This window comes from Lampetra planeri, chromosome 4, assembly GCF_965212315.1.
Source record: "Lampetra planeri chromosome 4, kcLamPlan1.2.h2, whole genome shotgun sequence".
Classification (NCBI taxonomy): Eukaryota; Metazoa; Chordata; class Hyperoartia; order Petromyzontiformes; family Petromyzontidae; genus Lampetra; species Lampetra planeri.
In genome coordinates, this window is record NC_136110.1 from 31,974,397 (window position 1) to 32,044,821 (window position 70,425).

At 55.0% G+C, this 70,425-nt stretch overlaps 4 protein-coding genes across 6 annotated transcripts in view; 1 reads left to right on the plus strand and 3 right to left on the minus strand.

Moving 5' to 3' along the window:
• Positions 1–7,210: 7,210 nt before the first annotated feature.
• On the minus strand, positions 7,211–24,118 carry LOC144717962 (phospholipase ABHD3-like). 2 transcript variants are annotated; one of them, XM_078593810.1, is made up of 10 exons: positions 23,823–24,118; positions 18,225–18,385; positions 17,536–17,718; positions 16,813–16,858; positions 15,928–16,040; positions 15,105–15,278; positions 13,948–13,996; positions 12,993–13,158; positions 11,618–11,848; positions 7,211–11,569 (listed from the first exon to the last, which is right to left on the minus strand). In XM_078593810.1, exons 1-10 carry the CDS (start codon positions 24,015–24,017, stop codon positions 11,517–11,519), a joined length of 1,371 nt encoding a protein of 456 aa, XP_078449936.1. In that variant the 5' UTR covers positions 24,018–24,118; the 3' UTR covers positions 7,211–11,516. The 2 variants fall into 2 exon arrangements, with proteins under 2 accessions (XP_078449936.1, XP_078449935.1); XM_078593809.1 differs by having other exon boundaries at positions 7,211–11,848.
• An 864-nt stretch (positions 24,119–24,982) lies between these two features.
• LOC144717964 (L-gulonolactone oxidase-like) lies at positions 24,983–38,539 on the minus strand. The gene is made up of 12 exons (XM_078593813.1): positions 37,728–38,539; positions 34,256–34,351; positions 33,139–33,264; positions 31,729–31,823; positions 30,016–30,106; positions 29,536–29,721; positions 29,297–29,404; positions 28,603–28,679; positions 27,261–27,410; positions 26,761–26,925; positions 26,318–26,408; positions 24,983–26,169 (listed from the first exon to the last, which is right to left on the minus strand). The coding sequence occupies exons 1-12, from the start codon at positions 37,734–37,736 to the stop codon at positions 25,981–25,983; spliced, it is 1,383 nt and encodes a 460-aa protein (XP_078449939.1). The 5' UTR covers positions 37,737–38,539; the 3' UTR covers positions 24,983–25,980.
• A 94-nt stretch (positions 38,540–38,633) lies between these two features.
• On the minus strand, positions 38,634–57,123 carry LOC144717963 (solute carrier family 45 member 4-like). 2 transcript variants are annotated; one of them, XM_078593812.1, is made up of 10 exons: positions 57,037–57,058; positions 54,535–54,667; positions 47,136–47,967; positions 45,221–45,409; positions 44,545–44,724; positions 43,255–44,275; positions 42,440–42,665; positions 41,270–41,369; positions 40,698–40,909; positions 38,634–40,364 (listed from the first exon to the last, which is right to left on the minus strand). In XM_078593812.1, exons 3-10 carry the CDS (start codon positions 47,605–47,607, stop codon positions 39,912–39,914), a joined length of 2,853 nt encoding a protein of 950 aa, XP_078449938.1. In that variant the 5' UTR covers positions 47,608–47,967; positions 54,535–54,667; positions 57,037–57,058; the 3' UTR covers positions 38,634–39,911. The 2 variants fall into 2 exon arrangements, with proteins under 2 accessions (XP_078449938.1, XP_078449937.1); XM_078593811.1 differs by lacking the exon at positions 54,535–54,667 and having other exon boundaries at positions 57,037–57,123.
• Positions 57,124–67,299: 10,176 nt separating this feature from the next.
• The window catches only part of LOC144717965 (DENN domain-containing protein 3-like), a 21,422-nt gene continuing 18,296 nt past the window's right edge, over positions 67,300–70,425 (plus strand). The window contains exon 1 of the mRNA XM_078593814.1: positions 67,300–67,806. The gene's annotated coding sequence lies outside the window, so the exon portion shown is untranslated. The remainder of the gene's footprint in view (positions 67,807–70,425) is intronic.

Genomic DNA, 70,425 nt, shown 5'->3' on the forward strand with positions numbered 1-70,425 from the left:
ATATGTAGTTATCAAGTTATCGTGAGTAGCTACTACACATGTAGTTGTCAAGTTATCGTGAGTAGCTGCTACATGTGTAGTTATCAAGTTATCGTGAGTAGCTACTACATATATAGCACTGCTCCTGAGTGCGTGCGCCCAAATCTCCTGGAGCGGTCGCCGCCGGAACGCATCTCACAGCGACCGCCTGCGACGCGCCCTGAGCGTCGCACCAGGCTGGCACTGACAACTTCGTTCGTGTGAGAACGGCACCCAGGCGACGTCTCAACGAGACGGCCTGGACCTCACTGCAGCGTGACCACGACCGGGGTCCGTGGTGCCGCACGCCGCACTTCTGCCGAAGCTGTCACGAGTCCTGCCGCATTCGCAAGTCTCGAGTTTCTTCTCAAACATCGCTGCTTCCAAGTGAACACGGACATCGACAACAACAACAACAAGAAAGTCCAACTCCTTGAAGATGCAGAACAATGGACGGTGTCTGTTCCTACCCCCGACGATCATCTACAACATCTACTTCGCAGAGCTGTAAGCCCGTACGGTTCACCCCGCATTCTTGTGCAGGGAAGGTGAGTTTTCAGGTCCATGCGGCGTTACAGCCGTTTCAACAGGAGCAACGCGCATGGTTTTGTCTATTTGTTTGTGTTTCTCCCTTGTGATGGGACTTTGTAAGATGAACGTTGAGATTTATAAGGGTCACGGGATGACCACTAAGTTCTGAGTTGGTCTGTAATAAGGTAGGGGGCACTGAGAAGGGGTTGACAGGTATTGACCAGGGTGTGCGTGCCACTGCACACGCGCACGTGGGTGGGGGCGTGCGACTGCGTGGCAGGCCGCGGTGGGCACGCGGGTCGCAGATCGCCTCCGGCTGTGAAGTCCGTCACTGGTGGTGGTGGTGGTTGTTGTTGTTGTCCTGCATGTGCTGGAGGAGGAGGAGGTTGTCACGTGGCTCTGTGCCCACGTGGGCTGACGTCCACACACATAGAACGTTGGCATGTTTATTTAATTCCTGATGCTCCTGCTGTTGTGGAGTGACCAGAGGTTGTAACCGGGTACCCGATACCCGGCTACCCGTACCCGGCCAGGTACGGGTACCTGTTTGCGACCCTGGTGCGGCCGGGTACGGGTAGGCCGTGAGTCACTGGTGAGTAACCGTTTGTCACTCATTTCGGGTAGGGAACGGGAACCCATTTGCGACCCTGGTGCGGCCGGGTACGGGTAAGGAATCAAAACCCGTTTGCGACCTCTGGGAGTGACTCATGCAGCCAGCTATGGATGCAGGGTTTTGGTAGTACATGTTGTTTATGTCGTTTATTGTGAAAATTCCGTCACAGTTCCAATGATCACTGTTTCATTGCGTTCATGGCTTTATTTTGGTGATTTCGAAAAGTGTATTGGTTTAGCCATGTTTGTTTGTTGTAGTACAGAGTTAGACTGATGGCCTTAATCTAAGTTGTCTTGTGGTTGTTGTTGTTTGACTTGCATCCCACTGGGATTTTTGCACACAGTGTTGGTGTACGGTGTTTTTCTGCAATATTTTGCTGTTTTTTCTTGGATTTCTGTTTGCACTTAGTCACATATTCACTTTAAGATGTTTTCTTGGTCATTTTTTGTTTTTTTGTTGTTGCGGTTGCACCCGATTCAAGAGCCGAATGGCTCACAGGGCTATACCTAATACATGAAACTTGAAATTCAATAGTCTAGTTTTCTTGTATATCTGCTGCTCTGCGTGAAAGTCAAAAGCATGCTGCTAAATAAATAAATCACCTCGGTTGGATACCTGGAGCAGCCGCCAACCCATCACCCCGACTAGAAATCCGCGGCAGCCGCAATCTCATCACTTCGCTTACAAACCTACAGCAGCGGCCAACCCGTACCCCGATTAGAAGTCCGCGGCAGCCGGCAAACTCGTCACCTCGGTTAGACACCTGGAGCAGTCGCCAACCCATCCCCCCCCCCGATTAGAAGTCCGCGGCAGCCGCCAACTAATCACCTCGGTTAGAAACCTTCAGCGGCCGCCAACCAACCGCCGAGATTAGAAATACGCGGCAGCCGCCAACACACCGCGCGGTGCTGCCAGATCAGAGGGTAAAGGTCCTCCCTCCCCCCCCGGCTTTGCAATCGGGGGAATGTGCAGTGAGGGACGGGGTGTAAATACAGGCTCAGATTAGTCGAACAGGGAGATTTAGATCCGGGTTTAATTGGCACTGGAGCCAGCAACACCTTATACAATGGTGTAGTGGGCCCTTTGTTAAAAAAAACAAGTAATATTTAAAAAAAACTTTTTTTTTAACACGCTTTAATTAAATGTACCGTACTAGTATTGGAAGAACTCCACGACTCCAGGAAGTGGCCCCGAGGCTTGCCCATAACGTGAGGAACCGTGGTGATTTACAGCCAACGTCAGTTGAGCGTGGACATGAGACCCAAGCCGAAACATAACATAGAAAAAAGAATGTTTTAAAATATTTATTTTTTATTTTTAAAGTATTGTCATCAGTATGAGATAAGTATACCAAGTTTGCAGTCGATACCACATTGGGAAGTGGGTACAAATTGAGTTGCAAGATTTGAGGATACAACAGACAGAGTTAATGAACAGCGTGCATTAATAATAAACACACAGAGCAATCGCCGCACAGGGCAAGGCAGTACAGCAAGTGGGTTCCAGATTTCGTGCTCGGCGCGGTGAATGTTTTATTTTTCTCCAGGTTCGCCGGTTTCTTATAACGTGAAGGCAAACTCGTACACACAGACGGAGGGCAGAGGAGCGACGCTCACAACAACGGGTGGAGCGCCGGGCGGATAAAACGCAGCGAGGTGGCACAATAGGGGGTGGGGGCGCACTAGGCCTGCCTGGCATCTCAGTCAACCCATGGCGCCTGGCTCTGTCCCGTGACTTCCTACAAACCACTCGACACTTTACGTGGCCTCAAGGTGCACCTAGTCTGGCACAAACAGCGGTGGTTGTTGTGTTATGCAGTAATGCTGCGCAGGGGTTTAACGGTCATGTTGTTGAGTGTTCAAAGCTGCAACAACAACAACAACAGGTTCGTGTCTTTTAAATGCACGAATACAAATATGAATATAAATTCTAGATTTATATTCTACATTTATATTCAGCAGATTCATCAGCATCAGCCTTCTTCTGCCGTTCATGTAAATATTTTTGCAATGTTGTTAATGATTCATTGTTTCCCCCGATGATAATATTAAAACTGTTCTTGAACGCTGGCGAACATTGTTCTGTCCCTGTAAATAACACAAACGTCACGAAACACGTTCGTCAACAATGGTCCGCCTCCTTTTAAGCAAATACACAGAGAGGACAGGAGAGAGAGAGATGTGAATACGAGTTGGACACCGCAACTTTCTTTGCACAACATATTTTTCTAGCAATAAATGTTTTAATATAAACACATTATGTAATGAAATCACATGCATTACTTTAACAGTGCAGTTGTGCACTTCATTTGAGTTTTTTGTCAACAATTGCAAAAAAGTTAAATCTTTATTTTTAAACAATTGTAATCATTCAATCAATTCAACATTCACTTTTACAGATACTTAACTTCGAACAACGTTGCGTAAGCACCAGCGTTCTTGGCGTAGCGGTAACACGCGCAGCCCCTTCACGCACGGGTCCCGGGTTCAAATTCTGTCTCTGCTTTTATTTCTCTCCGCTTGATGACGACCGCTTGTGTTGCAATTAAAAAACGTCGCGGGTTTTTTTTTTCTTCTTTTTTTTTTCCACGTGACTTTACCGAAAGAACCAAAGAATATGAATTCCTGCAGTCACGAAAGTTTTAAGTCAAATTTCGTACATTACAATTTACGTGATGACGTCATCACGCACACTCATTTCCCAACTGCGGCATGCGCAGCGCGATCACTTTGAGCGCCTGCCGATGAGAAGTTTGTGCGGAGGCAGCGGTGGCTCAGCGCGCTGGGACCAGCGTCCAGCAACACGGAGGTGCTGGGTTCGAATCCAGCTCTGTGCCGGAGGAGCGCGCAATAAACACGCGCGGCAAACACACGGTAAGTGGGACTTACATTAGTGTGTGGATGTATTAACATGTATGCTGTGTGTGTGTCTCTGTACAGATGGTAAGAGAGAGTTGCTGTGGAGGAGGCTGCACCAGGGACAGGAGGCCACCTGGAGGACGTGGGGGTGGCAGGGGGAGGAGGAAGAAGATTCAGGGACAATTAAGGAAAATCATTTTTTTTTTTATTCAAAGCGTTTTGACCACTCGGGGGCGCTGTTCTACCACTAGGGGGCGCTGTTCTACCACTAGGGGGCGCTGTTCTACCACTAGGTGGCGCTGTTTTACCACTAGGTGGCGCTGTCCGCTATGCGTTTTGCCATTAAGACGCTCGTCTTTAAGCGCATTTCTTGATTTACAACGCATTTGAGCCGCGGGGGCCACGTTTCGACGCAAATCGCAGTGTAACTGCGCGTGGAGACCCTTACCCACCCGCGGGAAGAGGTAAATTGGTAATTCCGCGCTCCCAGAGGGGCTGTGCTTCCCCTGTTGACTCGGATTGGAACGACGACTGCGATAAGAGATCCAAACTCTTGGGTTTTTTCGGTAAAGTCACGTAGGTAAAAATAAAAGTTAATAAAAGTAAAATAAAAATCACGACGTTTCCGGAGGCAACACAAGCTTTCGTCTTCAGGTGGAACCGTCACAGCACGATAGCTGTATCAAGTAAGATAAACCCTTGTATATATATATACAAGGACGGGTCTCTTAGAATTTATCTTATGTGATACAGCAAGTGTGCTGTGACGGTTCCAGCTGAAGACGGAAGCTTGTGTTGCCTCCGAAACGTCGTGATTTTTATTTTACTTTTATAAATTGTAATTTTTACCTACGTGCCTTTACCGAAAAAACCTAAGAGTATGAATCCTTGCAGTCACGAAAGCTTCAAATCTAGGATAACAAATCCACCAGTTCAGAGGTGGTCGCAAACATTACAGCCGAGGTTATGAAGTCAAACCACAGCACAGCTGAGTGCACAAGCGTCCCCAGTGCTCGGTGTCACACACAGCCCACAGTCGTGGGCTAATTCGACGACTGCGCACTGCAACAACGAGCGGAGTTTAAAGGGTGAAAAGTAAAATGAAGTGGGGGGGGGGGGCTTGGTGGTGGAAACAGCGGCCCCCTAATGGACAACGCGTTGTACAAACATCACACTCAGGCCTTCTTCGCAAGTTAAGGGCTCACAAGTGAACCATTCACATCTTACCGCAAATTTGGCTATCGCCTGATGATGCTAGTTGTAATTACTGGCGAAATGTCGTACTCAGATTGTAAATGTTCTGGATTTGCTCTCCAACACACCAGTGTGCTGTACTGCTCACGTGACAAACCTTACTAATTGGCTGTGTCGGGTGGTGGCGAGTTTAACGACACATTTATATTTACACGATCTAACCCCAAAAAAACGGTATTATGGAGCATGCTTAGGCTTTGCAACCCGTGCACGTGAATCACATTCTGACGCTGCTTGGCTGTGTAATTTGCAAACGCATCCCAAGCAATGCAGCCGCCCTCCACGGGAATGATCCAGAACAAAGTCACTCGCGGAGATCACCACGGACTCTTTCCTCGGCAAACGCGAGCACAGCTGGACTTGAAGCACAAACAGGAGGCAACTCATTTGGGGGAGTCAGTTTAACACGTGTAGGCTTTCGCGACCAATATTATTCATAATAAACATTTTTGGGTTAGATCGCGTTATTTATGAATGTGTCGTAACCCTCCACCACCAGACACGGCCAATCAGCAAAAAAGTGTCACGTTCACAAAAGACAAATAGTTCACTACATTAGCCCACCGGTGTGTTGAAGAGTGAATCCACAGTACTCAGGCGCGGGCTCTCCTCCAGGCACGGGCTCTCCACCAGGCGAGGAGTTTCCAAACCCCCGAAGCTGCCGCCCCTCTGCCTCCACTGAGTGGCCGAGGTCAGCACCTTGACCTCGGGTCGCTGAAACCCGGAGTCGAACCGTCTTCACCGATTTAGAGTCGGCGCTGCCAGTGTAGGGATGTGTGTCTCTGTGTGTGTGCTGTGGGGATCGTTGTTTACGAGGTGGCCGGTGATGAGGGCCGGTGAGGTGGTGGTTGGGGGTGTGAGGGAGTGTGAGAGGGAGGGTGAGAGGGAGTGTGTGTGGGGAGAGAGGGAGTGTGTGGATGTTGTACACGGAGCGGTGGCGCAGTGGTTGACGCACTCCGCTACGAAACCTGCCTTCCCCAGTTCGATTCCCGCTCACGGTTAACATCAGCGTCAATTATCTGAACTGGTCTTGGGCATCCCCTAGGTAGACTGTGCCTTAAATGAGTAGGCTACGTATCATATGTACGATACGTATCGTTGTACCGTGTAGGCCTCGTTTCAGAATCAGAATTTCGTATCACACTCCCAAGTATACAGCGGCAGGCGTCAGGGTCGGTATCGAACCCACGCCCTCCTGTAGACCAGGCGAGGTAGTTAACATCTCAGAGCCACGCGGCACCCACACGCCACCCAGCCACCGCACGTGACGGGGAGTGGGGCAGGGTGTAATGAACACTTACCCACATTGTCTCGACTGAATGTCACGCGGGGAGATGGACGACCTCTTCTGGGTCGCAGGTTCTAGTGTGCAATTCACACATCTCGAATTATTACATCTGCGGTATAATATCATGACTACTATCACCATCGTGATGCATTATGGCAGAGAATACAGAACGCGTGAGGACACTCCCACCCCATCATCGTCATCGTGCTGCTCTCAAGCCCCAATGGTTTCAAATGTGGCGGCCATCACACTGGTGATGTCTTATTGGGGAAAGTGGGCCCCGCCCTCTGTAAATGAGTGCAGAACACTGGTCTACAAACTCACCTGGGGCCCATAGACTCACCTGGTCGACAGTGAAGAACACACTGGTCTAGACTCACCTGGTGCCCAGACTCACCTGGTCTACAGTGAAGAACACTGATCTACATGCTCACCTGGGGCCCATAGACTCACCTGGTCTACAGTGAAGAACACTGGTCTAGACTCACCTGGGGCCCATAGACTCACCTGGTCTACAGTGCAGGCGAGTGGAGACCACTGAGTAGCGTGCTGGGAGGATTTACACTTTGGGATGTGTTCCACAACTAAGTGGGGTGTGTGGTGGGGTTGGTACCCCACGTAACAAGAACAAGGCAGTACAGCAACTAGTTCCACTCTCTTAAATTTTATGCTCATATTCTCTAAAAGACAAAGACACACAAATACACCTTAAATTAAAACATGTTCTTAAGTGCTCGTATAAAACCGCAACTCGAACACGGCTTACTTCTCAGGCGCATAAGCAATGTTACAGGTCAATCGGCTGCTAGATGGAGGACGTGACTACTTGTGATTTGACCATACTTCACCACGCAGGTTGCTGGGAAGCATCCGCTGTAAGGAAGCAAGCATGAGTACAGAACAATTGATTCTACTGCCATACCCTCCACTAACAACCTACAGTCCCCGGAACAGCCCATCACACCCGTTGTGTGTGTGTGGTGGTCGCCTCTCCGGCCCTAGCAATGCCCAGGCTGAAAAGCCTGCTTAGCTTGGGAGGTGCGAAGCGTGGTTTGTGGTGGCAGACTTGACGCATCTATCGAGGGCTCGGTCTAGCAGACAGTTTCATCTCCTCTGTGCTGTTGTTAGACCACCACACTGCAGGTGGCAAGCACACTCACCTACTTGCTCACCCACCCAGCCACTCACCCACTCAGCCACTCGCTCACTTACCCACCCACCACACTGCAGGTGACAACACTCACCCACTCGCTCAACCACCCAGCCACTCTCCCACTCACTCGCCACACTGCAGGTCACCTCGCTGCGCTTTGTGCTTCTTCCTCGCACTGCCCCACTCTGGAATCCCCTCCCATCGTCGTCGTCTTTTGAGTCTCCAACAACCTCTTAACAAGCTCAGACAAGAGAGTGCGACACGCTCTTGTCGGGCACATCTGTGATAGGTGCTGTTTGTTGCTGGCCGGTTGGCGTTCTGGGCCTTTTGGACCTAAACACACGATGTATATAACGCTCAGCCTTCACTAGGAGGGCACCACATTTTATAGCGACGATGCTACTACAGCTGCTGCTGCTACGTTGGCAGCGGTACAAAATCACAAATTAGAAATAAAAACTAAAACAATCAATCAACAACACCGTGTGGCCTTACACACACACACATATCAGTTGACGTTTCGGGCAATGGCCCTTCTTAAGAGCACGATAAGTATGGTCAAGCCACGCTTATGACTCCCAACACGGTGGTGATGAGTGGGTTTCATCCAGCAATGGAATGACAAAAGCGTTGATCATTCTTAGCAACGGTTATATGTGGTCTACAAACGGGTCCACACGTACATAACAGTACTGTGTGTGTGTAGGGTTACCGATACAAACGAGGGTTAATAACTCGCCGACTCCGAGCGCTCTTGCCAGCGGAGGACTGTGCGTGATTGGTGATTAAAAAGGGCAAGGCGAGCGATAATGCACACACGTGTTGTGATGAACACGGAGGTAACACGTGTCGACAAAGCTGTGCCTCCTCCCAGTTCACTTGGAGTGTGCAGGCACACACGAAGACAAAGATCAAAGATCCCCCGTGTAGCCTGTAACAGACTGCTCGGGGCAAGTGCTTGTTTTAAAGCGAGTAGCAGCACCTACGAAGGCCGGCACGGCGCACGAGGGGGCGGGTGGCCAGCACCACGCCCGGGCGCCTTTGTCTCCCGAGTGGCGATGTTTACACACCGCACCAGGTACTTATTTGAGGCCGAGTCGACCTAGGAGAGGCCCAAGACGGCAAGACCGGTTCAGATATTCGTCACTGGCGTTTGCCGTGAGTGGAAAACGAACTCGGGTCGCCGGGTCCGTAGCGCAGCGCGCTAACCTCTGCGCCACCGCTCACACACAAAACACACAGACACAAATCCCCCTGTTGGGGAAAATGCCGTTAGCAAGCACCTATTAAGGGCCGTAACATCTCATCGCCCAGTAAATGTAACTTTCTTTTGATCTCACAGTGCTGGGTTTTTTTCACAGCTGCACAACGTGTTTGTTTAAGGCCGAGTCGATCTAAGGAAGTCCCGGAACCCGTTCAGATATTAGTCCGTGGGCCCAGGTGAGCATATGTTTTGCGCAGTCAGTAACCGCCTGAGCTGGCGTGACTTTAGCCGTTTCCAATGTCTCAAAGTGGTCAACGACAGTGAACCACGCGACACCCACTGGATAATGAGTCGGGCTTTCGACGAATTCACTCTCATTGGCCATGTGAAGAAGTCTGTAGGACTAACGTCTTGCCCCCTTAGGCGGGTACCAGTTTCCATGAACGATATCAACTCGCCAGCGATACGTCGTTAGCCGCGGCCGGGAATCGAACCCAGGTTGGTCGGGTCCGGAGCGCAGTGCGCCAACCTCTGCAGCTCCACTCCCCGCACGCTCCCACGCTCACTCGCATCCTCGAAAACACCGGGCTCGTTCAGGAGTGGTGTACGGCAACTCCTCGCTTAACGCTGCAGATGTGTTCCTGAAAAGGAACATTTATGGGAAAATAGCGAAAACTATTTCCCCATAAATAATGTAATAACGAGATAAGATGTACTACCACTTAGCACACCACGCAGCGAGATGGCACAAACAACTGCGGGTACGCCAACGCGTTACTCAACGACTCCGCGTACTGTATCGCTGCACCGCTCAGCCGCGCGGCTCAAGAAAGTGGCTAGTAGTCCACTGCTCGGAACCCGCGTTTTCACGGTGCGTGCGTGCGTTCTGCCAAGTATTCCCTAACGTAGCGAAGACGCGTTGCAAAGTGCGAACACGGCCGCGCGCTGAGCGGGGGCTCGTCCTAACACTGCACCTCCCGGTCCCTCTTAGCAACACCCCGTTCGGTTCCGTGGAAGCCCAAACTCGGGCCGCTTTGCAGCTTATTTGTAAAAGAAGGAAATGCGACGAGCAATGGCGGAACCGCGGCCGAAGGAGGGAATCGTAGTCCCGGCGTGCTGAGTGCGGAATCCTGCACCACAGTCGACGATGCACAATACGGTGATGCGCGGGTGACGTACGACCACAGGGCTGGACCGGGAAACGCAGCTGGAATGGACTCACGAATCCGCTTGCTGCCAATGTCGTCACCATGGCCAACTCGCAGCGACTGCGCGGGGCCAAAACCGGGACGGGTGGCAAGCCCCGTCACAACAACAACAACATCACTGCACACACACACGCACATGGGCGTAGGCACATGTGCGTCAAGCTTGATCCACGGGATCACACAAAGCTCTCCTCTCCCTCTTTCCGGCACTGCCGTCGGGAAGGCCGACTGAGAGCAGAAAGACATTTACAGCAGTAAGGCCAAAGATTCAGGAGGCATCGAGTGGTATTCGCGTCAAAGGGCTTGAAATGGAAGTCCTCTGCCCAACGGCAGGTTCTTGGCTCCAACTTCCTCTAGATCCCATCCGTACAGCTCCAAGCCACCTCCCCCCCCCCCTTCCTTCCTTAAAGTAGTGCAAGCAGCTGATCCCTCTTCGTCCGTCCCTTGGCCTCATTTTGCCAACATCCTGACCGTCGAGATCCTCTCGTGATCTAAGCCGTCAACCTCTCCGTTGTCATTCCCCCGCACCTCCGATCAGCACGGTTGGCTACGTACGGTCGCGAAAGAAGTTCTACGTACACACGTACGTCGAAGGCCAATTTCTACCGATTGTTATCGCTGTTGTTAAGGCAGGTTTGTGTCGCGTGTGTGCGAGCGGCTGGACAGACGCTTCCAAACAGGAGCAGCAATAGCCGAGTGGTATCGGAGAGTTGACGGATGGAGTAGCACCGATGGAAGTATGGGGGAGCGGGCGTGGGTTCAGTGTGAGAATGCGGTACAAGGGGCGTGTAAGACCGTCAAGAGTGCGAGCGAGTGTGCGAGCGACCTTCGAAGCGAGAGTGTGCGTGTGAGCGAGTGTAGGAGTGAGGGCGTGCAAGGGGATGTGTGTGTGTGTTGGTGTGTGTTGGTGTGTGTGTGTTGGTGTGTGTGTGTTGGTGTGTGTGTGTTGGTGTGTGTGTGTTGGTGTGTGTGTGTTGGTGTGTGGGTGTTGGTGTGTGGGTGTTGGTGTGTGGGTGTTAGTGTGTGGGTGTGCGTGCGAGCGTCTGCATTGTGAAGGAGTGTGCGAGTGTGAGCTTCGCAAGGGCAAGCGAGCCAGGGCGAGCTGGCGGGTGTGCAAGAGGCCGTGCGTGTGCGTGCGAGTGAGCGAGTGAGCGCGTGTGTGAGAAAATGAAGGCGTGAGAGTTGTGAGCGTCTGTCAGCAAGTGAGTGTGCGAGCTTGCGTGCAACCGAGCGAGTGCGTGGGTGCGGGGAGTCTGTGCGAGTGAGCGAGCGCAGGAGTGTGCATGTGCGAGCGAGTCTGCGCGAGCGTCTGTGCGAGCCTTGAGTGTCTGTGCGCGTGAGCGAGTACGTGCGTGTGCATGCGTCCGAGCGGGCGAGACTGCGAGCGACTCAGTGGACGAGACTCCTCCGTCGCCATACGTCGTCTTCAACTCCTTCACATCCTCCTTCAACTCCTTCACATCCTCCTTCACCTCCTTCAACTCCTTCACCTCCTTCAACTCCTTCAACTCCTTCACATCCTGCTCCTGCTCCCCTTTGGCCCGTGAGCTCTTCCAGCTCGCCGGCGTGCTCGAGGGCGGCGCGCGTGAACTCGGCAAACACGCGGTCCATGTAGCTGCGCCCGCGCGGCACCAGCCCCTCCAGGAAGCCGATGTGGCCGCCGCTCGACGTCACCAGCAGCGCCACGCGCGGGTTCGACCGCGCCGCCTCCACCGGGATCGCTGCGCGCCCGCGGGTCGGGGGGGCACAAGCGGCCAGGAGCCACCGTCGTTAAGAGTCAAGCTCTCCACGTTAAGAGTCAAGCTCTCCACGGTTCACTTCGTTTAAGGGCGCCGCGGTGGTGAAATGTTCCCTGCCTCTTACTCTTAGGTTTTTTCGGTAAAGTCACGTAGGTAAAAAATAAAATTAATAAAAGTAAAATAAAAATCACGACGTTTCGGATGCAACACAAGCTTCCGTCTGTTGCCTCCGAAACGTCGTGATTTTTATTTTACTTTTATTAATTTTATTTTTTACCTACGTGACTTTACCGAAAAAAACCTAAGAGTATGACTCCTTGCAGTCACGAAAGCTTCAAATCTAGAATCACTGCCTCTTGCCTGGTATACAGGGGGTCGCGGGTTCGATCCCGAGTCTGCGTGTCTCTCTCCCCGTGGTCGCGCGGATTTTTCTCCGGCTTTTCCCTCCACATTTAGAAACATGCGTTTAAGAGTATTTGGCTGCTATAAATGTCCACGTGATAAGCCACTTCGTTAAGCTATTGTTTGTGGCCAGGTCGCTTCTGAAAAGGAGCGAAATAGCTCAGTGGGCCTTACCTAGTAAAATAAAAACAAGTTTAGTTTAGTTTTAGTAACCAGGTGAGAGCTTGGGAGGCTAGGTTAGGAGTCATTTTGCAAGAGTGATTTGGCTGGATGAGTGGGTGGGCGAGTGAATGAATGAGTGAGTGAATGAGTGAGTGAATGAGTGAATGAATGAGCGAGTGAATGAGTGGGTGAGTGAGTCGGTGAGTTTGTTTAACCAGGTCAACACCAGTGATGATTATCCGAACCACTCACGGTCAAAACTTGTTACGATTATCGGAACCGGTCCTGGGCCCTAGGTCGGCCTCAAATAGTACCTGGTGCAGTGTGTAAACAATAGGTCGTGCCGGCCTTCATAGGTGCCACTCGCTAACAGCACTTGCCCCAGCAGTCTGTTGAGGCCATACTGAGGCATCTTCGTCTACGTAGGTGCGCGCGCGCGTGTGTTCGCACGTGCGTGTGTGCGCACGTGTGTGTGTACGTGCGTGTGTGCGCACGTGCGTGTGTGCGCACGTGCGTGTGTACGTGCGCGCGTGTGTGCGTGTTTGCGTGCGCGAGCGGTCACCGTGCATGGGTGAGAAGGGGTCGTCAGCGGCGTTGAGGCACAGCACGGGGATGCGGATGGCCGCGACGGCGTGCGCCGGGCTCGCCGCGCGGTAGTAGTCGTCTATGGTCGCGAAGCCGAACATGGGAGCGGTGAAGCGCTGGTCGAACTCACGGATCGTGCGCGCCTGGGGGGGGTGGGGGCGGCGGCCAGGGTCAGGACAGAGCCAGGTGATTGGATAAATAATAAAATAAAAGCCGACAAAGATTCCCTCCCGCTGCCTTGCAGGAGTGCGGTAGAATGCGCTCGCGAGTGCGGTGCGTCGTACCGAGATTGCATTCAGATTTTCTGCATCTGGAATATCGTGGTGATTATTGTGGGGGCTGCTACACATTCCCACGTGATAAGCCACTCTGTTGAGCTGTCATGTGTGTCCAGGTCGCTTCTACAAAATAAGTTAATACCTCAGTGCGCTTTAGCTGATACGATAAAACAACTATTGTAGTTTAATTTGTAGATATTTTTAAGAGATTTGTTTACCTTTCCTGTACTTTGAACTCCTATTGTGAGTTTGTATTGTTTGTTGTTGTAACTTTCTGACCCGCCGCCTACTGGACATGTGTGAAAAAGAGCTTAATAGCTCATCAGATTCCTCCAGTATAAATAAATATTGATTCTGACAGTACATCATACTTCCTGATTATAATACATAATTTGTATTCATGAAACTACGTTCACCATCTGTGTTATTATTGTTTGCACTATTCCCGATACCCCCAATGAAGCCCTCGTACATTGCTGATACAAAATAAATAACGCTGTCGGGAACGCATCCCCCACATGTACAATGGTACAAGGACCCCTTCTGCAGGAACGCACCGATGGCCGCGTTAAACGAGCAGCCTCAGCAGAGGGAAGTGTGAGTGACGGCATTCATTACAACAACGGTTACAGCATTCGGGTTTGAAACTCTCACCTTCATAATGTGCTCGATGTCAAACTTGGAGGCCAGCACATCGCGGTGCCTGGACACAGGGGGAGATGCGGTCTCAACGCAGGCACCACACGCACGCTCCTGCTGTGCTCAGGCAAACACACGGGGGGCTGTGTGTGTGCGCGCGAGCTGGAAAGTGGTGGCACCGTGGTCGATGCACCGCGCTACGAGCACAGCAACCCGGGTTCTGTTCCCGCTCACGACCAATATCAGTGTGGAACATCTGAACCGGTCCTGGGCCTCCACGAGGTCGACTCGGCCTTAAATGAATAGCTGGTGCGTGTAAACATCAGTGCCAGGAAGACAAAGGTGGCTGGGCGTAGCCCGAGCCTCCCACTCCCACACCTCCCTCTCGTGTGACCTGTCGGCATGCAGCGGTGCATGCAGACAGCACTTGCCCCAACAGTCTGTTAAAGGCTATAGGAGGTGGGGGGGGGGGTAACTTTGTCTTTGTTTGTGCTGTGCGTAGACGTGCGGGTTTGGAATTACAGAGGAAGAGAGGGGGAGGAGAGGTCACATGCACTTTTAAATCATCTGGTTTGAAAAGTTCTTTTTTTTTTTTAAACTGCGTCTTGTGTTTAGTTGGTTGTGCTTCCCCCTCACCTCCGATCAGCACGGTTGGCAATGTACGGTGCGAAAGAAGTTCAACACGCAGACACACACACACACACGCATGCACACACAGACACAAAGCTTCCCCGTATAGCCTTAACAGACTGTTGGGGCAAGTGCTGTTAGCGAGCACCTATAAAGGCCGGCACGGCACACGAGGGGGTGGGTGGCCAACACCACGCCCGGCCGCCTTTGTCTCCCTGTGACGATGTTTACACATCGCACCAGGTACTCATTTTAGGCTGAGTCGACCTAGGGGAGGCCCAGGACCGGTTCAGATAATCGTCACTGGGTGTTTGCCGCGAGCGGGAATCGAACCCGGGTCGCCAGGTTCGTAGAGCAGCGCGCTAACCGCTACACCACCGCTCCACACACACAGACACACACACATGTATGTGCTCGTATGTGAATGGAGTTCGGAGGGGCACCGCTCGTCACTTGTGTTGACCCGGTTAAACGACCACCTCACCGACTCGCTCATTTCACTCGCGGAGTTCGTGGGTGGGGGGGGGGTAGTCAGCGCTCACCTGTGCACGGTCCTGCGCAGGTTGCCGGTGAGGAAGCGGTTGAAGAGGAGCCAGTGGAGCGGGCGCTCGAGCGAGTCGCAGCTGGCGAAGGTGTCCCACGCCGCCGACAGCGTGAGCACGGCGCTCAGCCGGCACTCGCTGCCCGAGCGCGACACGTAGTTCAGCAGCAGCATTCTGTCGGTCGGGGAGGGGGGAGGGGTGGAGGGCACGGGGGGCGGGGGTGGAGATAGGATGGGAAGAGATGGGATAAGGACAGGGGATTGGAGAGATGGGAAGGGAGGAGGAGGGATAGGAGGAAAGGGAAGGATACGAGAAGGAGGGGGGGGATTGGAGGGAGAGAGGGAATGGGAGGAGAATGGGGCTGCGAACCTCCCACACTTCACGCGATAGCCTCAAGGTGCACCTAGCTTGGCACGAATGCCGTGGAGACGTCACCGTCGCAATCGTGGCGAATGGCGGCTGTTGTTAGCGTCGTTGTGTGTGCGTGCGAGTCTCATCCTCCCAGTAGGGAGCGGTAGTGTAGCGTTTCGCACGCTGCGATATTAACCCGGCGACCCGAGTTCAATTCCCACTCACAGCCAACATCGGTGACGATTATCTGAAATGGTCCTGGGCCTCCCCTAGGTCGACTCGGCCTCAAATAAGTACCTGGTGCAGTGTGTAAATATCGCCACTAGGGGGACAAAGGCGGCCGGGCGTGGCCCTGGCCACCCATCCCCTCGTGTGCCGTGCCGGCCTTCATAGGTGCTCGTTAACTGCACTTTCCCCAAAAGTCGTTGAAGGCTGTATGGGGGATCTTTGTTTTTGTCTTTGCTTGTCTCACCCTCCCAGCGAGACCCCGGTGCCCACGAGGGGGGCGTCGGGCAGGAGGGAGCGCACGTGGTCCAGCACCGCCTCCAGGTCCTCCGTGTCGGCAGCGCAGAACGTACGCGGGGTCTGGGTGGTGGTGGGGGGGGGGAGAGTGACAGCCTCGCTGCAACGTGGCCACAGCCCACCAGGTGGACAGCCCCAGGATGCACAATCTCGTCGGGGACGCTCGCCACCCACCCGCCCAATAAACACAGCGCACACTGCACCACGCGTACAGCCAACACTCTCATCACACCGCACACACTCGCAACACACACCACACCAGAAACACAATGCGTGCTCATCTCCATACACACGCGCGCACGCCAAGTAAACACAAAGGAGCTCACATTCGTCAATAACGCCCGCCCCTGAAGGAAAAATGTACAATAAGCGACGCTTGGGGCAATGGTCCAAATCCACAACAAAGACGCAGATCCCCCGCATAGTCTTAACAGACTTTCGAGGCAAGTGCTGTTAGCGAGGAGCACTTGTGAAGTCTGGCGAGGAGGCACACGAGGGGGTGGGTGGCCAGCACCACGCCTGGCCACCTTTGTCTCCCTAGTGGCGATGTTTACACACCGCACCGGGTACTCATTTGAGGTTTAGGCGACCAAGGGGAGGCCCAGGACCACTTCAGATAATCGTCACCGGTTTTCACGGTGAGCGGGGTTCACAGCGCAGCGCACTAATCCACAACACACACTTCATCCAACACACGCCACAGACACACACCATGTACACACATACACCAAACTACACACTTAGACCTAACACACACCACACCACATACACACAAACTACACAAACACGCCTCTCATCACGCACAACACACACACCGCTCGTCACGCTCACTCACCAGAAGCGCCTCCCCGCCGAAGCCTCTGTTGTTAAAGACGACGCACCTGCACACACAGGGGGAGCGGCCACACGTACAATCTCACAAATGCACTGTGATACGGGGACGTGAATGATAATAACAACGGCAACGCAGTACGTTTTGGCACACGTGCCATCCTTACAGCGCAAGGATTATCGCAGGAACAAGTCTGCCTTAGTTTCGCAGCAGAAGGGGTGGCGATATTGCTGTGTGTAATCCCCGTGAGAGAATTTGAGCAAGTTTTTCAATTTGCCAAATTTGAACCATGACACCAGCACACAAAAGGATCTTTCACAACAATTAGGAGTCTATTTGGCGTTCGAACATCGCCTCCTGTATTACTGCCGGAAAGGTCACGAGGCCATTTCTTTTCACATCATCTTGAATCAAGAAGTAGGAGCAGTCGCTAGGCCATCGATGGGCCCCTCTGGATTGCTAGGCCAGGTGTCGCCGTGATCCGGCCCGCACCGTCGTGCCGCCCCCACCCCGGGTCGCCACGACCGCTCGGCTTTCGTTCCGGATCTATCGTCGGCGAGCTGGACCGCCGGGTCTGCTCAACGACAAGCCACGCGCCCCCCAAACGGGCCGCGCGGTGGCGTCGGACGAGGGCGAAGTCCTCTACGTCGGGGGTAGACCGGCACGGCGACGTCTTGGGGGGACTCCCCCCCACCTCCCCGCCCCTCCCCCGCCCCTCCCCCTCACCTGTATCCCATGGAGAGGACGGTGCGCACCATGTAGAGCATGTAGCTCTCCCTGCTGCTGCCCGTCAGGCCCGGCAGCAGCAGCAGCGTGGGCCGCGTGGCCCCGTCCGGGTGCCGCTCACTCGCGTCGTTGTCCGCCCAGTCGAGGGAGATGTGACCGCCGTCAGCCGTGCGGATCAGCTCGCTGGTGCCGTGGGGAAGGTGGTGGGGGGGGGGGGCGAGGGAGGTAGAGATGGGGTGGGGAGGCAGCAGCAGTGGGTGATGCTTCCTCACAGACAGCGCTGATAATCAAACAAACTAAACTATTTTTTATTTTACCACGGAAGGCGCCACTGAGCTGAACAGCTCTTTTTCTAGTTGTTTATTTATTTTATTTCACCTTTATTTAACCAGGTACAACACCCTTGAGGTTAAACACCTCTTGGACCTGGCAAGAAGTCCGCAAAAAGAAATCACCACACACACACACACAACACGAAATAGTACAACACAAAACATTAAAAACAATTACAAGCGTTTGTGATTCATTCCAGGACCAAGGTAGGGATGGAAGCCACGACATCCTGTATACCAGGCAAGGTAGTTAGCATCTCGCCAGCCCCTCCCACCCCATCTGAGTGAAGTTCACCAGCGCGGCGCGGTGCGAACGATCGGCGTGCTGCCGGCACGAGCGGTGCGAGCGGCGCTCACTTGCGGTAGTGCACGGGCACCGGCGTCTTGAGCAGGACGCGGACGACAGTCTGGGCGCGCCCGTCGGTGCACCAAAAGGTGGGGTAGAACTTCTCGTGCACCATGGGGCAGTGGTCGTCCAGGAAGCGGCGGAACCCGGCGCTTGCCACCAGCATGGGGCGCTGGCAACGGCACAGCGGGGGGCACACGCGCAGGGCGGTGAGCACACGCGCAAAGATAAAGATCCGCGTATAGCCTGAACAAACCGTTGGGGTAAGCGGCGAGGAGTCAGCACCCACGAAGGGCGACACGGCACACGAGGTGGATGTCCAGCACCATACCCGGCCGCCGCCTTTGTCTCCCGAGTGGCGATGTTTACACATTGCACCAAGTACTCATTTGGGGCTGTGCGAACCTAGGGGAGGCCCAGGCGTGGTGCAGATAATCGTCACTGGCGTTGGCCGTGAGCGGGAATGGATCTCGGGTCACCAGGGCTCGTAGCGTAGCGAGCTAACCGCTGCGCCACCGCTCCCCACAAAGACTCCTTTGCTCACATACTCACGCTCGCTCGACTTGCTGTCACGGTCGCCAAGGGAAGTGTATTTTGGCACAGAGAGAAAGAGGAGAGAAACCCGAGGGAACACAAGGCGTGGCAGAGATGGAGCGGAGGGCGAAAAGAGCAAAGAAGATGCCATGTGGCATCTTCTTCAAATTCATGGGACCCTGCCACATTGGTCAGCTCAATGGATTTGCAATCCAGGTCACCCACACCCCCCCGCCCCCTCCTCCACCCCCCCCCCCAACACCTTTGTCCACCCAGCAGCATGAACGGGTTAAACGCCACAGTTATAGTCGATCGGCAGAGACGCGTGTGGTGGCGTACATACGTGTGTACGTAGGATTTATTTCGCACCATACGTAGCCAACCGTGCTAATCGGGAGGTACAGGTGGGGTGTGGGTGCTCCCAAATCGACCGACGCGGCTGTCTGGTTCACGTTCAAGAGCAGACCAAGAACGCCACCTTAGAGTTTCTGCCCACGATTCGAAGGGCCCCCCCCCCACATCCGCCCGCAGTGGTGCCAGCGGGCACTTGCAGGGCGACGGAGCCGCCGGTGTGAGCGAAGTGGAACGTCACGTTTCCCCGAAGGTTCGTTCCCCGGGAAACAAACACCAAACTCGGCGGGCATTTAATTAATTCATTACGTTCCCTAATTAGCTGCAACCCCTGGGGAAATCCGTGTCGTTTCCGTCAGCCTACATTTTTGTAAGTGTTAGGGTTGGTTATATTCGGGTTATATTTCGCGTTAGGTTAGGTTCATGGTTTTGTTAGCATTATGGTGAGGTTATGGATGAGGGTTAGTTTAGGACAGGGGTCTGCAACCTTTAAGACATAAAGAGCCACTTGGACCCGTTTCCGAAGGAAAAAATAAACTGGGAGCCGCAAAACCATTGCAACATTTAAAACAAATATAACACTGCATATATTGTTTCTTACCTTATTGCTATATACAGGATCGTGCAGTCAGCTGTCAATCTGAATAAAAAAGGACTTTTTCACTTAACAATGTAAAATATATTTTTGCAAATTAATAGCTAAATTACCTGGTTAATGGGATTTTTGCTCCTGAACCTCAGTGCACAGTGTCTGCACATCAGGGCTGTAAGACGTCACCTTCATTTTCACACAGGCTTGCAAGCTGTCATCTGTGAGGCGTGATCGATGTTTGTTTGTAATATAGTTCATGTTGGAGAAGACCTGCTCACATACATATGTGGAGCCGAAGATCGACAGGACTCCAAATGCATACTTTTTCATGTTTATATAAGTGTTGGGGATGGCATTCCATGTTTCTAATACAAGTTTGTCCTGTTTGGGAAGGTTTTCAATATCACTCCATTTATGATTCTGAGCCAGAATGGCCTTCTGACGGGCAACATCCTCAAGAGTAGCGGTCAAGCATTTGAACTTGGATACCCATATATCTTTGTCGGCTATATCGGCCAGTTCCATCTCAAGATCAGGTTGACTTACACCTGCAAATGCAGTCATATTCAATAGGGATGGATCGATCGCCAGGGGAGTGACAGGGAAGGATAATGTCGTTTTTTCCTCTCTGAACTCACAGAATCGTTTCCCAAACGAACTTTGCATTGTGGTGATTGCAGACTTGAAATATTCCAAATTTATCGTATCATGACTTTGTTTGAACTCTCTCAAAGAGGGAAAGTGAGACAGTGTACCTCTCTGTAAATCTTTGACAAACACTGTCAACTTGCGCTCGAATGCCAAAACCTCCTCTAGCATGTGCAGGGCTGTGCCTCCTTTCCCCTGAAGGGTTGTATTTAGCGTGTTTAGATGTGCTGTCATGTCTACCATAAAATGTAATTTTTCCAGCCACTCTGGCTGTTCCAGCTCAGCAAAGGTGAGCTCTTTGCTGCCCAGGAAGGTTTTTACTTCTTCCAAACATGTGACAAAGCAACGGCAACGTTATTGCCTGTCACCGGGCGGGCAGTGTGGAGCGGAGCGGCGACCTGTCAGCAGCGGCAACGCCAGAGCAGGTGTCACAGTGCGCCTCCTCCCCTCGCTAGCATCCGCCCCGGAGCCGCGGTCAAGGTTCAAAAGAGCCGCATGCGGCTCCGGAGCCGCAGGTTGCCGACCCCTGGTTTAGGATTAGGGTTGTATTAGGGTTGGGTTAGGTTAGGGTTTAGTGTAAGATTTTAGGCTTAGTTTATGGAAGGGTTAAGTTAAGGCTAGGTTGGGGTTTGGCTTTGGTTAGTTAGGGTTAAGTAGGGTAAGGTTGGGGTTTGGCTTTGGTTAGTTAGGGTTAAGTTAAGGCTAGGTTGGGGTTTGGCTCTGGTTAGTTAGGGTTAAGTTAGGGTAAGGTTAGGCTCAGGTGACGTTGCTTTTGTCTGTCGTAAAAGTACATGCGAGTTGAGCAACTGTGCCAGAGATACGTTTCAAAAGTGGTTTCAAGTTCAGGTTTCAATTGAAAACGCGCAGATGTACAGCGGACTCGTACGCAAAGCAACATTACATACTTTGTTAAAATATATTGATTGGGTATTCTAAATATTCAGAAATGTCAACCAATACTCGGGAATATTGGGTCCTTGGAGTAAACGCATTTGAACTCCTGAGGTAACAATATAAAGTCAATTATAAATATTAAACAATATAATTCAACTATCTGACAGTGGCTACTTAAGGGGCGTTGGAATTATAACGCTGTAACTCCCCCAGCGCATTAGCACAACTTAAATAATTAACTAGGTTTTGTTTAATTTCATCGTCTCGTTTACTTTGCTACCCCCTGCCCTGTCCTATGTGGTGAATTATGAGTATCATTCGCATATATGACTTGCCTACATTACAAACCAAGTGATTCACACAGACAAGCGCGCGCACACGATTTTAAGCAATGCATTATTACGAGTGTAGCCATCTCTTGCGATGACTAACGGAGCAGCAGCAGCAACATCAACAACAGCAATGCAGCCAGTTCCAATCTTCCTCGACGTGCCGAGTCTTCTCTAAAAAAAAAATCCCCGGTGATCGTGGCCTCCCCCCATGTGCCCCTGGCCCGTGATATCACCCAAATAACTTTCCATATCGCGCAATTAACTGCGCAATTATTCTACCGTGATCCGATTAATCGAGTGGTAGAACCCACAAGTCTTGATTTGAAGCTTTAGTGACTGCAGGAATCCATGCTCTTTGGTTCTTTCGGTAAAGTCACGTGGGTATTTTATTTTATTTCTAACTACGTGACTTTACCGAAAGAACCAAAGTGTATGGAACCCATAAGTCGTCAATTACTTTATTCAAATAACCTGATATGGCCACGCCATTCAGAAATGATGTACAATGTATAAGCACAAATGAATCGCTGATGTGACATACAGTCACGATAACGGTTGTAAAGAAGCTAAAAAAATACGTGTCATTAAAAAAATATCTTAAAATCCCAACAGCAATAAAATATGTGACACAATATCGATCCCTGCGTGGCGTCGTGACCTAACAAACATCTTGGAACCCGTCTTTGGCAATCTCTGGGCAAGGGTCCAGAGTGACCACGGAGACGCGGCGGCGGTGCTGAAGGTCGCAGCGAGTTGCCACGACGCGGCACACGACACACAGCAAGGAAGGACGCGGCACGGCACAGCACATGGCACGGCACAGCACGTGGCACGGCACGTGGCACGGTACAGCACGTGGCACGGTACAGCACGTGGCACGGTACAGCACGTGGCACGGTACAGCACGTGGCACGGCACAGCACGCGTGACACGGCACAGCACGCGTGACACGGCACAGCCCACGTGACACGGCACAGCCCACGTGACACGGCACAGCCCACGTGACACGGCACAGCCCACGTGACACGGCACAGCCCACGTGACACGAGGAATGAGTGACAAACGGCCCGGCTGCTCCCGGCCAATGAGAGAGCGCAGCACGACGAGTCAGCCAGGCAGCCTGTGTGGACGTCAATGTCACGGCCTCCCTCCGCTTCGTCAATGGCTGACGACGCAGCGGCTTCCTCTGTCGCGGATACAGCCTCCATCTACCACGACATGGCACAGCCTGCTGCTGCCAGTATTTCAGTGACAGTCCCCCCCCCCCCCCCGTGTCAATGACATGGTCAGTGACGCAGTCACCCCTAGATCAGTGACGCAGTCACCCCTAGGTGACCCCCCCCCCAGGTGAGTGACACAGTGAGAGAGCGGTGAGTGACACAGTGAGAGAGCGGTGAGTGACACAGTGAGAGCGGTGGGTGACACAGCGAGAGAGCGGTGGGTGACACAGCGAGAGAGCAGTGAGTGACACGGCGAGAGAGCAGTGAGTGACACGGTGAGAGAGCGGTGAGTGACACGGCGAGAGAGCGGTGGGTGACACAGCGAGAGAGCGGTGAGTGACACTGAGAGAGCGGTGAGTGACACAGTGAGAGCGGTGGGTGACACAGCGAGAGAGCGGTGAGTGACACAGCGAGAGAGCGGTGAGTGACACAGCGAGAGGGCGGCCTCGTGTATCAGTCGTGCGCAGCGGCACTCTCAGCAGGACTTCTGCTTCGCGCTACCGCCGCCACTTCCTCGTCACTGGGTCAAAGGTGACGCCGGCCGGGCCCAGTGGAGTCCCGAACAGCCCCCCAGGCAAAGATCCCCCGGGTAGCCTTCAAAGGACTGTAGGGGCAAGTGCTGTTAGCGAGCACCTATGAGGGCCGGCACGACACACGAGGGGGTGGGGTGGTCAGCACCACGCCCGGCCGCCTTTGTCTCTCTAGTGGTGATGTTCACACACCGCACCAGGGACTCATTTGAGGCTGAGTCAACATAGGGGAGGCCCAGGAACGGTTCAGACAATTGTCACCGGTGTTGGACGTGAGTGGGAATGGAACTCACGTGGCCGGGATCGTAGCGCGGCGCGCTAACCACTGCGCCACCGCTCCCTGGACGACATCCACGCACATCACCACCACCACCCTCATCACCACCCTCACCGCCACCACCCTCACCCTCACCACCACCACCCTCACCACCACCACCATCACCACCACCACCCTCACCACCACCACCCTCACCACAACCACCACCCTCACCACCACCACCACTCTCACCTGAGCTGCGCGCCGCAGGTAAAACCCCGCGAACGCCGCCGCCGCCGCCGCGGCCCCCATCACCAGCAGCGGCAGCAGCGGCGAGGCCGCCGCGGGCTTCTCGCCGCCGGGAGCCGCGCGGGCCTCGCTCGGCAGCAGCAGCAGCAGCTCCCCCGCGCGCCTTAGCAGCCCCTGGGCACACGCCTCGCTCGCCATGGCGAGGCACGGACACGACGACGAGGGCGACGAGGAGGAGGATGGTGGACTGGTGGTGGTGGCTGAGAAGCCGTCACCGCTTTAGCCGGTCACCACCTCCCCCCATTGACCCCCACGCGCGGCATAGCCCCGCCCCCACCAGCCCCCAAAGCTTCCACTCGTCCCCTAGCCCCGCCCCCAGTCTCATAACCCCGCCCCCAGTCCCCTAGCCCCGCCCCCAGCCTCATAACCCCGCCCCCAGTCCCTTAGCCCCGCCCCCAGTCTCATAACCACGCCCCCAGTCCCCTAGCCCCGCCCCCAGTCTCATAACCCCGCCCCCAGTCTCATAGCCCCGCCCCCAGTCTCATCACCCCAGTCCCATAGCCCCACCTCCTGTCAAACCACCCCCCCAGTCCCATAGCCCCGCCCCCAGTCGCATAGCCCCGCCCCCAGTCAACCCCCCAGTTTCATAGCCCCGCCCCCAGTCTCATAGCCCCGCCCCCAGTCAACCCCCCCCCCCCAGTAGTATAGCCCCGCCCCCAGTCTCATAGCCCCAGTCCCATAGCCCCGCCCCCAGTCTCATAGCCCCAGTCTCATAGCCCCACCTCCGGTCAACCCCCCAGCACCATAGCCCCGCCCCCAGTCGCATAGCCCCGCCTTCCCCCCGCCCCCCCAGTCCCTTAGCCCCTCCCTCCCCGCCGCCTCGTGTTCACCACACACACACAGAGTGCATTGAACAAAAAGTGTCTCTTCGTGTTTGTTTGGCGACCCATGGTTGTGAGGGCATCGTCCCTCCTGCGGGCAGCTCGCTCCGTGCAGGTCGTTCGCATCACAACCCAACACGCGGTCTTCGCGTTCGACCCATTCTCAATCCACAGCTGGATGAAGGCTTCCCAGCGAATGCCCGTGGCAAGTGCGATGAAGTATGGCCATGGCGCTGCGATAAGAAACAACAACAACAACAAACGACAAACAAACAGGGCGGATGAAATATGTATTTTTTATTGAGGGAAGCCAGGGCCTCAAGTGACAACCACGAGCAGATGAGAGTGAGACCAGGGGAATGCGTGCTGAGGGTGGCAGATCAGTGTGAGCGTGGGACCATCTGTCCATGGGTCAATGGATTGAATTCTCGATTTAAATCAGCAGGACATATATCTTTGACAAAACACACACCGGACTAACATTTATCGCATCTCTCACTTCTTCCTCTGACAAAAAAAAAAGAAACGTGAGTGAAAGTCTCATCGACTCTACTTTTCGTTTCGTCCCATATCTGAACTGGACCTACTGCTTCAGCTCGCACCGATGGAGACATCGTGGTCCACGGGAGGAGGCGAGTTGACTGCGTTCCCACTTGTCGATGTGGCAGATCCCGTCTAGAAAGCCCTCGCCCACATTTTCAGCCTCTCACTTACCGAAGGTACATTAACCACAAATCTGGCTGTCGCCTGATGAAGCTAGTTGTAATTACTGGCGAAACGTCGTACTCAGATTGTAAATGTTGTGGCTTGGCTCTCCAACACACCGGTGTGCTGTACTAGTGACGAATTGGCCACGTTCTGTTACGTGACAACCCTTACTAGTTGGCTGTGTCGAGTGGTGGCGGGTTTTAACGACACATTTATATGTTTACGCGATCTAACCCAACAAAAACCTCTACCATGTCTCTTCAGTGACCTGGAGAAAGTCCTCTACTGCTGTGCACTATTCCTTGACTCGTTATTGTCACTTTATGACTCGCCCATACTGGACATCTGTGAAAAAGAGCTTTAAGTTTGTCGGATTTAAATTAAGATTCCGATTTCAGTGTGGGATGAGTGTGCGGGTGGAATCAGTGTGATGGTGGGATGAGTTGGAGTGCAAGACCAGGGGGATCCGTGTGAGGGTGTGATAAGGGGGATCAGCCACTATGAAGGTGGGATCAATGGGAGGATGGGATCGGAGAGGGGAGAGTGATAGCTGGGTTACGATGAGGCTGGGATCAGTGGGCAGGCTGCCTTCCTTCCCGCACGTCCCCCTGCTCCCCCTCTTCACCCCCCGCCCCCGGAAACACGCGCTGCAGGTAGGGGTTGAGGAAGAGGCCGTGGGGATCCAGGCGAGAGCGGAGTCGAGCGAATTCCTCTAGGCCCGGGTACATGCGTGACAGATCCTCTGCGGTGCAGCCATGCGCCTGGGGGCGTGGTGGGGCAGAGAGGGGGCCCTGTTACCCCCCCAGTACGCCACTCACAAGGGACCTCACTCGCATGATACCCCGTTACATGACAATCAGGGGACCCCACTCACAGGGGACCCCACTCACGGGAGGGGGGGTCCTGTACCTTAGCCCAGTGAGGGCGCCCCCCTGCCCGGCGCATGATGTCCTCGTAGGCCGCCCAGTACGCACCACGCTCGGCCTCGCGGCTATAGGGCCTGGGTTCACACGCAGGCACACACACAGAACCCTCATGTAGCCCGAACAGGCTGTTGGGGCAAGGGCTGCTAGCGAGTAGCACCTCTGCAGGCCGCACGGTGGCGCACGAGGGGGTGGGTGGTCAGCACCACGCCCGGCCGCCTTCGTCTCGCTAGTGGCGATGTTCACACACCGCACCAGGTACTCATTTGAGGCTGAGTCGACTTAGAGGAGGCCCCCACAGGATCGCTGAAGATAATCGTCGCCGGTGTTGATGGCCGTGAGCGGGAATCGAATTCGCAGCGCAGCGCGCTAAACACTGCGCCACCGCTCGCTCGCAGGCGCTCCCACCCGCGCACGACACGCACACACCTGTAGGTGATGATGTTGATGTAGCACGAGTCTCGCCCGCTACAGGGGCTCATCAGGATGTCATCGGCGCGCGCGAAGCGGACCTCGACGGGGACGTGGGCGGGGAGGCCCGGCGTCGCCTGCACCCAGCGCGACAGCTGGGTGAGCGCCCAGCCGGCTCGCTCGCTGGGACGCGGGGTCACGGGGTCACACGGAGGAACAAGGAGGTCATAGGGGAACACGGGGTGACAGGGGATCACGGCGTCACAAGAGGACACGGGGTCACGGGGTAAACACGTGGACATGGGGACACAGAGACAACGGAACGTGAGGGGACAGGGACAAGCGTTACAGGGACAGGAGGACATGGGGATACAGCGGTAGGTAGATCAGGGAAGGCAGGGACAAACAGGAACACGGGGTCATCGGGGCACGGGGTCATCGGGGCACGGGGTCATCGGGGCACAGATCATTTGTCTTTGTGTGTGGGGGGGGGGTGGAGCGCCTCGGGGGCATCTCACCGGGGCAGGGCCCAGTCCTGCACGTGCTGCAGGAAGAGGCAGTCGAAGTTGAAGATGCGGTCGCTGCGGTCCACGCGCTCCGTGCGCCCCGAGAAGAGCGCGCGGAACGCCACGCGGTTGATCCACGGGACGAGGCGCGGCACGAGGACGCTGCCGTGAGACACGGGGGAGGGCAGGGGGGAGGAGGCAGGGGGGCAGGGGGGGAGGCGGGGGGGGTGGGCAGTAGAGGCAGCCACCGAAATTCACCGCAACACCCTCACCAATCAGAACACCCTCGCAGAGCTGTCGGAAAGACCGACAGACCTGTTCTTCACTTGATGACGGCTGCTTGCGTTGTGGCCGAAACGTCGTGAGAATTGTATTTTATTATGTTTTATTTTTATTATTTTATTATTTCCCTTCTACGTGATTTTACCGAAAGAACCAAGAAGATGAATCCCTGCAGTCACGAAAGCTTTAAATCGAAATCTATGGGTAGTGTTTAATCTATGGGCAGTTTTGAGTCTATAGGCAGTGTTGAGCCTATGGGCGGTGTTGAGCCTATGTATGTGTATATATATGTGTTGAACTTCATTTGCGTCGTGCGTAGCCAACCACTTACAGTATATGGGATGTGGTCATTATATATAATTCATGAACAGCGGTTGTGAGATGCTGTCAGCATGAATGGCGCGATATAAAATGAAAATAACATTTTTATTATAATTATTCTGAACGATCTTCATCTCGTGTCCATTAGCCGGGCGGCGGTGACGGTGGCTACGCTGCTGCACGTGGCTGTATGCGTGTATGTGGAACTTCTTTCGCACCGTACGTAGCCAACCGTGCTAACCGGAGGTGCGGCTGCCTGTACCCCAGCGCGGTGTGGGGACAGCAGCAGCGGCAGCAGCGAGGGTTGGTGGATCACACACAGATGGCTGTGGAACCCCCTTCCAAACCCATGGGTGGGCGACGAGGGGGAGCCGGACCCTTTGCTCGCCAGGAGATGGCGCGATGTGGACTCCACCTGCACTCCACCTGCTCTGTCTGCAATGGGGATAGAGTGTTGCCCCCTCGCACTTGGGTGGTTTCTCCGGGTGCTTCGGTTTCCTCCCACGTGTAAGCACTCCCTACTTGGCCGAGAACACTTGAAACGATAGAGGACCGCAGAGCTTGGGCAATTGATGGTACTGGCTTATCGCATGGCTGCTGCTGCTGCCTTCCCGCTCCTGGTCTGTGATTCCCCCTCCTGTCACCTCTGAGGCTTTCCCCTCTCTCTCGACGAGAGCGTTACACGTTTCCATGAAACATATCGTATTCGGTGGTCCGGCAAGGCGCGTGGTGGTGAGTACCACACAAGTACCTGAGCCACAGCAGGAACTCGAACAGGTAGTAGCCGACCAAACGGTCCCAGAACCAGCTGCGGGGGTTCTTGATGGGCTGAGGGTCACGGGAGCGGGGGGGGGGGGTCAACGTGAGCACCACTCACAGGTACAACATCATTTATAAAGCTCTCCCGCAGGGGACCATATTTCTGGTATGCACGTGTCACTTTTATCATCTGCAGAGCGATTTTACTTAGTTTTTTAAGATACAATTTTACGTATTTTAAAATATTGTTGCCGCTGTTTACATTGTTGTTCATTTGCACAAGCTGAGAGAGAGAGAGCGACACTGGAACAAAAAATATCACTGCCATGTACCTCACGTGTGCATGGGTATGTGATCAATAAAGCTGACTGACTTACTGACTGACTTACCTGACCCACACCTTAGCCGCACCTCAACGCTCACAAATGTCTGGGAGGGCTCAACTGGGACACTTCTGAACCGGCCGCCCCTCCCTCCATCACCCCCCCCCCCACACTAATTTATCATAACCCCGCTCACCACCCAGGTAGCTCCCCACACTGCTCCGATAGCCCCGCCCACCACCCAGGTAGCCCCCGCCCACTCCGCAGGTAGCGCTGTGACATCCTCGCTGGCCTGACGGGAACTGTCACAACCTAACGGGGGCGTTTGGTGGCCTCGGCTGCCCTGGCCTCGGCTGCCCTCACCTGGTCGGTGCGGTCGATGTAGCACACGGTCACGTGGTCGGTGTAGGGGAACCAGAAGAACTTGAAGAACTCGGAGCGCGAGAGGTGAGTGTCCAGCTCACCCAGCACCTAGTGGGCAGGGAGACAGGGGGCGACTCGCTCACTCACCCGCGCTCGCGTGACGCTCACCTGTGCACCTATGTTGAACTTCTTTCGCACCGTACGTAGCCAACATGCAGCGGTGCGTGCGTGACGCTCACCTCGGCGAGCGTGCTGGGGAAGGTGCGCTGCGCGAGGCGGAACGCGGCCACGCACTGCAGCGAGACGGTGAGCACCACGCCGAGCGCGCCCAGGTGCACGCGCGCCGCACTCAGTAGGTCCCGGTTGGACTCGGCGCTCACGCTCACCACCTCGCCAGACGCCAGCATCAGAGACAGCGCACACACCTGCACGGCGGGGCCACGACACACGCGGTGAGCACGCGGTGAGCACGCCGCAGCACAGTGAGCGGACACAAGGCTGTCCCTCACTGCTATAGGTGAGTGAGAGGGTGTCCCTCACTGCTATAGGTGAGTGAGAGGGTGAGGAGAGGGAGGGTGAGGAGTGGGAGGGTGAGGAGTGGGAGGGTGAGGAGTGGGAGGATGAGGAGTGGGAGGGTGAGGAGTGGGAGGGTGAGGAGTGGGAGGGTGAGGAGTGGGAGGGTGAGGAGGGTGAGGAGTGGGAGGGTGAGGCGCCCTCACCTGAGTGGGTAGGATGCCGTGCGCTGCCCCAGTGTTGTGGGTCCCGGTGCCAATCACCCCGCCCACCGTGACGTCAGACACCGCCCCGATACTGGGGGGAGGGGGTGTGGGGGGGTCATGGGGGGAGGGGGTGTGGGGGTCATGGGGGGAGGAGGTGTGGGGGTCATGGGGGAGGGGGTGTGGGGGTCATGGGGGAGGGGATGGAGGGTCATGGGGGGAGGGGGTGTGGGGGTCATGGGGGGAGGGGGTGTGGGGGTCATAGGGGGAGGGTGTGTGGGGGTCATAGGGGGAGGGGGTGTGGGGGTCATGGGGGGAGGGGGTTTGGGTCATGGGGGGAGGGGATGGAGGGTCATGGGGGGAGGGGGTGTGGGGGTCATGGGGGGAGGGGGTTTGGGTCATGGGGGGAAGGGATGGAGGGTCATGGGGGGAGGGTGTGTGGGGGTCATAGGGGGAGGGGGTGTGGGGGTCATGGGTGGAGGGGGCAGAGGTGTGGACTCGAGTCATGTGACTTGGACTCGAGTCAGACTCGAGTCATGAATTTGATGACTTGCGACTCGACTTGGACTTGCATAACAATGACTTTGTCCCACCTATGAGATGTGGACTCGAGTCATGTGACTTGGACTCGAGTCAGACTCGAGTCATGAATTTGATGACTTGCGACTCGACTTGGACTTGCATAACAATTACTTTGTCCCACCTCTGGGAGGGGGTGTGGGGGTCATGGGGGGAGGGGGTTTGGGTCATGGGGGGAGGGGGTGGGGGGGTCATGGGGGGGTGGGGGTCAAGGAGGGGGTTGGGCTACCTGGCCTGTCACTCCACACGATGCCCCGGTGTCTTCCCGACCACGCGCGTGCTAAGCACGGTTTGGCGACGTACGGCGCTAAAGAAGTTCGACCCACATGCTGCCCGACGTTCTCTCAGCTTGCGTAACGTGGACCCCTCTGAAGGAGGATGACCACCTGCGCTGGTTTGAGAACGTTCAGGCTGCCCTGCCTACGATCCACGTTGGGTTTAACCTGGTTGGGTTGTGTGCGCAGCTCACAGATTCTTGAGAATATCTCCAGTGTGGTGTGTATGGTGGGTGTGGTGTGAGTGGTGTGGTGTTTGTGTATGGTGTGGTGTGTGTGGTGGGTGTGAGTGGTGTGTATGGTGTGTGTGGTGTTTGTGTATGGTGTGGTGTGTATGGTATGAGTAGTATGAGTGGTATGAGTGGTGTGTATGGTGTGAGTGGGGTGAGTGGTGTGGTGTGTATGATGTGGTTTAGTGTGGTGGTCGTGGTGTGTATGGTTTGAGTTTTGTGTGTGGTGTGTGTGGTATGGGTGGTGTGTATGGTGTGTGTGGTGTGAGTGGTGTGTGTGGGGTGTATGGTGTGGTGTGTATGGTGTGAGTGATGTGTGAGTGGTGCGTGTGGTGTGTGTGATGTGTGTGGTGTGTGTGTGGTGTGTATGGTGTGAGTGATGTGTGAGTGGTGCGTGTGGAGTGTGTGTGGTGTGTGTGGTGTGTGTGGTGTGTGTGGTGTGTGTGTATGGTGTGAGTGATGTGTGAGTGGTGCGTGTGGAGTGTGTGTGGTGTGTGTGGTGTGTGTGTGTGTGGTGTGTATGGTGTGGTGTGAGTGGTGTGGTGTGTGTGGTGTGTATGGTGTGGTGTGTGTGGTGTGTGTGGTGTGAGTGGTGTGAGTGATGTGTGAGTGGGGCGCGTGGTTGTGGCTACTTGGAGAGGGCGAGTCCGTGTTTCGCGAGTTCCTCGTTCAGGTCACTCAGCATCGCCCCGGCCTGGACGGTGACGCGCCGAGACTCCCGGTCCACCTGCCAACCCAACCACGTCAACCACACCAACCACACACCACACCACATCAAATACACCACACACACCACACACCAACCACACACACACCACACACCAACCACACACACCACATCAAATACACCACACACATCACACACCAACCACACACACCACACACACCACACACCAACCACACACACCAACCACACACCAATAACAGACACTACACACACCACACACCACACCAACCACACACCACACACACCACATCAAATACACCAATCACACACCACACACACCACATCAAATACCCCAATCACACACCACACAAACCACACACACCACACACACCACACCAACCACGTCAACCACACCAATCACACCACACCACATACACCACACACACCATCCACACCATCCACACCATCCACACCACACACACCAACCACACACACCACACACACCACATCAAATACAGCAACCACACACCACAGCAACCACCGCCAGCAACAACATACACCACACCAACCACAACAACCACAACAACCACACACCCCACACCAACACACACCACGCATTGACACTGGATCATCGGTCACAAGGCTTAAGTGTCCCCCTGCTGGAAGGGGTAACCTGCAGCTCCCTGCTGGATGGGGTAACCTGCTGCACCCTGCTGGAAGGGGTAACCTGCTGCTCTCTGCTGGAAGGGGTAACCTGCTGCACCCTGCTGGAAGGGGTAACCTGCTGCACTCTGCTGGAAGGGGTAACCTGCTGCACCCTGCTAGAAGGGGTAACCTGCTGCACTCTGCTGGAAGGGGTAACCTGCTGCACCCTGCTGGAAGGGGTAACCTGCTGCACTCTGCTGGAAGGGGTAACCTGCTGCACCCTGCTGGAAGGGGTAACCTGCTGCACCCTGCTGGAAGGGGTAACCTGCTGCACCCTGCTGGAAGGGGTAACCTGCTGCTCTCTGCTGGAAGGGGTAACCTGCAGCTCCCTGCTGGAAGGGGTAACCTGCAGCACCCTGCTGGAAGGGGTAACCTGCAGCTCTCTGCTGGAAGGGGTAACCTGCAGCTCCCTGTTGGAAGGGGTAACCTGCAGCACCCTGCTGGAAGGGGTAACCTGCAGCTCTCTGCTGGAAGGGGTAACCTGCAGCTCCCTGCTGGAAGGGGTAACCTGCAGCACCCTGCTGGAAGGGGTAACCTGCAGCTCTCTGCTGGAAGGGGTAACCTGCAGCTCCCTGTTGGAAGGGGTAACCTGCTGCATTCTGCTGGAAGGGGTAACCTGCTGCATTCTGCTGGAAGGGGTAACCTGCAGCACCCTGCTGGATGGGGTTACCTGCAGGACCTTGTTGAAGCGCTCCAGGCTGACCATGAAGTCCTCGGTGCAGGCGATGTCAGAGGGGGAGTGCCCGGCCCCAACCACCTTCACGTGGCGCCCGGCACCACGCGCCTGGGCCAGCACCTACAACAACCAACAACCACCACAACCACAATCAATCACCACAACCACAATCACCACAACCACAATCACCACAACCACAATCACCACAATCACAACCACCACAACCACAATCACCACAACCACCACAACCACAATCACCACAACCACAACCACCACAATTACCACAACCACAACCACCACCGCCATGCGTGCTGCATGCGTGCTGTATATGCGTGCTGTATATCCGTGCTGTATATCCGTGCTGTATATGCGTGCTGCATGCGTGTTGTATATGCGTGTTGCATGCGTGCTGTATATGCGTGCTGCATGCGTGCTGTATATGCGTGCTGCACGCGTGCTGTATATGCGTGCTGCATGCGTGTAGTATATGCGTGTTGCATGCGTGCTGTATATGCGTGCTGTATATCCGTGCTGTATATGCGTGCCACATATGCGTGCTGTATATGCGTGCTGCATGCGTGCTGTATATGCGTGCTGCATGCGTGCTGTATAGGCGTGCTGCATGCGCGCTGCATGCGTGCTGCATGCGTGCTGCATATGCGTGCTGCATGCGTGCTGTATATGCGTGTTGTATATGCGTGCTGCACGCGTGCTGTATATGCGTGTTGCATGCGTGCTGGATATGCGTGCTGCATGCGTGCTGCATGCGTGTTGTATATGCGTGCTGCACGCGTGCTGTATATGCGTGTTGCATGCGTGCTGTATATGCGTGCTGCATGCGTGCTGTATATGCGTGCTGCATGCGTGCTGTATATGCGTGTTGTAATATGCGTGCTGCACGCGTGCTGTATATGCGTGGTGCATGCGTGCTGTATATGAGTGCTGCACGCGTACTGTATATGCGTGCTGTATATGCGTTCTGCATGCGTACTGTATATGCGTGCTGTATATGCGTGCTGCACGCGTGCTGTATATGCGTGCTGTATATGCGTGCCACATATGCGTGTTATATATGCGTGCTGCACGCGTGCTGCATGCGTGCTGTTCACACGTCTCGGATCTCGGCCTCGCTGCTGGGCGTGAAGAAGAGGTTTGGGCGACACGTGAAGGTTCGCGCCCAGTTGCTGAAGCGGTGGCCTCGTTCACCCTGCGCACAAAGACAAAGGTCCCCCCGTGTAGCCTTCGTACGCTGGTGGGGCAAGTCCTGTTAGCGAGTAGTCCGTATGAAGGCCGCAACGACTCAACGATGACGTGGTTAGGTAGCCAACAACCACGGCCGGACAGCCGCCTTTGTCTCCCCAGTGCCAATGTGTACACGCAGAAACGTGTACTGTGCTGTACTCACTTAAGGCCGAGTCGACCTAGGGGAGGTCCGGGACCGGGTTCAAATATTTGCTGCCGAATGTTGGCCGTGAGAAGGAATTGAACTCGGGATGGCCAGATTCGTAGCCACCGCTCACCAATACGTTGTCTTTGATTTGTGTTGTACACCCCTCCGCCACCCGACGACACAGCCCAGTAAACAAGGGTCATTTAATGGCGCGTTTGTTCGTCGCGTGGCTACTTTATTCGGCTGCGTCGGGTGGTGCTCTAATAAAACAAACATCTGCATATGATTCGGCAGCGTAGTTTAAATCTTATCTTATCTCATATTTATATAACGCCTTTATCCAAGGCGCTTTACAAGGGGTATGAGTGTTACAATGACGGTAGCTAAAAGTGATAGGGTGAACAGGGTTTGGGGTATGGGGAGGGAGGTTCGTGGATATGGGGAGAAAGGTTCGTGGGTACGGGAATTACGGTGGGTACCTGGGGATGTAGTGGGTGGCTGTAGTGGGAGGCTGTCGTGAGGGGCTGTAGTGGGTGGCTGTCGTGGTTGGCTGTAGTGAGTGGCTGTAGTGGGTGGCTGTCGTGGGTGGCTGCCGTGGGTGGCTGTCGTGGGTGGCTGTAGTGGGTGGCTGTCGTGGGTGGCTGTCGTGGGTGGCTGTAGTGGGTGGCGTGGGGGGCTGTAGTGGGTGGGCAGCAGACACGAGGGAGACTTTGAAGACTCATCTGAATCTTTATTGATTTTTCTTGGAGAAATCCGATGAGCCGTGAAGCTCTTTGTTTTTGACAGATGTCCAGGAGACTCTTGGGGGGCAGGCGGCTCGTTGTCGGATCGCGTCAACAACAACAACCGCCGTTCACGGCTAAGTGGCCGTGACGTCACCACGGCGCTTGTGCCAGGCTAGGTGCACTGAGGTGGCTTAAGTGCACCGAGCCTGGTTCAAGCGCCGTGGCGACGTCACGGCCACTTCGTGGTGAACGGCGGCGGTTGTTGTTGTTGTTCCACTTTGAGTCCGTCACGCGTGAAGTGTTGAAGGCTCGCTGTTGGCAGCAGCGAGTCACGGGGCAGACCCCAGCTGGGATGACCGACTGAGACGACGGGCAGTTGCCCCACCAGAGCCCCCCCACTGCGCCATCTCTGCGGCTCGCCCCTGCGGCTCGCGTCGCCACGCCACGCGGGGTCGCGTCGGACCCGAACGTCGCTCGCCTGAGTGGAGGAAGTTTCACGCGGAGGCTTTCGCGACTCGATGTGCCGTGGCTGGGCTCCCCAACACACCGCCGCTGTGTGCTGTGCTCGTGACGAATTGGCACCTTCCGTTTACGTGACAAACCTTGCCAATTGGTCGCGTCGGGTGGTGGCGGGTTTAACGACACATTTATATTTTTGCGTGATCTACCCCCCCCCCCCTAAAAAACACCTGTATTATAAGTGTAGGAATGCGCCTATTTTGATTAAATACTTAAAACTCGACGCTGTGTCGTGTGCGTCTCGTGTGGCAGTGCAGCGGGGAGCGCGCTGCCGCTCCGGACCGAGCCGCCCGAGTTCGATCCCCGCTCACGGCCACCCAACAGCGGTGAGGGTCGCAGTGAATCCCCGGTTCACGTCGGGGATGCGTTCCGACGAAAAGTTCCGACGACCAATGTCGAAGCGACGTCAAATCAAAGCAATTAACAGCGCAGGTGGAGGCGGAGCCCGAGGCGACAGCTGCGAAAAAGGACAGATTACGGTGTCCGCGCCGTTCGTGCGGTTTGAGACGACGCTAATCAGGTAGCGGTCTTAATTAAGTGACGACGTATTTGCGAAACAACTTACAAGGGGGGCGGGAGGCGACGTTTATGGTTATCTGAACCGTTCAGATGATGATGATTATATCTGAAGCGCTCTTGCCATGATAATCCATTTTGCAAGAGTGATCTGGCTGGATGAGTGGGTGGGCGAGTGAGTGAGTGAATGAGTGGGTGGGCGAGTGAGTGAATGAGTGAGTGGGCGAGTGAGTGAATGAGTGAGTGGGCGAGTGAGTGAATGAGTGAGTGGGCGAGTGGGTGGGTGGGCGGGCGAGTGAGTCGGTGAGTTAATTTAACCAGGTCAACACCAGTGATGATTATCTGCACCACTCACGGTCAAGGCTTGTTACGATTATCTGAAGCGGTCCTGGGACTCCTCTAGGTCCACTCGGCCTCAATTGAGTACCTGGTGCGGTGTATAAACATCGCCACTGGGGAGACAAAGGCGGCCGGGCGTGGCCACCCACCCCCTCGTGCCGGCCTTCATGGGTGCTGCTCGCTAACAGCGCTTGTCCCAGCACGCTGCGAGCGGTGTCACGGGTAACGACGAACTCACAAACCCTCCACATTGCAACAAATCTCGTGTTTAACTAAATGTAGTCAAGTACACGTACGTACATTTATAATCGAGGTTTTCACGAGTGCACAATATCCATACATTCTGAGCTCTGTTAAAGGTCTGTCTTGCATTTTCTATTGAACTCGCTACATTCCTGAGACGTCTCGATCACCATGCAGCCAGTTGCAGGCCGATCGACTGCCGAGTAGGTGGGTGAGTGGGTGAGGTGAGTAGGTGAGTAAGTAGGTGAGTGGGTGGGTGAGGTGAGTAGGTGAGTGAGTAGGTGAGTGGGTGGGTGAGGTGAGTAGGTGAGTGAGTAGGTGAGTGGGTGAGGTGAGTAGGTGAGTGAGGTGAGTAGGTAAGTAGGTGGGTGAGTTGAGTAGGTGGGTGAGTGGGTGTCGGTGAGTAGGTGAGCGAGTGGGTGACTTGTTGACACTTTTCTCTATTTTGCACCGTCGTGTTGTTGTTGTTTGTTGTTGACGTCTGTGACCAAGAGCTTCACAGCTCACCGGATTCCTCCTCCAGTCTCAATAAATATTCCCATTCCGATGCTGCAAAAGGTGCCCAAAGTAAACTATTCACCACCCCTGCCTGCAACTTGTCATCAGGGTGATGTTCAAAAGCGCGACATTGGCAGATGAAAGCGAATCCAAGCAGACGTCAGAGAAATCATCCAGAAGCACAGACGGAGCAGGAGACGTGACGTTGAGCGATCATCAACCACAGCCGCCATTCTCGGGTTCCCCACTGCTGGGTCACTGGGGTCCGCACGTCAGAATCAGAGACCCGAGATCTCTGGATACAGATCACGGATCGCTGGTCCCATGTCCCAGTACCAGCTCAGTCGACTCACCTGCACCATGGCTCCGAGCTGACAGACGTGGCGAGGAGCAGGAGACTGGGTTCCTGGAGGAGACACTGCCTGGCTGGGGAGATGGATGGAGATGGCTGGAGATGGCTGGATAGATGGATGGAGAGCGAGAGAGGGGGGTCCCGGAGTGATATACGAGACAGATGGGTGGAGAGATGAAGCGATGGATGGATGGGACGCTGGCGAAATGGATGGAGATGGTGGATGGAGAGACCGGCTAGAGAGACAACTCAAGAGAGAGAGAGAGACGCTTGGGAGAGCGCAGTGTTGGACTCTGTCCCCTGCGCGTTATTAATTGACCAGGATTCTATTGAAACGATATTAAGTTCCAATTACCAATTAGGGCGCCCGCAATGGCCCCTGACCCCGGATTCTCAGAGGGCGGCGAGGGGAGCCAGGATCCTTTGGGGTCCCCACAAACAACCAGCGCCCTTGACTCGGAGTCGTGGTGAGACAAAGTCGCGCTTCACAAAGACTCCATGCAGACAGCACTCGCATACACGACAGCCAAGACATTCACACAACCACCACTCGCCATACAGCCGCTCTCGCCACAAGCACGCGCCACCTATCGGCACTACAACCGCTCACATCAACCACTCTGAATGAGCAAACTACACTCACCAACACAACAATCACGTTACACCCTCTGGAACAGGACTCGCACGGCGTCCATTCTCAACACCCGCAATCGCAACATCCGTTTCTCTTTGACGAGACAAAACAAGTATAGAATGGGTGACGTTTCGGGCAATGGACCTTCTTCATAGGACATACACGGAAAGGCCAGAGAGGTAGTTATCACATGACACCCACCTCACACCACACCCCCCGCTCTCGCACGACGCCGCCCTCTCTCCGCGTGACAAACGGAGGCACACGCGGAGCGATTGGCCCACGCTTTAATTGCACCGTGACCACAGCCACCCACGCGGACGTCCGGAAACGACGTCGGCTTCGGGCACCCCCGGTCAGAGTTCCACGGAATGACGCAGAGATTCGGTTTTCAAAAATCACGATCAAGAGTACAAATAAAATAAAAACAACACAGACCAGACGGGGCCTTCAACGGGGGAATGCTCGGCCCCCTCCGGAGGCTCGGGGCCTCGCAGAGGGGGGCCTCAGTAGGCCCCGGCACAACCATCGACTGACACGCGCACAAAGACAAAGCAGCCTTCACAGACTGTTGGGGCAAGTGCTGTTAGCGAATAGCACCTATTAAGGCCGGCACGGCACACGAGGGGTGAGTGGCCAACGCCACGCCCGGCCGCCTTTGTCTCCCCCAGTGGCGATGTTTACACACCGCACCAGGTACTCATTTGAGGCCGAGTCGGCTTAGGGGAAGCCCAGGACCAGTTCAGAGAATCGCCACTGGTGTTGGCCGTGAGCGGATGTCGAACTCTGGTCGCCGGATTCGTAGTGCAGAGCGCTAACCATTACACCGCCGCTCTCCCCACACACACATACACACACGTACACACACGTACAAAGATAAAAGTCCCCCTCTAGCCTCCACAGGCTGTTGGGGGCAAGTTCTGTTCATGACCTCCGATAAAAGGTGTATAGACACACACGGTTATCCACATACACACACACGTGTTAGGCATTAAACGAGCATCAAATCAGAAATTAAAATCGATACGACTAGCATCGTGAGAGACCCAAGGGGTCAATTATGCAATGTTGACGAAACTTACAGCATTATGCAAATTATACACCAGAGCTCCACGTCGGCGATAACGGTGCAAACCGAGGAGGGGACAGGCGTCTAAGGACACAAGCATGTACGACACGAGCGGGGCGGTAGAAACGAGAGCGGCTTCGATTGGAACCCCTTCACCCCCCAGTCAACCGTCACCCAGTGGCATGGGTCGCTCCTTCTCCTCTGCAGGCCGCCACAGTCTGGAAGTCACTCTCAACACCGTCACAGTCAAGCACTCACACTCTCACACTCTCTCTCACTCTCACACACACTCACACACACTCTTTCTCTCAATCTCACACAGACACACTCTCTCTCTCAATCTCACACAGACACACTCTCTCTCTCAATCTCACACACACACACACATACTCTCTCTCTCTCACACACACACACACACACTCTCACACTCTCACAGACACACACTCTTTCTCTCTCACACTCACACACTCGCACACACTATCTCACACACAAGTCTCCAGCTGCAGCGCCGCCGCCGATGCTGCCGTCGGCGCCACCGCCGCCTCCTCCTCCCCCCCCTTGCCAGGCTTGCGCCGCAGCTGCAGCGTGGCCGGCGCCCTCTCGCCCCGCTCTTCCTGCGCACGGCCGCCTCCCTCCCCTCCTCCCGTGCCGTCCTGGGCCCTCCCGTCCTTCCCCTCCTCCTTCCCCCCCTCCTTCCCTCCCCCCTCCTCCTCGTCGTCGTCGTCCGGGTAGATGAGGATGAAGGTGGCGGCGAGAAAGGCGAGGAATGCGGCGGCGGAGGCGACGACGGGCACGGAGCGCACCGTGTCGAACGCGTCGATCACCACGCTGATGCCGGCCGCCACCAGGATCTGGGAGATGTACACCTGGCACGACAGGATGGCGCAGTCGATGCCCAGCCCGCGCCGCGTGCCGCCGGGGCTGTGCCGTACGTACTGGGGGGGGGGGGGGCGGGCGGAGAGGTACGCAGAGGTAAATATATAGGGAGAGAGAGAGAAAGGACGTGTGCCAGGTCAGTGTGAATGGGAATCGAACGCGGGTCACCGCAGTGTGCTAACCACTGCGTCACACACACACACACAAAGACACACGCACGCACAATGCACAGAGACACAACGACACACGCGCGTGCTGTTGTGTCTCATTAGGGGGTCGAGGCATCATGTAGGAGTTAGACCGCAGCGTTGTTGTTGTTGTGGTGTTGTTGTTGTTGCAGCATTGTTGTTGCGGTGCTGTTGCAGGGGGGTGAGGGTGGGTGTTGCACGCACCTCATCGTCCTCGTGGTAGAAGCCCAGCATGGCGTAGGGGCAGTAGGAGAGCACCACGTAGAGCAGCCCCATGGTGCCGATCATCGTCATGGACACGGCCAGGTTGGGCACTGCGGCCATCACGGCCATGCCGAGCGAGAAGCCCAGCGTGCCGACGCTGTACAGCAGCTTGAGGCTCACGTCCCGGTGCACCGTGTATCGCTGCAGCAGGCCTGCACACACGCACGAGCGCACGGGTCACTCTCACAGACGGTAACCATGGAGACGGTAAAGGGAGGATACGGTGACCGTGGAGATGGTGGCCATGGAGACTGTAACGGAGGATACGGTCGCTCATTCCTCGGCCCTTGCACTGGGGCCCCCGCCCCCCACCATCTAATCCACTCTTATATTTGTTTCCGCTTTTTAAGTTCCGTGAGAGAGAGAGGACCTTGGAGCTCAGGCGCTTCTCTCTGTATGTAAATATAATCTGAGATAAGACGTGGCAACACACGCCAGAGGCGGCCGCCGGAAGTGGAGTCGCCGAGAGAAAGAGAGAGAGACAGAGCGACCGTGCGGGAGGGCGGCCTCACCGGAGAGCAGGGCGGCCGTGGCGGCGTAGATGACGAGGCCCCAGCAGCCGTACTGCACCCCCTTGTTGTAGTTCTCCAGCTCCGTCGAGTTGTGGGGGGCCTGCACCGACAAAGACCCCCACCCCCCACCCGCCGCGTAGCATTAACAGACTGTTGGGGTGCCACGGTGGATAGGAGATGTTCGCTACCTCGCCTGGTATGCAGGAGGTCATGGGTTCGATCCCCACCCTGACTCCTGCTGTATATTTGGAGTTTGCGTGTTCTCCCCGTGGTCGTGTGGATTTTTCTCCGGGTCCTCTGGTTTTTCTCCCCACATTTAGAATCAGCATCACGCGTTTAGAGTATCTGGGTGCTATACATTTTAACACGATAAGCCACTTCGTCTGGGCTATCATTTATGGGCAAGTCGCTTCTGAAAGAGAGTTATGAAGCTCAGTAGGCCTCACATGGTAAATAAAAATAATTGAGTTTAGCTGTTAGTTTGGGGCAAGCGCTGTTTCGGAGTAGCGCTGACGAAGGCCGGCACTGTGGCCCAAGAGGGCGGAGGGCTTCGTGGCCAGCGCCACGGCCCTCTGCGTCAACAGTGGCGATGTTTACACGCCACGCCGGCGGAGGCCAGTTCAGGTGGGAAGAGACCAGGATAAGAGTCTCATCTGCCAGTGACCTCGGGGTAAACCACAATTATGTGTTGATCTTTCCTAAACTTTGCACTCCTATCGTGATTTTGCATTGTTTGTTGATGTAACGTTCTGACTTGCCCTCTACTGGACATCTGTGAAAAACAAGAGCTTTATAGCTCATCAGATTCCTCCTGCAGTATAAATATTCCGATTCGGACAACGTGCAACACAAACACAGCACAGCAATCAAGCAAATAGAAATCGGTGCAACAATAACAACAAAAACTGCATCACGTGATAAATCGAAAACATCCGACAGAGGCACATCAAAGATAAGCATTACGTTCCTTGCCACGCGTACCGTGCGCGTGTGCGTCGCCATGCGTGCGTGGCACCTGGGTCTGCCCCGTGACCTCCTGCCAGCGGGCGTTCGACACTTCACGTGGCCTGAACATGCACATGGCCTGGCACAAGCGTCGTGGTGACGTCACCGCCACTTAGTGGCGAACGGCGGTTATTGTTGTTGTTGTGCGTGCATTGCCACACGTACCGTAGGCTCGCCTTGGAAGACCACCTGGCCCATGAAGTCGGTGTAGAAGACGGACATGGCGATGATGGACACCCAGGTGATGAGGTGGCACAGGCAGAGACGCAGGAGCTGCCGCGGCATCTTGAACATGGAGAGCCACAGCAGCCGCACGGACATCTCCATCTCCACCTCGTCGCTCGACTCGCTGCCCTCGCTCTCCTCCGTCGCGCTGCTCGCGTGCCGCAGCCTGGAACAGCGGTCACGGGGGGAGGTCGGAGTTCGGGGGAGGATCAGCGGGCAGGTGACGATGGGGGTCAGGTGACGATCGGGGGTCAGGTGACGATCGGGGGTCAGGTGACGACCGGGGGTCAGGTGAGGATCGAGGGTCAGGTGACGATGGGGGTCAGGTGACGATGGGGGTCAGGTGATGATGGGGGTCAGGTGACGATGGGGGTCAGGTGACGATCGAGGGGTCAGGTGACGATGTGTGCCATGCCAGCCTTCATAGGTGCTCGCTAACAGCACTTGTCTCAAAAACCTGTTGAGGTTACATGGGGGATTTTTGCCTTTGTGCTTGCAATGGGGATCAGGAGGGCACCGGGATCATCTGCACTCGTTAACCATTACGAGTTTGGACCCCAGGGTCAAACCAGCGGAGGGGAAACATTTTAATTAGGGCTGGAAATGTGGGAGATAATTGGGGATGCGTTTTTCACTTGGCTGGGCGGTGTGCGTGTTCACGGCGCGTGTTCACGGCGCGTGTTCACGGCGCGTGTTCACGGCGTTTGTTCACGGCGCGTGTTCACGGCGCTTGTTCACGGCGCTTGTGCAGTCACCTCGTGCGCTGCTGCATCCTCATGCGCTGGCGCCGCTGCAGCTCGTAGAGGTCGTTGAGGCTGCGCGACGCCTTGATGAGCAGGAAGGCGTTGGCGCGCCGGTGCCGGTAGCGGTGCGACCCCAGCCGCCCCGAGTAGGCGTAGAAGTCGTACGTCGCCTGCCGCTGGTAGAACTGCTGGTGCCGCCGGCGCATGGAGGCCGAGCGGGGCCTCAGCCCCACGCCGTGCTGCTGCTGCTGCTGGAGCCTTCCCTTCGCCTTGGTCCCATTGGCCAGGCGGCGCCCGTCCCCCGCTCCTCCTCCTCCATCCGCCGCGACCTCCGGGAGCTCGCCGCCGGCGCCCGCGTCGTCCAGCGGCGGCAGCAGGAACGGCGCGTCGCTCCCCCCCCGGTCTCTCGCGGTGCCGGCCAGGCTGTCGGCGCTGCGGGCGGCCTCGGCCGCGGCGTGCGTGGGCGTCATGAAGGGGCCGTCGAACTCGGAGGGCTCCATGCAGCCGAGGTAGAGCAGCTCGGAGCCCACGTCGCCCATGTGCAGCACCGAGTCGCTCTGCGATCGCAGCAGCTCGGCCTCGTGGACGTCGTCGTCGTCGTCGCGGCCCATGTACACCTCGTGGTTCGAGCGCACCTCGTCGGCGAACAGGCACGACAGCGCCTGCGAGCGCCCGCCGTCGCCCGCCTCGTCGTCCAGGTCGCGGTCGTCGAGGCCGCGCTCCGGGTCGCGCGACGACGACGACGCCGCGTCGGCGACGGCGGCGACGACGGCCGCCCCCTCCCCCTCTTCGAGGTTCGGCCGCGGCAAGGAGTTGGCGCGGGCCGAGTTGATGGCGCGCGACGAGCCCTCGTCGCCGACGGGCCCCGTGTACACCTCCTCGGGGATGCTGAAGAGGTGCAGCAGCAGCGAGGCGGTGAACACGAGCGACGTGAAGAAGAAGAGCACCTGCTGCTGCGAGCGGAAGGCGAGGCCCAGCGGCGTGTGCGTCCAGTCGATGCCACCCATCATGTAGCCCAGCGCGCCGCCCAGGCCTGTGGCGGGGCACACGCGCGGGGTCACCGTGGGGCCGGCTCCCTCTCTCCCTGCGAGCCCGTGGCTCTCCCTGTGGCTGATGGGATGTCATATTTTTTTTATTACGCGAAAGGCGAATTATCATCCGCTCATCAATAAAGTTTGGATTCAATAATGGCGGGTGGTGGGAGGGATGTTTGTCTCTGTGCCGTCGTCTCTGTGCCGTCGTCTCTGTGCAGTCGTCTCTGTGCAGTCGTCTCTGTGCAGTCGTCTCTGTGCGTGCGCATACTGCCGGCGAGCGAGTGGATGCTGAGCGCGCGGTCCTGCTCCTCCGTGTCGGCGTTGTCCAGGAGGTACGCGTGCACCGGGCCGTCCGCCGCGTCCGCACAGAAGTCCAGGAGCACCACCCCGAGCACCGTCACCACGATCCCCACGAGCTGCTCGCCCGGCACGTCGCCCACTGCCAGCCCTGCAACAGGCGTCACCGTAGCGGCGAGTCAGAAGCAATCATCACCACCAGGGGGTGGTATGTGTGTACGTGTGTGTGTGCGGGGAGCGGCAGTGTCGCGGTTGGCGCTACGCTGCACTACGAACCCGGCGACCCCAATTCGATTCCCGCTCACGGCCGCCAGCACCAGTGATAATTATCTTAACTGGTCCTGGGCCTCACCTAGGTCGACTCAGTCTCAAGTGAGTGCCTGGTACGGTGTGTAAATATCGCCACGAGGGACAGAAAGGTGGCTATGTGGGGGATCTTTGTCTGTGCGTGTGCAGTGCAGTGCCCGCGCGTGGAGGGCGGTGCGCGCGTGTGCGTGCGTAAAGCGTGGTGCGCGCGTGTGTGTGCAGGGCATGTGTGTGTGCAGGGCATGTGTGTGTGCAGGGCATGTGTGTGTGCGGGGCATGTGTGTGTGTGTGTGGAGCGTTGCCCGCGTGTGTGTGTAGGGTGGCGCGTGACGGGCGGGCACCGATGTTGGCGCCGTTGAGGAAGAGCATGATGCCGATGAGCGTGCCGATGCTGAGCACGAGGATGAACGGGCGGCGCCGGCCCCAGCGCAGGGTGCAGCGGTCGCTCGCCGAGCCGATGAGCGGCGTGAAGATGAGACCCAGCACGGGGCTGAGGAACCACGTGAGCGAGTAGTACTGCTCAGGCAGGCCTGCTCCAAACAAACACACACCAAAAGACAACGATCCCCCGTATAGCCTTGAACAGATTGTTGGGGCAGGTGCTGTTAGCGAGTATTATCTGTGAAGGCCGGCACAGCGCACGAAGGGGGTGGGTGGCCAGCACCATGCCCGACCGACTTCGTCTCCCCAGTGCTGATGTTTACACACCGTGACCTCGGGGAAGCCCAGGTCCGGTGCAGATATTCACCACTGATGAAGGCCGTGAGTGGGAATTGAGTCTCAGACCACCAGGTGCACAGAGCAGCACGCCAACCACGACACTACTGTTTCCAACCATAACGTTGCTCCAGTCTCGCACCTTGAGGCCACGTGAGGGCCCACTCACCATCATGAAGGTCCTTAATGATCGTGAGCAGCGGGTCAGGGACTCGGAAAGCATGAAGAACAACCCAGAGCCCAGACCTACTGATGGTATCATAGGCCTTGACCAGGTCAATAAAGCAGTGATGTAGGTCTTGTTGGAATTCCCTACACTTCTGGTGTAACAGACGGACAGAAAATATGGCATCTGTGCAGGACCGCCCTTTCCTGAAACCACAATAGGGCTCCGCAAGCCTCTCCTCAGCGTGGCTGGCAAGGCCATGTTGAATAATCCTTGCCAGGACCTTTCCCGGCACACTGAGGAGTGAGATGCCCCTGTAGTTGTTACAGTCTGTGCGGTCCCCTTTCTTAAAGAGGGGGACCACCAGCGCATCCTTCCAATCCTGCGGAACCCGTCCAGTGGTCCAGACTGTTGTTATGATGTCATGTAGGGCAGTCTGTGCACAAACGCCACCCTCCTTCAGCATTTTGCTTGGGACATCATCTTTGCCTGGTGCCTTTCCTGGTCTCAGGCTCTGGATCGCTTTCAGTACTTCCTCAACAGATGGCACCTCAGTCAACCACTCACAGGGGGTGACTTCTTCCAATATTTGAGGCACCGCAGCCTCAACATGGTCATCTCATCCCCACTTTGTCCCACGTTGTTTTCCAGGTTGAGGAATTTTCTCCTCCCCCAGAACCTCACAGAAATGCTCAGCAAATCTGCAAACCTGTTCCTGGGGGTCGGAGATTGGATCACCGTTGTTTCCCCTAATGATGGTAATAGGTGTGGCGCTGCAAGTTACTTTTTGATGGAATTAAAGAGCGATTTGTGATCGCGGGCCAATGATGCAGACTCCATTTCCTCATCAACCCATGACCACCAATCATCCTTGCAGCGCCACACGGCTCTCCGTACCTCCGAGCGAAGGCTGCGGTAAAAGCCTCCTCATTCTCTGACGTGGGATGCTGTAGACGATGAGAGTGGGCCTGTCGCTTTTTCTCAGCCAGCCTGAACACCTCCTGTCAGCCAGGGTCTCTGAGGAGGTCTGGACCGTGTATCCAAAGCAGCCATTGCAGCTGCATGAACCACAGTCCTAAACCTCGCCCATTTCCCCTCGACATCAGGGGAAGTGGGGGACGATGCCAACCCCAGCCGCAAGCTCACACGCACCCACATGCAGGTATGTAATGGCAAGGGGTGGTGGCTCAATCTGGTATGTGTTTGTATACATGCCAGTGTGTGTGTGTGCCAATGTGCCTTTGCCAATGTGTGTGTGTACGCCCCGCTATGCGTGTGTGTGCGTGTTGGCACACACATACATAGCGTGTAGCCCTAACAAGCTGTTGGGTCAAGTGTTGTTAGCACACGCGCGCACACACACACACACGCACCGATGGTGAGCAGCACGGGCGTGACGAGCGCAGTGTCCACCGCGTAGCAGAACTCCCGTCCGAAGGTGATGGCGCCGTTCATCACCCACTGGCGCAGGGGCAGCTCCTCCACCGAGCTGTCCCCGTCGCTCTCAGACTCGTCCCCGTCGCCGCCGGACACGGCGGCCACGCCGCTGCCGCTCTCCTTGCCGGGCCACGGCTCCACCGCTTTCCCCGCCTCGTCCCCACCACCACCACCATCACCACCTCCTCCTCCTCTTCTTCCCAACAACGCCGTCGTCGCGTCTCCTTCAGACGGCGAGCGGGCGGCGCCGTCCTGCACGCGACCGTTGCCTCTGGCTTCATCATCACCGCCGCCGCCGCCGCCGCCGTGGTTGTTGTTGTTGCGGCCGTTGCGGTTAACGCTCGCGGGCGGCTCCGGGTTGCGCCGATGCTTGCGGCTGGACGCCCCGTCAAGGAGGGCTTCTTCCATCTTGTCGCCCCCCCCCCCTCTGGCCCCCCCTTCCACCAAACTCCGCTTTACTCGCGCTTCCTTCCAAGCAAACCCGGCGGATACCTCGGCCGCTCGCCCTAGCGACGTAAGATTCTCGCTCTCGACGAACGAGCGTTTTAAAAAGAATGCTAAGCTTGGCTTGGTGCGGAAGCTTAAAGGCTTAACTCGAATTAAAATTACTTCTCTTAGTGTTTATTAAAAATCCATATACATAACCATTCAGTCAATTCCAGTATGAGGATCTTGTTGGAGGCGATGTCGGGCTGGTTGCTGAACTTGGCGCAGGAAGGCACGGGGAGCGGCACAAGCTTGACTCGCCCCATCGAGGGAGCCTGGCTTCTGCAGGCCCGGCATGCAGTGCCACACGCAGCATCGCACACGCGGAGAAACACGCGCACAGCGTCACGCACACACAGAGACACGTGCGGAGACACAGGCACAGCGTCACACACGCGGAGACACGCACACAGCGTCACGCGCGTAAGGGCCACGCGCGCGCAGAGACACACGCAGAGACACGCGCACACAGAGACACGTGCGGAGACAAGAGCATAGACACGTGCACAGCGTCGCACACACAGACGCGCAGAGACACGCACACCATGTCACGCGCAGAGAGACACGCACAGAGACACGCGTGCACAGCGTCACACGCATACAGAAACATGCATAGTGTCACGCACACACAGACACGCGCAGCACCGCACACGCCGACACACGCTGGCACAGCGTCAAACACAAGCAACAAGACAAAGCATCACAGAGGTGCAATGAGAGCAACACACTGAGAGACACCCGGCATCATCATCGCACACAGGCGTCACGCACGGCTCACGGATCAAGGAGCGCGGCGCACAGCCGGAAACGCCATTTCTCACGGGTGACGGGAAGACACACAAACACAGGACTGCCTCCCGAGAGACCCCGAGAGCCTCGCTGTACACAAGTCGTTACACAACACTCGCGGGGAGCCACAGGCAGACTTGGCACTCCCACGCGCACGGCCTCACCTACACGTACACACAACACACACACACCAACACACCTACACGTACACACACGTAGCCTCATACTTGCACAAAGGCAAAGATCCCCTTCCAATGCTCACCAATGAGCCCACCCATATCTCACCAATGAGCTCAACCATCAACGTTTAAGGCCGAGTCGACCTAGGAGAGCATCAGGAAGCAGCTATGAGATCCCTCACTGCTGACATTAGCCACAGCAGGGAATTGAACTCGGGTGCGCCGGCGTTTAAACGCAGTTTGTTAAGCAAAGTGCCACCGCTCCCCATAACACATGCATCCACACACACACGCACACCTCGCACACTACCCACACCTAAAAAAATACAAAGATCCCCCGTATAGCCTTAACAAACTGTTGGGGCAAGTGCTGTTAGAAAGCACCTATGAAGGCCGGCACGGTACACGAGGGAGTGGGCGGCCAACATCACGCCCGGCCGCTTGTCTCCCTAGCGGTGATCTTTACACACCGCACCAGGTACTCATTTGAGGCCGAGTCGACCTAGGGGAGGCCCAAGACCGGTTCAGATATTCGACACTGGTGTTTGTCGTGAGCGGAAATCGAACTCTGGTCGCTGGATTTGTAGCAGTGCGCCAACCACTGTGCCACCGCTCCCCACACACACACCAACACACACACACCAACACACACACACCAACACACACACACACACCAACACACACACACCAACACACTAACACACCAACACACACCCACACAGTTGTACTCATTGGGGTGCCTTGCACCATCACCTGGACCCTGCTAAGGAAAAGCGGCAGCTTTAATGCGATGGGATCGATAGCCGGGGACTGTGCGTTCACATGTATCTGCTCTAGAGCAAGAGCAAGCATTCTGGCGTGGCGGTCATGAGCAGCAGACTTTGGAAGCAATAAAACGCCAAGTGCTGGTCCGTGTGTGAACATGTTTACGTAAGTGTACATGTACGTGCGTGTGTGCGTGCGTGCGTGCGTGCGTGTGTGCGTGCGTGCGTGCGTGCGTGTGTGCGTGTGTGTTCGTGCAGCGGTTACTACGCGGTGCTATGAATCCGGCGACCCGATTTAGATTCCTGCTCACGGCAACACCAGTGATGGTTATCTGAACGGGTCCAAGGTCTCCCCTAGGTCGATTCAGCCTCAAATGAGCACCCGGTGCAGTGTGCAAACATCTCTTCTAGTGAGACAAATGTGGCCGGGCGTGGCGCTGGCTAACAACACTTGCCTCAGCAGCCTCTTCAAGCTCCAAGGGGGATCTGTCTTTGTGTGTGTGCATGCCTCGAGGAGCAGCGATGTGGGAAGAGGCATTCATGCCTGAAGCTAACAAACATGGCCGCTTGCCAATACAAAAAATATAGATTTACATCCACCACTCACTCCGTGGCCTCTTTAGACCAGCAATATTTATTTATTTATTTACGATCCTTGTTTACCGAGGAAAGCCTCACCGAGTCTCAAGACTCTTTTTCAAGAGAGTCCTGCCAGGATTTCAAAGCGGCAGGGGGGTGATATTGGTGTTGCTGCTGCTGCCGCAGCTGTGTGTAGTATCAATTTAAAAAACAAATCAGCATTGTGATATTTGCCCAGAAACATTTCGTGGTGTTTTGTTCGTTGTTTAGCCATGATTTCCAGCAGCATTTGGTACAGCACGGTGGAACGGTGGCACGCAGGTTAGCGCACTGCGCCATGAACCCCGAGTCCCGCGTTCGATTCCTGGCCACGTCGAACGCCAATGGCACCGAGTGATATCTGAACCGGGACTGGCGCCTCTCCTCCTCCCCCCCTTCCACAAACTTAAACTAACGCTAAACTATTTTTTATTCTACCAGGTAAGGCCCACTGAGCTATGAAGCTCTATTTCAGAACCGACCGACCTGGCCACAAATGATAGCTCAACGAAGTCGCTTATCACGTGGACATTTATAGCAGCCCAATTCTCTAACAGCACGTTTCTAAACTTTCACTGACCAGCGTAGTGACGTATGGTCAAACAACCTCCTTCACTGCATGGAGATTTCTTTCACCAACGCTGTGCAGAGGTCCATGGCTTGAATCCAGCGGCCAGCCACCCTGGTTAAGGCCGCAGGTGTAATGACCACAAAAGTAGCTCGTGTAGTCTGCTTCAAGTGCCCGTTAAAGATCCGTGAGGTCATCCGTGAGGGTCGGCCCCATCGTGTGCCAGCGTCACGGTCCGATTTAGCCAAATAAAAAAAATTACTCACAAATTGCCTTACTTGGAATCTGCACAACGATCGTCACCCCCTCCCTCCTACTCTGAAAAACTTTGCCAGGGCCCTTCTGAAAAAGCTTCACGAGATTCAAACAAGCATCATGTTGATGAACAAAAAATATTATAATGCGTGAGGCACATGGATTACTGTTTCAACCAGTTGTCTTTCCCGCGGTTACCCTAGTGGCGATGTGTACACACCACAAGATATACAGTGCATGTATTTTAACTGCCATGCGATTATCCCTGCCGCCGAGATGCATGCTTATGGGGTGCAGAGTTACTGCACATTCTGTTGCACAACCCAGCGGAACATTCCAGAGCTGCTCACCACACACTTACATAACAAAGCCATCGCCCAGGTCTCAAACCCTAAAAAACACACAAACACCACCTTCCGCTGGCATTGGACACGATCCCAAAACTGCGGGCCCCAGGCAGGCCTCCTCCCTTCCCCAAACCTGACGCACACAAAGAAAATGATTCACAAGGAAGTGACCGTGAGGACTCGGGTGTTAAAGCGCCGCTGACAAGCCAGGTTTTTTGAGGCCAGGCCCTCGACCGCCCGTGATTTAAACGGTGCGCTCAAGTGTGGCGGTGCTTTTTTGATGGTCAGCGCGGCCGACAGCGAGTTACATTATTTAGTATCGATGGGACCATTTTTTTCCCGGTATCAAAATGATGAAAAAATAATAGGCTTTAGCCTTTCCGGCAACAATACAGGAGGCGTTAAGATGTTTAAACAGCAAAGAGACGCCCATCGCCTTGTTTTGGTGTTCTCTAGTCGAGCACCGGTGATACACAACCATCAAGGAGGCCGTCGTCTCTGGTGCAGGCCAAATCGGTATGAAAGACAATGCACGCAGTATCATCGAAGCGTGTTTTTGTTTGGTTGTTTTACCACAAGCGTGTGTGGTTAACGCAGATTTGATGCACTTACAATAGGTGTCTCTTTGATTTTTGAACATCTTAAGAGATGTGTTATTGCCAGAAAGGGTAAAGCCTATTCTACATTATTTCGTGTTATTATTGGTATTATTAATACTAAGCTATTTAACTCCGGGAAGCCTCACTGAGTCTCAAGACTCGTTTTCAAGAGGGTCGTGCCATATGTTTGCAGTAGGGGGCGATGTTGCTGTTGAGATCCAAAAGTCTTAGTATCGGGATGCTTGGTTCGTACCGGTTGCAGTGTGCGTACTTTTTGTTCGCGATGGCAAAAAACTGGAGAATTCGGGAGAGCAGGGTGAGAACAAAAAACAACTCCACACACTCACTCCATCATACTGACAAGACAAAGATTCCCCGGATAGCCTGGAGCAGACTGTTGGGGCAAGTGCTGTTCGTGATCACCTAAGAAGGCTGGCATGGTACACGAGGGGGTGGGTGGTCAGCACGACACCTGACCGCCCCTCGTCTCCCTAGTGGCAATGTTTACACATTGCACGAGGTAGTTATTTGAGGCCGAGTCAACCTTGGGGAGGCCCACGACCGGGTCAGATGATCGTCACTGGTGTTGGCCGTGAGCGGTAATCGAACTCGGGTCGCCGGGTTCATAGCGCAGCGCGCTAACCGCTGCACCGTCGCTCCCCTTATCCCACACTGGCTCTCACTCACACATACAATCTCTACACAGAGAAGCCATGACTACAAAGAAAGCCACACTTTGTTGACACTGATCTGTGTGTGTGGTTAAACCGGGTTCTCAAGTGCAGTGAGTTCATGGTCAACCCAGGTCACCAGTGAATTACACAGAGACCCGTGGGGTCACACAGAGACCCGTGGGGTCACACAGAGACCCGTGGGGTCACACAGACACCCAGGGGGTCACACAGACACCCGTGGGGTCACACAGAGACCCGTGGACACAGAGACTAACACAGAGACCCATAGACCCACACAGAGACCCATAGACCCACACAGAGACCCATAGACCCACACAGAGACCCATAGACCCACACAGAGACCCATAGACCCACACAGAGACCCATAGACCCACACAGAGACCCATAGACTCACACAGAGACCCATAGACCCACACAGAGACCCATAGACCCACACAGAGACCCATAGACCCACACAGAGACCCATAGACCCACACAGAGACCCATAGACCCACACAGAGACCCATAGACTCACACAGAGACCCATAGAACCACACAGAGACCCATAGACCCACACAGAGACCCATAGACCCACACAGAGACCCATAGACCCACACAGAGACCCATAGACTCACACAGAGACCAATAGACTCACATAGAGACCCATAGACTCACACAGAGACCCGGTGGATCACACAGAGACCTGAATACAGTAATGATTTAGACTGGGCTGTAATTAAACCGGGTTTTCAAGTATAGCGAGTCGATGGTGCTAGCCCAGTCACAAATGATTGCACGCAAAAAAAACACCATCAACTTAGATTCGGCGTTTTACTTCCTGTGGCTCAATTCTGGCTTTACAGTTCTGAGAACGAAAACAGTTTTCAGTTTGACTGTCACGCTTCGAACATCTCAAGGAGCAGATAACAGGCGATGCAGCCTCGCTACGAGCGGCGAATAAGCCGCATTGCCCGAAACGTCGCCTATTACAGTCATATACCTTTTATTTTTAAGGTCCCAAGCAGTGTTGCTATTGACGAGGGTGTCGAGGTGTAGTTAATTGTCCTTAGCGTACCACTGCCAAAGCTGTTAATAACGTATTAATAACCTACTACAGGACTTACTACACTTGTGTATGCAGGAAAGCCTTGCCGAGTCACAGGAGGACCCCGACAAATTTTGATGATGATGATGATGCTCCCATGTGTCATTCCGATTGAGTCATCTGCAGGTAATTATATTTCAGCAACGGGGTGTTTGGTTAATGCCAGTTAAATTATGTGTTTTTGCAATGGAGCTGAGAGGAAGTGTGGAAAGAGGGGGAAGCCGGGAGTTAGGGTAGGATTTTTGGAGTGAGGACATGGGTGGGATATGGCGAGTGGGGAATTAAGAGCTGGGACCTGGGATTGCAATCTGAGAGTGGAGAGTTCGGATGGGGCAGCTGTGAGGGGAGAGTGGGACTCTGGGATTCGGGGAGATTAAACTCTTTACCCGTGGCACGCCCCGGGGGAAGGGAAGTTCGTGAAATTGGGAAGAGCGAAGAGAAAGATTGGGAATTCTGAGAAGGATGGAAAGAAAACTGAGAAGCGGCAGCCACGGGCCAGGAGAGGTCAGGGGACGACACATCAGTGCTGCTGTACGACGCGGCGTCTGTTTTCCCAGGGGGCGGCGGGCAGAGGGGATGGGTCCTAAGTGGGGGCGGGACACACAGACGTCACGTGATTTAGATGCGTGGATGCGAGGGGGGAAAGTGGGAGCAGAAGCTAAACAAATGGAAATTTCTTCACCCAGGAAAACCTCACCATCTCAAAGAGTTTTGATCAGGAGGGCCCTGCAACTCCAGTGGGATGTCTGACCACGTCCACGTTTGCCGAACTTCACGTGGAAAGACAATCGGTTAACCCAGACAAAAAAACACCCCATGGACACTGGAGGAAAACACTCAACCCTGCACCCAAATTCATAAATCCACTTATGCTAACCCTCTCTTGACCACCTTTCATCCCAAGCCTACAACACCCGGTATTCCTAGACAACCTCCCCTCCACGTACTAACCGGGCATAGTCCTGCTTAGCTTCCGAGATCTGATGAGACCAGGCACCTCTCCGACTGATCCCAGGACAACTCCACGGAGCTGCTGCCCACCAGCTCCTATGGCTGGCAAGCCCGACGGTACAGGTGACTGGCCCTGAACAGGGACACTTTATTGAGCTGAACAGACACGACTAGGCACATGGTGGCGAGCTGTTGGTGACAGCAAGGACCTCCATACACCCCAATGGGCTCACCCACTCACCAATGGGCTCACCTATACACACCAATAGGCCCACCCATACACGCCAATGGGCTCACCTATACACACCAAGACTCACCCATACACGCCAATGGGCTCACCCATACACACCAAGACTCACCCATACACACCAAGACTCACCCATACACACCAAGACTCAACCCATACACACCAAGACTCACCCATACACACCAAGACTCACCCATACACACCAATGGGCTCACCCATACACACCAAGACTCACCAATGGGCTCACCCATACACACCAATGGGCTCACCCATACACACCAATGGGCTCACCCATACACACCAAGACTCACCCATACACACCAAGACTCACCCATACACACCAAGACTCACCAATAGGCTCACCCACTCACCAATAGGCTCACCCATACACACCAAGACTCACCCATACACACCAAGACTCACCCATACACATCAAGACTCACCAATAGGCTCACCCACTCACCAATAGGCTCACCCATACACACCAATGGGCTCACCCATACACACCAATGGGCTCACCCATACACACCAATGGGCTCACCCATAGGATCACCCACTCACCAATGGGCTTCACCCATACACACCAATGGGCTCACCCATACACACCAAGACTCACCCATACACACCAAGACTCACCCATACACACCAAGACTCACCAATAGGCTCACCCACTCACCAATAGGCTCACCCACTCACCAATGGGCTCACCCACACACACCAAGACTCACCCATACACACCAAGACTCACCAATAGGATCACCCATACACACCAATAGGCTCACCCATACACACCAAGACTCACCCATACACACCAAGACTCACCAATAGGCTCACCCACTCACCAATAGGCTCACCCACTCACCAATGGGCTCACCCATACACACCAATGGGCTCACCCATACACACCAATGGGCTCACCCATACACACCAATGGGCTCACCCATACACACCAAGACTCACCAATAGGCTCACCCACTCATCAATAGGCTCACCCATACACACCAATGGGCTCATCCATACACACCAAGACTCACCAATAGGATCACCCACTCACCAATGAGCTCACCCATACACACCAAGACTCACCAATGAGCTCATCCACACTGACCAATGCACCTCTGCATACTGCAGTGTGTACTGTAGTGAGTAATGTATGCAGCGTGTAGTCTCATGTGTACCGTGTGTAGCACATACTCTGTGTCTAGTTCGTGTAGATGCAGTACGTTGTTTATAGCGTAAACTGTAGGCAGCGTATACTGTACACAGTGTGTACTGTACCACGTATATACTGTACTCAGTGTGTACTGTATCTCGTATATACTGTACTCAGTGTGTACTGTATTCCGTATATACTGTACTCAGTGTGTACTGTATTCCGTATATACTGTACTCAGTGTGTACTGTATGACATGTATACTGTACTCAGTATATACTGTACCCCGTCTGTACTGTACCCCTGTATACTGTACGCGATGAACACGACTGTAGCGTGCACTGCACTGTACACTATATTATACTGTACACCGTACCTTGTCTACCATATATTAACTGAACAATATAGTTGTTTATATATATTGAGTGTATACTGCCGTGTGTACGATATCTACTGTGTATACAGCAACACAGTATATTGTATAGGGTGTATGACGCAGTAAACGCAACGTATAACACACAAGAGTGTGCGCCATGTGTAGCGTATGTTGTATCATACCCGACACTGCACGCCGTGTACACGGCGTGTGTACTCTCTGTGGCGTACACACGATGTGTGTGCTGCATGTGTAGTGTGAGTATTGTGAGCGGTGGTTGTACAGCGTTGTGTGTAGTCAATGTAACGCGATTACTGCACACAAAGCGTGCACACTGCGAAACGTGAATATACTGCGTGTGTGTGTGGTGGTGTGTGTGTGGTGGTGTGTGTGGTGTATGTGTGTGTGGTGTGTGTGGTGTGCGTGTGGTGTGTCCCCTGTACACGTGCGGTGTGGCACGTGTAAACACGTGACACACCGCACGTGTACACGTGACACACCGCACGTGCAGTGTGTCTGTGTACACGTGCGGTGTGTCCCGTGCAGTGTGCCCGTGTACACGTGTAGTCGTACACGTGCAGTGTGTCTGTGTACACGTGCAGTGTGTACACTTGAGGGTCTGTGTACGTGTGTCTGTGTACACGTGCAGTGTGTACACGTGAGGGTCTGTGTACACGTGCCCCGTGTACATGTGTCTGTGTGTACACGTGTGAGTGTGGCACTTACCGCATGCGGCCTCCCGTGTCCTCTGGTCGCCTGGCTCTGGGCAGCGAGTCGAGGGGGGGCCCCGCTCCGGGGTCTCTTACGGGGTGGGGGGGGGAGGGCCCAGAGACAACGGGGGGGGCGGGGAGCCACGGGGGGGCGGGGCTTATGGTGGGGGGGCGGGGCTGGTGGGGGGGGCGGGGCCGGAAACAACGTCACGGGGCCCGCCCTCACGGCTCCGCACAACAACAGCAGCAGCGGGGGGTGGGGCCCTCCTCGGCATTCCCCCCGTTAGACGGGATACAGAGACCATAGACTCACACAGAGACCCATAGACTCACACAGAGACCCATAGACCCACACAGAGACCCATAGACCCACACAGAGACCCATATACTCACACAGAGACCCATTGGCTCACACAGAGACCCATAGACTCACACAGAGACCCATATACTCACACAGAGACCCATAGACCCACACAGAGACCCATAGACTCACACAGAGACCCATAGACCCACACAGAGACCCATAGACCCACACATAGACCCATAGACTCACACAGAGACCCATAGACCCAGACAGAGACCCATATACTCACACAGAGACCCATAGACTCACACAGAGACCCATAGACTCACACAGAGACCCATAGACTCACACAGAGACCCATAGACTCACACAGAGACCATAGACTCACACAGAGACCCATAGACTCACACAGAGACCCATAGACTCACACAGAGACCCATAGACCCACACAAAGACCCATATACTCACACAGAGACCCATTGGCTCACACAGAGACCCATAGACTCACACAGAGACCCATATACTCACACAGAGACCCATAGACCCACACAGAGACCCATAGACTCACACAGAGACCCATAGACCCACACAGAGACCCATAGACCCACACATAGACCCATAGACTCACACAGAGACCCATAGACCCAGACAGAGACCCATATACTCACACAGAGACCCATAGACTCACACAGAGACCCATAGACTCACACAGAGACCCATAGACTCACACAGAGACCTATAGACTCACACAGAGACCCATAGACTCACAGAGAGACCCATAGCCTCATAGAGAGACCAATAGACTCACACAGAGACCCATAGACCCACACAGAGACCCATAGACTCACACAGAGACCCATAGACTCACACAGAGACCCATTGGCTCACACAGAGACCCATAGACCCACACAGAGACCCATTGACCCACACAGAGACCCATAGACTCACACATAGACCCATAGACTCACACATAGACCCATAGACTCACACATAGACCCATAGACACAGAGACTAACACAGAGACCCACAGACTAACACAGAGACTCATAGACCCACAAATAGACCCATAGACTCACACAAAGACCCATAGACCCACACATAGACCCATACACTCACACAGATACCCACAGACTCACACCTATACCCATAGACCCACAGAGACCCATAGTCTCACACAGATCCACAGACTCACAGAGAGACCCCATAGACCCACACAGAGACCAATAGACTCACACAGAGACCCGGAGACTCACTTAGGCTAAGTTGTAATTAAACTGGGTTCTAAGTTTTAGTGAGTTCACGGTCTCAGTCAGGTTACCAATGACCGCACAACATAATAAAAGAACATCAAATAACAAAATGTGTTTTTTCTATGACTGTAATCTTTGGAAAAATTCCAACTCTGAGAATTATAAAAAAAAACTGCATCAGCTTGTCACGCGACAAACGCATAGTATTTTATAGCGGAGTATGGGAAAGCATGCCACCTTCTGGAGAGAGAATACAAATGCCACTTAAAGGATTTGTGGGGGGGGGGGGGTGAAGTTACGTGAGAATCCTCTTGCTCAGCTATTCCCAGACACGTGGTGATTATTTATCAGTAAACACGGAACGTTGGAGCAACGTTGATCCAACGTTGATCCATAATAACAGCCTTGGTGAATTTAAGAAGCACGGTTAACTCTGATCTGTTATGAATTTGATAGCAGTGCCATGTGTTGCTGACCGCTTTACTCTGTTGGGGGGCCTTTGGGTCTTTGGCTCAGCAAGTGAGAAAACGAGAAAAACAAGGCTCGTTAATCTGAAGGCGATGCGATTATTGTAACCAAGTGATCTTTGAAACCTGCTGAGATAACGTGGCCGCAATGAACCACCCAAGGGGTCTGACCTTGCGGGAAATGGGACAGCTTTGATAGTTCAGGACAAGCAAACTCTGGACCTGTTTCACAATTTAGTGTCCCATCAGAAACCTCACAGAGATCAAGCAACACGACGGAATACTTGGCTCCCCAACACAAACACTCCTCCTCCAACTACCTTGTCACCCGCCTTGTCACCCGCCTGTCACCCGCCCGTCACCCGTCGGGCTGGGAGTAATTCACCCTTTGCCCGGCTTAAGTTTGCCAAGTTCTCTCTTTTCGTCACGAGTTTCAACTCAACGCACACAAAAACATGCGGAAGGTCATTATCATCGTCACCATCGGCGAAGAAGAAGAAGAAACACACTGACTCAGCCTCTTGTGCATTGATGCAACGAAACAAATAAAAGCTGCCGGTAGTTCCTGGAGAACTGTACCGCCGGTGATTTCCGTCTGAGGCCACCAAATCAAGAGTTGAGCAGATGTGACGGAGCTCCCTGGCAAGGCAGCAGGCAGTGAGACGCACAGACGTTGCAACGGAGCCCGGGTTAGTCCTCGGCCGAGCGTCAGCGTTGTGTAGTCATCCCCATGACTGGTCACTGCTGCAAAGCCTTGACTCTGGGTGACCTTTTACCAACTTCCATGCTATTCTGGAGGTCCCCCGCTATTGTCCCGGATCACGCCGACAACACGATCCGAGGTGTCGATGACGAGACAGCCTCCAATCACCGCGACCAGAATGATGTCCCGCGATCGCGAACTCGCGCGGGGTTTAGCGGCCCCCGCGGTGTTTCGGCTACGCGCGACTTGGTCGTCATTTCAACAGATTTCGTTCCCCGCTCCCCCTTCCTCGCGTTCTATGTACGTTACGTTGAACTTCTTTCGCACCGTACGTAGCCAACGGTGCTAATCGGAGGTGCGGGAGGACAACAAACTAAACGCAAAAAAAGCTGTTATAAAGAAATGAGTTTGTCAATCGAGATGATATGAAAGTGCATAGCTCCAGCGGCTTCTTAGTATCGAAAGGGAAGAGCGTTCCAGACGGCCGCAGAAGCGCATCCGATGGCCTCGCCAGACAGCCGCCGCTGCCGCTGCTGCTGCCAGGATGAGTGGAGTTGGTGTGACGATGTTTGTTTATAGCTCCAAGACGAGCTCAGCGTGGTGTCATTGTCGTTCATTTGTGGCGAGCGCGTCGTGTGAGCCCTGCTCCTCCTGAGACGCACCTCGTGATGTGTGTTGCCTGCTGGGGGTATCCCAACTTCCCTTTCCGCCTTCCTCTTCCCGATTTATTTATTTCTGCCCCTCCCGTCAACCCCCCTCCCCACCCCGTGTATTGTTGTTGTTGGTTTAAGTTTATTTGTGTTTGTTCAAAGGTGAGTTCGGCTGCGTGGCTAACCGAGTAGAAGCTTTCGGGAGGTCGTGAGTCCAAGTCCTGGTCGAAGGTGTAGTGGGTGGGGTGGGTGGGTTCAGCCCACCCTCGCTGCCTCCCCCCCTACCGTCCATACAATAGATCCCGCTTCGCGAGAGGGAAATCAACAGTGGTTGTGCTATGGATACACTTTCCCCGCCACACGAACTTGGAGTTTCCACCACTGGCACTGCAGAGCTTGTAAACGGGAGAAAATCACCAATGCCTCAATGCTCATTGGAGCAGGGAACTCAAATCCACTTTTAATAATTATCAACATCGACCGTGATGGTTAGTTAGAGAAAAGCAAGAAAATGATTATCTCTTGGTAACAACAAATACAAATACCCCTCGACACATTAGTCAATAATAACACTTAAAGAAGGGCCATTCCCCGACGTTTCGGGGAATGGCCCTTCTTGATGGCACGTCGTGTTCCAGTGTATTTACGATCGGTGGCTCGCTTGCCACGCGTGTTCCCATAAGCCACAGCAGACAGTATCTAATTTGAATAAACGTTGATTATTTTTTTGGATGGTTAGGTCGCTATGTCCAGGGATGATGTGGCCAAGATTCGTGTCGTTAAGAACCCTCCACCACCCGACTTGCCACGCTCGCGACCACATTTTATTCGGCGACTCGAGCACACCACAAAAGGTATGTACGATCCTTCGGAACCATTCGGAACCCAGCTTGAATACCGACGACTCCCACACTGGCCGATGAAAGCGACTCGTCCGATATCCGAAGAAACGGCCCAAAGCGTGCTGGTGTGCTGCCTTGTTTAAATTCGGGGTACCCCCCCTCGCCCCCCCCCTGACCTCCAGCTGCGTGGACCCCCCTTTACCCATCAGCCAACAGGGAGGGATTATGTCACCTGATATTGACCACGGCAAAGGGGACCCAGGCTGGGTTAATGATTGCCCGCGCACGTGACCCATGCAGGGGTAAATATTAACCCAAATGGGACCCCGCATGACCCCGCGAACTAGCGGGCCTCAGAGTGGAACGGGGACAGGATTGGAGTGGGTTCAAGGTTCGTCTGGGTCCACGATCGGTGTGGGTCCAGGATTGGTGTGGGTTCCAGGACGAGCGAATTATTCGCCTCGCACATGGTTTAATCCACAAGCTGGCACATGGTTTAATCCACAACCTGACATATGGATTAATCCACAAACTCGCACATGGTTTAATCCATAAACTCGCACATAGTTTAATCCACAAGCTCGCATGTGGTTTAATCCACAACCTGGCACGTGGTTTAATCCACAACCTCACATGCACGAACGACAGAGACAGCCTCCCCCATCTGTATTGGTTTAACGCAAAACTCCGACATGCGGGTGTCTCGTCAGCAGGGTCGCTCCATTCACGCCTCGTACACCGATCGCGATCGCCGCGCAGCTCACCTGAAGACGTAGGAGGAGGGGGGTGAAGGAGTGGTGGAGGAGGAGGGCAGAGGAGCGAAGTCCGAGAGAGTGAGGAGAGGGATGGGGGGAGATGATGTACCATGAATCAGGGAGCACGGTACCGGACGCTGGGAGCAGAAAGCTGGGAGCAAGAGCGGTGGGGGGGGGGGGGGTTACCTGGGATTTGTAAACATGGATCGGGGAATTGGGAGCAGGAATCAGGGAGCTGGGATGAGGAGGAAGGAGCAGGGAGGTTGCAGCCGAGGACTGAGCTGAGAACGGGGAGCAGCTACAGGGGAACAGCGGGGGGAGGGGGGGGACAGGGGGGGGGGGGCAGGGAGAGGACAACGCAGCGGCTGACGTCAGGGATCAACCATCGGGGATCAGAGATCGGGGGAGCAGGGACCAGCCAGCAGAGGGGGCGGCAGGGATGCGGGGAGCAGCGATTGGGGACTTTGGAGCAAGGATCGAGGGAAGTGGGATCAGGGAGCTGGGATCAGGCAGCAGGGTGGAGGGGGAAGGTGGTGGGAGGAGGTGGGGGCGGGGGGGCTGGTGACCGGGGTCACGCGGAATCGGCGTGCACAGCTGATGCGATCTGGGCTCCCACGTGGCCGCGTTCACAAAGGGTGGCCGTGGTGTGCCTGACACGGCGCTGTTCGTCACCCCCACCCCCTCCTCCCCAAGGGCGAGCGGCAGGTGTCCAGGCGTACCTGTCCGCGTCTCATCTGTCACCTGTGTCAATACGCGGGCATGAACTCTGCTAGCGCGGGTTGGTGTTTGTTTCTGTTTGTGTGTCGGGAGCGGTAGTGTGACGCGGTTAGCGCGCTGCGCTACCAACCGAGTTTGATTCCCGCTCACGGCCGACACCAGTGACGATTATTTGAATCGGTCCTGGGCCTCAGCCTCACATGACTACTTGGTGCGGTGTGTAGTAAACATCGCCACTAGGGAGACAAAAGCGGCCGGGCGTGGTGCTGGCCACACACCCCCTCGTGTGCCGTGCCGGCCTTCATAGGTGCTCGCTAACAGCACTTGCCTCAACGGTCTGTTAAGGCTATACGGGGGATCTTTATCTGCGAGAATAGCGGTGGCGCAGTGGTTAGAGCGGACATCTGAGAGAGAGGAAAGGGGGTGGTGGGGATGGTGTCAGAGGTCGCGAGAGGGAATCGAACTCGGGTCGTCGGGTTCGTAGCGTGCTAACCACTGGGCCACCGCTCTTCGCATTCAAATACAAAGACCCCCCGGGTTAGACTTTTAACAGACTGGTCGTTAGCGAGCACCTGTTAAAGCAGTCATTGAATCCTAAGGGGTGGTGTTGTCAGCACCATGGCCGGCTGCCTTTGTCTCCCCAGTGCTGATAATCACATGCCACACCCAGTACTCATTTAAGGCCGAGTCGACCTAGGGGTGGCCCAGTACCGGGTCGTCCATAATCACTCGTCCACCGATGTTAGGCGGTGCCGGGCACCGGACACCTGGTTTGTCATTCGAGTGTGGTCAGCACAAACACAGAAACACACGAAGACAAAGGTATCCGCCATAGCGTCTACAGACGTGGGACAAGTACTGTTACGAAAACAGCCTATGAAGGCCGGCGTGACACATGGAGGGAAAAACCGGAGGACCCCGAGAAAAATCGACGCGACCACGGGGTGAGAGAGAGAGACACGCAAACTACAAGTATACAGCAGCAGGCGTCAGGGTCGATATCGAACCCCCGACCTCCTGTATACTCAGCGAGGTAGTTAACATCTCCCAGCCACCGCGTCGCCCCATCCAAGCAACGCGTTCACTCGAATCAATTCCACACTGTGATGGTGCTGTTTGTTGCAGGCCGCAATAATGAGTCTAGTTTGTCAGAACCAAAGTGCAACATCGCCCCCTACTGCGACACTACCGCAGCCCTGTAACCCGTCCGTGAAACAGCAGCAGCAGCAGCGGCGGCGGCGGCGGCTTCCTTCGCGATGATCGTCATGAGCCATGCAAAATGACAGCGCCAATACCAAATGTACTTATACGCTTGATTGGTTGAATGGTTGATTCGATTATTGATTGGTTGCTAGGTTTATTGATTGCTTAATTGGTTGCTAGATTGTTTGATTTCTAAATTGATCTATTTTGATTGGCTAATTGTTTGATTGGAATATGCATTGGTTGATTAATTTATTTGGTTATGTATTGCTTTGTTGATTGATTTATTTATTGGTAGGATGATCGGTCGGTAGGCTGGTTGATTGCTAAATTGGCTGAGGTGACGCGTGAAAGGAATGTTTCTCTTGTGTCGGTGAGTTAATTTGGGAGGGGCGTGCACATTCACAGCAGGTGGCTCGCTCCAGGCGTTGGCACCTATTGTGTAGATACATATTTAAAGCGGGATCGTGAGAGGCAGCCTAGGAAGGGGGCCATCTGTTCAGTAGCGCACGCTAAGCGTGTGCAGCAGCAACAACACCACAACAACACCACAACAAACACCACCACCAACAACAACACCACCACCACAACAACACAACAACAACAACACCACAACAACACCACCACCACCAACACCACCACCACAACAGCCCGGCCGAGTCTGTTGAGGGCTTCAGCCCCGAGCTGGGAGAAGCGTGGTGGAAGAGACGGGCCAATGGAGCCGGGAAGTGAGACGAGGGGACATCTGCTCAGCCCGATCACGTTGAGCTTCAAACTGCTGCTGCGTCGACTGTGGTGCCCCCTGCTGCTGTGTGGTGCACACATGCCGCTAGTGCTGCTGCTGCTGCCCGAGCAGGGGGCTACGAGTGTGCGGGGGGGGGGGGTGCTGGACACTCGGCGAGCGTGGAGAAGTTGGCCACGAGTATACAGCGAGCGAAGGAGGAGGGGGGGGGGTGTCTGATGGAGGGTGGACCATGAGCTAGCCACTCACTGCTTGTCACATCTTGTGTGCGACCCTGACCAGACCATGACGGACCCAAGTCTCTGGGTGCTCGTTTTCCACTGCCTGGGCAAAGGTGTGTGTGTGTGTGTCATGGTGTAAGGCAAGGCATGGTGTTTCTTTGGAGGATGTGGCAGTGACCACTAAACTACCCCACATCCCTTCGCCTGGATGAACAGATAATAAATTGCTCAAACCCTTCGTACTGCCTGGTTTGGTTTTTTTTTGTGATCGCCCGCGAAGTGCAGTCTGACACCCTGGGCTCTAGCTCACCCTGGTGGACTCTGTTAGTTAGTGACGCCAATATTGGTGACCCACCGTTAAGTTTGCTTGGTTGAATGGCAGATAGAGTGGTTGATTGAAGTATTGATTGATTTGGTTATTTATTGCTTTATTGATTGGTCGATTGATGTGATGGTTGCCAATCACTGTCGGGGCCAAGGAGAGCGGGCACGCAGTTAAGAGAGGCACAAACACAAAGGCCCCCCGTATAGCCTGCGACACAGTTGTGGACAAGTGTTAGCGAGCGCCTATCAATGCCAGTAAGACGCGAGTGGGTGGGTGGCTGGGACCAGGGCCACGCCTGGCCGCCTTCGTCTCCTAAGTGGCGATGTAGACACACCGCGCCAGGGACTCCTTTAATGCGGAGTCAACCGAGGGGTAGCCCAGGACACGAGCAGCCGCCGTTCGCCGCGAGGTGGCGGTGATTTCACTACAGCTCAAGTGGCCCCAGACGTGGTGCAGTTTTTGAGGCCCACGTGGTTTTGGGTTGACTTGCTAAAACGACTGGCAGACGCACGACCTGGGCAAGTGCTGTTAGCGAACACCTATTAAAGTTTACGGTGCACGAGAGTGGGTGACCAGCAGCCACATTTGTCTCCAATATTTAAGGCCGAGTCGACCTAGGGGAGGCCAAGGAACTGTTCAGATATTTCGCCACTGACGTTGGCCGTGAGCCGGAACTGACCTCTGGTCTCCGCCGGGTTCGTAGCGCAGTGCGCTGATTACTGCAATACCGCTCCCCACACACATGTACTCGTGTACAAAGACAAAGACCCCCCGTGTAGCATTAACATACTCTAAGGGCAAGTGCTGTTAGCGAACACCTATAAAGGCCGGCACGGCACACGAGGGGGTGGGTGGCCAAGACCACGCCCGACCGCCTTTGTCTCTATAGTGGCGATACAGTATTTACACACCGCACCAGGCACTCATTTGAGACTGAGTCGACCTAGGGGAGGCCCAGGACCGGTTTAGATATTTGTCATCGGTGTTGGGAATTGAACCCGGGTTGCCAGGCTCCCCCTAACGCACACACACGAATGTACACACACACGCATGTACACACACACACACCCCCCTAAGTCGACTCAGCCTTACATGCGTATCTAAATGATCAGCTCGGGAGGAACGAAGGCGATCGGGCGAGGTTCTGACCACACCGACCCTTTCTGTCGTACCTAATAGGTGCTTGCTAACAGCACTTGCCTGGCCAGCTATACGGGGATCTTTGTCTTCGTGTGGAGGTTCGGGAAAGAGATCCCTGGCGGAGCGCGCGCGCCCCCTGGTGACGCCCATCGATGTGAACTGTCCCTGCAGCTGGTCACTGCCCTGCCCCCTCCTGCTCCCTCCTGCTCCCTCCTGCTCCCCCCTCCTGCTCCCTCCTGCTCCCTCTCCCTCCTGCTCTACTGTCCTCCTGCTCCCACCACCACCATCACCATGACTACCATCACTACCATTACTACCATTACCATCACTACCATCACCATGACTACCATCACCATGACTACCATCACCTCACTACCATCACCATCACTACCATCACCACCACTGCAACCACCATGGTCACGACTACCAACATCAACCATTACCACCATAGTTATCATCACCATCACCACTACCACCACAACCACCATCGCCGTCACTGCCATCAACTACACCAAAGACAAAGCTCTGTATCAGGCAAGTGGTGTTCGCGAGCACCTATTAAGACCGCAACACCAGGCCGCCTACGTCTCCGACGTTTAAGGCTGAGTCGACCTAGGGGAGGTCCAAGACCGGTTCAGACATGACTACTATATTATTCTGGTTTACCCACAACTCTTCTTCGTCAGGAGGGTCCTACCAAGTTTTGAGCAGTAGAGAGGGTGAGGGGTGGGGGCGATGATTGCCATATGCGGTTTTCCAATCGAGTACAGTACTCTCATTTTGCGCAGTGTTAATCAGCGCGGCCGCTGGATGCCAACCGCGAACCTCTGTCACGTGCGGGAAGTCGTCTCGCCGCGTTCGAAGCGCAATGCGCTAACCGTTGCGCCACCGCTCCACTTCCCCCCCCCCACCACCCACGGCCCCCCACCCCCCACAGCCCTCCTCCCCTTCCCCCCCATCGCTGTTTCCTGCCGGGAACCGTGGAACGGCAACTGCGCAACTCTTTGAGTGAATACGACACGAGCAGGGGACTCACTCACACACTCACTCACACACTGGCTCACACACTCACGAGTCGTGACTGGCTCACACACTCACACACCGACTGATCCTGGCTCACACACTGGCTCACACACTGGCTCACACACACTCACACACCGGCTGATACTGACTCACACACACTCACACACCGACTGATACTGGCTCACACTCTGACTCACACACTCACTCACGAGTCGTGACTGGCTCACACTCTGACACTGACTCACACTCTGACTCACTACTGCCGGGACTGGCTCACACACTGGCTCACACTCGGACTCACACCGACTGATACTGGCTCACACACACTGGCTCACACCGGCCGATACTGACTCACACTCTGGCTCACACACTGGCTCACTCGTCGTGACCGGCTCACTGGAGGGGCGCCCGGCTCACACCGACTGTGTCGCGCGCCAATCGCAGGTAACGGGAAATGAACGGCCGGGTTCCTGAGCCTCACGCACAACACCACAGGCAAAGATGCCCCGTACAGGCTTCGCAGAATATAGGGGCAAGTGCTGTTAGCGAGTAGCACCTACGAAGGCCGGAACGACACACGAGGGAGTGTGGGTGGCCAGCAACCACGCTCGACCGCCTTTGTCTCCCCAGCGGCGATGTTTACTACACCGCACCAGGTACTCATTTGAGACCGAGTCAACCTAGGGGAGGCCCAGGACCGGTTCAGATAATCGTCACCGGTGGTTGTCGGTGGCCGCGACCGGGAGTCGAACTCGGGTCGCCGGGTTCGTAGCGCAGCGTAGCGCTCACCGCGACCCTAGTACCACTCTAACCCGCTAACACACCCTACACGGGGTGTTAGCGAGCACCTATTAAGGCCGACACGGCGCACGAAGTGGCTGGTTTTTTTACACACCGCACGTAGGCACCCGTTTAAGGCTGGGTCGACCTAGGACCGGTCCGGAGTGTTACTCGGTCGACACTGATATGTTGGCCGCGAGCGGGAATCGAGTCCCAGGCTCGCCGGGTTGGTGGCGCAGCGCGCTAACCACTGCGCCACCGCTCCCCACACACACAGGTCAGTGGCCGTACTGGTATCATCATCGTCATCGTCGCCGTTACTTTCGCCACCATGGCCATCGTACTGTACTTGTGTCAGGTTCCTGAACTCACTTTCCTCACGCGGGGTGGAGGCGTCCCGTGAAGAATCCCCTCGGCTACCCCCCCCCCCCCCGGACTCCACAGTCATCGCCTCGAGTGGCCAACCCGCCCTGATTGACTTTGGGACCAAACTGCCGCTCGGACGCATCGGGCCTGCCGACTGCCGAGCGCGTCGTCTGTCACGACAGCCCACGATGGCCGATGGCTGATTCGGGAAGACTCAGACACTGCGCATTCATCAAGAACACAAAGCGCGTACATCGCGGGCTCTGAAGAAGGGACATTGCCCGAAACGTCGCCTATTATATACCGTTATGTTTAAGGCCACACACAGGGTTGTTGTTGACGAGTGTGCTGAGTTGTTTGTGCTCACGCAGCACTATTAAAGCAGCTGTAGCAGCATCATCGTCAGCAGCATCTGTGTGGTTGATGATGATGATGATTATCGGGGTTGTTATTCAATCATCGGTAAACCGGTAACCGTTTTCCGAATCGATTACCGGTTCAGAAAGTTGACGGTCGATCAGTCTCCCGATGGAATCGTTTGTGGAAGGGTTTTGAGTGATGGAGGAGGCGGAGGAGGCAGTTTGAGTGGATGGGGAGGAGGCAGTTTGAGTGGATGGGGAGGAGGCAGTTTGAGTGGATGGGGAGGAGGCAGTTTGAGTGGATGGGGAGGAGGCAGTTTGAGTGGATGGGGAGGAGGAGGCAGTTTGAGTGGATGGGGAGGAGGCAGTTTGAGTGGATGGGGAGGAGGAGGCAGTTTGAGTGGAGGAGGAAGCAGTTTGAATGGATGGGGAGGAGGAGGCAGTTTGAGTGGATGGGGAGGAGGCAGTTTGAGTGGATGGGGAGGAGGAGGCAGTTTGAGTGGATGGGGAGGAGGCAGTTTGAGTGGATGGGGAGGAGGAGGCAGTTTGAGTGGATGGGGAGGAGGCAGTTTGAGTGGATGGGGAGGAGGAGGCAGTTTGAGTGGATGGGGAGGAGGCAGTTTGAGTGGAGGAGGAGGAGGCAGTTTGAGTGGAGGAAGAAGCAGTTTGAATGGATGAGGAGGCAGTTTGAGTGGATGGGGATGAGGCAGTTTGAGTGGATGGGGAGGAGGAGGCAGTTTGAGTGGATGGGGAGGAGGCAGTTTGAGTGGATGGGGAGGAGGAGGCAGTTTGAGTGGATGGGGAGGAGGCAGTTTGAGTGGAGGAGGAGGAGGCAGTTTGAGTGGTGGAGGAAGCAGTTTGAATGGATGAGGAGGAGGCAGTTTGAGTGGATGGGGAGGAGGCAGTTTTAGTGGAGGAGGAGGCAGTTTGAATGGATGAGGAGGAGGAGGCAGTTTGAGTGGATGAGGAGGAGGCAGTTTGAGTGGATGAGGAGGAGGCAGTTTGAGTGGATGGGGAGGAGGCAGTTTTAGTGGAGGAGGAGGCAGTTTGAATGGATGAGGAGGAGGCAGTTTTAGTGGAGGGGGAGGAGGCGGAGGAGGAGGCAGTTTGAGTGGATGAGGAGGAGGCAGTTTGAGTGGATGGGGAGGAGGAGGCAGTTTTCTGGCTTCGGTCGATGCGGCTCCGCCACTGCGCCCCAGGCGTCACGCGGGAAATCTCAGATCTGAGATTTCCCGCGTGATATTTTTGACTCGCAGAGCCCCACGGAGAGTCACGGAGGAGGAGGGAGGAGCGGTGTGACAACGAGGAACGAGGAGGAGCGGTGGGATAACGAGGTGTGATAACGAGGTGTGATGACGAGGTGTGATGACGAGGAGTGTGCGCACAGCTCCCCCTGCGCTCTGGCAGGGGAGCGAGCGAGCCCCGTAACCGGCGTGATTCCCGACCTGATGCAACAACTCCGTCAGTGTTGAGAGTGGTTGTGTGTGTGTACGTGTGTGTACGTGTGTGTAGGCGTGTGTGTGTACGTGTGTGTAGGCGTGTGTGTGTGTACGCGTGT

What these genes read in the sequence shown, in the direction of transcription:
- LOC144717963 (XM_078593811.1), bottom strand. Translation starts at nt 47,607, where the DNA reads ATGGAAGAAGCCCTCCTTGACGGGGCGTCCAGCCGCAAGCATCGGCGC. An exon ending in GCCCGTGCTGCTCACCATCG is followed by an intron (nt 45,410 to 47,135) that starts GTGCGTGTGTGT and finishes TGTTTGGAGCAG; the next exon opens with GCCTGCCTGAGCAGTACTAC. An exon ending in CATCCACTCGCTCGCCGGCA is followed by an intron (nt 44,276 to 44,544) that starts GTATGCGCACGC and finishes GCCCCGCCACAG; the next exon opens with GCCTGGGCGGCGCGCTGGGC.
- LOC144717962 (XM_078593809.1), bottom strand. Translation starts at nt 24,017, where the DNA reads ATGGCGAGCGAGGCGTGTGCCCAGGGGCTGCTAAGGCGCGCGGGGGAG. An exon ending in GTCCTCTCCATGGGATACAG is followed by an intron (nt 16,859 to 17,535) that starts GTGAGGGGGAGG and finishes CTGTGTGTGCAG; the next exon opens with GTGCGTCGTCTTTAACAACA. An exon ending in ACCGGGGTCTCGCTGGGAGG is followed by an intron (nt 15,279 to 15,927) that starts GTGAGACAAGCA and finishes CCCGACCGACAG; the next exon opens with AATGCTGCTGCTGAACTACG.
- LOC144717964 (XM_078593813.1), bottom strand. An exon ending in TCCCCAGCACGCTCGCCGAG is followed by an intron (nt 29,405 to 29,535) that starts GTGAGCGTCACG and finishes CCTGCCCACTAG; the next exon opens with GTGCTGGGTGAGCTGGACAC. An exon ending in ATCAACATCATCACCTACAG is followed by an intron (nt 26,409 to 26,760) that starts GTGTGTGCGTGT and finishes GTGTGAACCCAG; the next exon opens with GCCCTATAGCCGCGAGGCCG.